The sequence below is a fragment of the Martes martes genome (assembly GCF_963455335.1).
Source record: "Martes martes genome assembly, chromosome: 2".
In the NCBI taxonomy this organism is placed as follows: Eukaryota; Metazoa; Chordata; class Mammalia; order Carnivora; family Mustelidae; genus Martes; species Martes martes.
In genome coordinates, this window is record NC_137889.1 from 83,063,932 (window position 1) to 83,130,728 (window position 66,797).

At 37.4% G+C, this 66,797-nt stretch overlaps 1 protein-coding gene across 1 annotated transcript; it reads left to right on the forward strand.

The window, feature by feature from the left end:
- Positions 1-3,225: 3,225 nt before the first annotated feature.
- ASIC5 (acid sensing ion channel subunit family member 5) lies at positions 3,226-33,718 on the forward strand (the record flags this gene model as incomplete). Its single annotated transcript, XM_080796326.1, has 10 exons — positions 3,226-3,265; positions 5,988-6,294; positions 15,682-15,919; positions 17,499-17,624; positions 20,066-20,215; positions 21,581-21,728; positions 24,275-24,331; positions 26,619-26,787; positions 31,959-32,050; positions 33,528-33,718. 10 exons carry the CDS (start codon positions 3,226-3,228, stop codon positions 33,716-33,718), a joined length of 1,518 nt encoding a protein of 505 aa, XP_080652452.1.
- Between the last annotated feature and the right edge of the window lie 33,079 nt (positions 33,719-66,797).

The following is a 66,797-nucleotide window of genomic DNA, read 5'->3' on the forward strand; positions in this document are numbered from 1 at the left end:
CAATCAAACAAGGAAGAACAGGGCAGATGAGTGGGAGATTTTCTCACTAGACAGAGAAGATGGAATTTGTTTACCAGAATTGCTAATAGAGTGGGGGAGATGGTGACATAATCGTAAGCTGAAGAGAGAAGGAGAAAAGAAAGCAGCAGTGAAGAGTTCATCTTAAACTGGAGAAGAGATGAGGATCAGCGCCTGATGATGAGTGCAAGCAGGAGCAAATACTTTCATCGTTTTTATTTTTTTATAATTAATTATTTTCATTATGTTATATTAGTCACCATACAGTGCTTCATTAGTTTCTGATGTAATGTTCCATGCTTCATTGTTTGCGTATAACACCCAGTGCTCCATGCAATCCATGCCCTGCTTAATACCCACCACTGGGCTAACACATTCCCCCACCTCCCACCCCTCTGAAATGCTCAGTTTGTTTCTCAGTATCCAGAATCTCTCATGGTTCACCTCCCCCTCTGGTTCCCCCACTCTTCATTATTCCCTTCCTTCTCCTAATGTCCTCCATGTTATTCCTTATGTTCCACAAGTAAGTGAAACCATATGATAATTGTCTTTCTCTGCTTGACTTATTTCACTCAGCATAATCCCCTCCAATTCCATATATGTCGATGCAAATGATGGATATTCATCTTTTCTGATGGCTGAGGAATATTCCATTGTACATATGGATCACATCTTCTTTATCCATCCATCTGTTGAGGGGCATCTCAGCTCTTTCCATAGTTTGGCTATTGTGGCCATTGCTGCTATGAACACTGGGGTACAGATGGCCCTTCTTTTCACTACATCTGTATCTTTGGGGTAAATACCCAGTCATGCAATTGCATGGTCATAGGAAAGCTCTATTTTTAATTTCTTAAGGAATCTCCACACTATTTTCCAAAGTGGCTGCACCAACATGCATTAGCACCAACAGTGTAAGAGGGTTCCCTTTTCTCCACATCCTCTCCAACACTTGTTGTTTCCTGTCTTGTTGATTTTGGCCATTCTAACTGGTGTAAGGTGGTATCTCAATGTGGTTTTGATTTCCCTGATGGCTAATGACGACGAATATTTTTTTCATGTGTCTGTTAGCCATTTATATGTCTTCTCTGGAGAAGGGTCAGTTCATGTCTTCTGCCCATTTTTTTACTCAATTATTTGTTTTTTGGGTGTTGAGTTTAAGGAGTTTTTTATAGATCTTGGATACCAGCCCTTTATCGTTAGTGTCAGTTGCAAATGACACTGCCAATGTAAATCATACTTTCATGATTTTTAAATGTCCCAAAAGAGAGGGATGAGTTTGAGCAAATACAAAAGAACTTTTCTTCTTTATTAAGTAAAAGACCGCCCCCCTAAAAAAAAAAAAAGGTAAGTCTTGCCTTCTTGCCTTCATTTCTGTTTCACTCTTTTTTTTTTTCTTTTTTCTCTCTCTCTAATGCACAAAGGCATCATGGAGGAAGTTAACTAAAGGTATGGGCACCAAGAAAGAGGAAATGAAGTGGAAGTGAAAATGTGAAGAAACTTTAAGAAAATTGGTAATTAGGGGTGCCTGGGTGGTTCAGTGGTTTAAGCCTCTGCCTTCGGCTCGGGTCATGATCCCAGCGTCCTGGGATCAAGCCCCACATCGGGCTCTCTGCTCAGCAGGGAGCCTGCTTCCTCCTGTCTCTCTGCCTGCCTCTCTGCCTACTTGTGATCTGTCTGTCAAATAAGTAAATTAAAATAAATAAATAAATAAATAAATAAATAAATAAAAAGAAAATTGGTAATTATTTCCAAGCCTTGGTTAAATCATGAAGCAGATGAAATATAGCTTTGGAAGACTGTCTTTCTCTTGATTTTATTTCCCTCACCCCCACTGCCACCAACACAGGAATCCCTCTCCCTTCCCTCTTTATTATTGTTCTCCACCTGACCTGTTCTTTCTGGACTGCCCCCCACTTCCTACCAGTCTGTTCCCTTCTTGAATCAGCTAATGACTCTGCCTGGTGTGGTGCATAAATGATGAATTTTTGGAACACTGAAAAAAAACCTAAATTAAATTAAATTTAAAAAAATCTGAAACAGTGGATAACTGAAAATTAGGCCTACTTAGCACTCTAATCTGTTATCTGGTTCATCTGAGAGCTCCCCAGCAGCTCTGGAAAGATGGTAAGATGAAGAAACGAGTCAGAACGGGTAGGGAAGGTGATTAGGTAAGTCAGCTGTGATTCCTCTCAGGAATAACCAAATTTTAAAATACTCTGGCTGAGGTTGTAATGTAATCCCAAAAAAGAGCTCTTTCACAGAGAAATCTATGCATCATGAGATTGACCCTCTTCCTGAACTCTTTAATTTGTTGGGGAAGTCACTCCAGGACTTTCATTTACATCCCTTGAAATTTTTTAGTTTGCTTCCATATAACACTAGTTTTAACTTATAGTACTGAGTTTCCAAGGAAATATGTATAAAATATATCTAATCAGGTTAATGGTCAGTGTTGTAAAACACTATGGCAACTCTGAAAGGCTCCCAGAGACACATGCAGTTCCTCCGTTGTGTCAACAGGTGGTGCCATTAAACACAATCATGTGTATTTTCCAGTTTATTTTTTAAAATAATAAATTCTAGTAATTTCTCAAAAATGTTAATATGAACAAATAATTGGCCTTTGTGTTTTATCGAATTTGCATGCTTCTGGCAATTATTACTTCTGGAGGAGAAATTTTCTAATGTCTTATTTTGTCATTTTCACTGATTACTATTTCTGTTTAAAACAGCTTCATTTGTATACAAAGAAAGAACTTCAACCAGGAAAAGGCACCTTTACGCCCCAAATTTCATTTCAACTGCATTTTGATTCAGAGTGGTATAAAAAGAGAGAGAGAGAAACAAAAGCAAAGGCGATTCTCATCCAGGTGCATCACTAGGCAGTTCAGGGGTGGTTCTAAAACCACAGATTTCTGTCAGGATTCTCTCTTCCATTCTGAGAAAACGATTTCCAAATTATATTTTTTGGTTTCACTCTGAGATGGCTTCTCAACAGTCCATAAATACCCATAGCCGGTTCTGCCAGCATTTTTGGTTTGCAGATTATGCGTTTAATGAGACAAAACATAGCAACACAAACATTTAAATTGCCCCCATGTTTTACAACCTCAAGTGCTGTATTTTATATAAAGGCCACAAAATGAATATGGTTATTGGTGAAAATTGGATATACCCCAAGGACTCTGCATGCTGAACTTGAGAATGGAGCAGATTGGGAGACCAAAAGAATCCCCTGAGAAAGGTGGGTAAGGACTCAACTCCTCAGAGCAGTTAACATGTTCATTCCTACAAGCTGGACATTAGCCAAGGGAAAGCGGGATTACTTTTTTTTTCATTTGGGAAGTCTGATTTCCAATATTACTTGGATATGAGTAACACAGTTTTTGTTACATAGGAAAGAAACAATTTATATGAGGGAGTCAAGCAAAAATAGTTTTAAAATATTGCTATGTGCTAGAATCTATTTTTTGGTTTTATTTTGTTCAGGTTTTTTTGTGTGTGCTTTCAGGGGTTTTTTGGGGGGGGTTCTATTTATCATGTGCCTACAAGTTTTATTTTTTAAATACAGCAATAAATAAAATACAGTGTTTGATGTTCCTCAAAATGCTTCTCTAAAGATCAGTGTTCAATGCAAGGGCCACTTGGCATAATTACGTAGTGTTTACTTCAGTCAGGAAAGTAAGACGTTTCTTTGCTATGCCTGCCTGCAAAGCCATTTATCAAACTTCCTCATGGTAATATTTCACCTTGTTTCATTCATGTACAATAATAATTATTTACAAAACTCTTTTAAAACCTTAGCAAATGATTAAGAATATGCCAGTAAAACGAAAGCAATTGTCAAGGAGTAGATCTATATTAAACAAGCTGATTTTCAATAGATAAGCCTAAAACATGTTTTTCAGGGTAATTCTTGCAAACAGCAATACTTTGGTTGGCCAGTTACTGGTCACTAGATTACTCTTCCCCTTCTAACAGCTTTGGGCTCTATACTAGGAAGGGTACCAGATGCCCAGAGACTGAGTTGTCCTTCTGTAGGTCAATCCTTCGTGTTTGTAACTAATGACTAAGTAATACACGAAATAACATTGTTAAATTTATTTTGCTAGGGAATAATAATAACAACAGCTTTTCTTATATTTCCGGTTTTGCTCAGGGACAGTGTCAGTTACTTCATATATACATTACCTAATTCAATACTAAAAACAACAGAATATTGGAATATTACAAAATCTCTTCTAAATTAGAGCTAATCAGATGAATACAAAATTTCCTGCTAAGTGTACAGTCTGTAAAATAATCATAGCATAATTTGTATTTCTGTCCTAACACTCTGCAAATGAAATGGAGTCCCTTAGAAAACATTTATAACTACCTTTTATATATCATGACGTAAGCTCAACTAATTGATGGGACCTATGAAGAATTAAATCATGATTTAATGATAAGCCACTGGGGTGCCTGGGTGGCTCAGTGGGTTAAAGCCTCTGCCTTCGACTCAGGTCATGATCTCAGGGTCCTGGGATCGAGCCCCACATCCGGCTCTCTGCTTAGCAGGGAGCCTGCTTCCCCCTCTCTCTCTGTCTGCCTCTCTGTCTACTTGTGATCTCTGCCTGTCAAATAAATAAATAATATCTTTAAAAAATGATAAGCCACACTTGAAACCTTTTAGAAATAAATTGATGCTGATCAAATGACAGAAATAATGCTTCTTGAAACAAAAAAATATAAAAGTCAATTCACTTAATTATGACATTTGTGAGGCCCTTAAGAACTCAATGTTTAAAAATCCCTTACTATTTTGCCATTTGCCGACTGACTACTAAATTAGCAGAATAACAAAAATAGCTAAGACAAATTGAGTACTTAGCATGGTTCAGATGATGTGCAAAGCCAGCCCCAAGTATTATCTTATTTAATACTCACAACAAACTCATGAAGCGAAGACTGTTCTCCCATCCGATGGAAGAGGAGCCATATATTAGAAAGATTAAGGAACCTGGCACAGTGTAGACCAGGAACCTGGTATTTCTGTTTCAAAAACCATCATTCTCTGAGCTGTTTGCAGCCTTCCTTCAGTAAAGAAATTCTCCATGTCTTCTGCAGAAAATAAAAACAAGTGAAACCAACAGAAAATTCAGAATATGTTATATATTGCCAGGTACAAATATGGTCTACCTTTATCAGTCCTTATCAATCAATATAAATAAACATGAGTTAATTGATTATTGATAGTTTAGAAAGAATTCACTTTCTCAAGAGTCTGAAAATATACTGCTTCACTGATGACACAACTTTAAATATTCCAGACTAAATTAGCCAGCTGAAGTAAAATAGACGTGTTTTGAAGCATATAGAGCTACAGAAGTTCAGCCTCACAATACGTTACTGTAGGACTCAAATTAATTGAAGTTCAGGGTGCCTTTTAATCCCACTTATTACCCTCAGAAGAATTAGCTTTGTTGTGCTCATGACATCTAAGGGACCTTGTGATTCTTCAACGAGAAATTGTATTTTATTTATTTATTTATTTATAACATTTTATTTGTTTATTTGAGAGAAAGCGCACACTCTTGGGCCACTCAAGTGGCAGGGAGAGGCAGAGAGAGAGGGAGAAGCAGACTCCCTGCTGAGCAGGGAGCCCAACCAGATCCCAGGACTCTGGGATCTTGACCTGAGCTGATGGCAGACTTCGGTCTGTTTCTCAGGTGCCCCGAGAAATTGTATTTCAAAAATGAGAACTAATTTTTTGAAGATTATGAGTTTCAAGCTACCCATTCGATCAGACCCATGCCATCAATACTTCTACTACCTGATAACCCAAGGTGGACTTTGAATATTGATGTATTCCAACCTGAAAAGGGTAACCTGTTTGAACTTCTTAGAGTTGTGTTTCTCACAGATAGCATTAAGGATTTCTGACTCACTACTTTTGTTTGGTTCAATATTTTGGTAAACTTAAGGACTCATGGAAAAGATAAAGCTATGCCTTTCAAAGAAACCGCTGCCATCTCCCACTGATCGAAAGAAGTTTGATCATGACTTTGCCCTCTCCACTTCCTTTCATGGGGTGCACAACATCGTTCGCAACCAGAGCAAAATTCGCAAGCTGATCTGGTTGGTGGTAGTCTTGGGCTCAGTCTCACTCGTTGTATGGCAGATCTACAGTCGCTTGGTCAACTACTTCACATGGCCCACAACGACGTCCATAGAGGTTCAGTATGTCGAAAAGATCGACTTCCCAGCTGTGACATTTTGCAATTTAAACAGGTAAAAATTCTTCTTTAAGTAGTAATAAGTCTCTATAACATTGCTCATATAACCTTTCTTGTGTCACTGACAATAGAGTTTTATCATGTAATAGTTAATGTACCTAAAGCCATCAAGTTCTTAAATTATACCTAAAAACCCAAATATAGAAGGGTAAAGAAGCTTATTTGGTTTCTTCTTTCTTTTCTTCCATCTTTCTTTCTGTAATTATTTACTAGACATCACACCAAACCCTGTGGCTAGATCAATGTAAAAGTCTGGATCCTTGCACTTAAAGAGTTTGTTAATTAGCAAAAAAAAAAAAAAAAAAAAAAAAGAGAGAGAGAGAGAGAGAGAGAGAAGCATATACAGTCCCAATGCAACATGTATGGTCATTGCTCTAATAGCAAAAGGGACAGTCTGTGTCCGGGATGTCATGGAAGTCCAAGTATCAAGGATGCCCTAGACATGTGCTTAATAGCAGTTTCTAGGTGGAGATGAGGAAGAACCTGAAGAGAGAACCACGGTACAAAAGTAATTTGGAGACAGGGAATGTTCCAGTGCATTTGTGATTAGACCCTTAATACAACAGAGGTGGACCAGCTTCACAGACCTGGGACCTGTGCAGTCACACAGGGCCCTGAGCTCAGGGCCCTTGGCATAATGCTCTGCTATTCTTGAGTCCTTAACTACAACTCCCTCCAGAAAATAGCAATTCAACAACTACACTAAGTCTCCTGTAGGAGCGTAGCTGTTCCCCTTGAGGCCTTCCAGAGAATACCCTATATTTGCCTATGGATGAGGCTGAAAGGTCACATGTAGGATTTTTCGGTGGGGGGGGGTTGATTTCCTAAGAACCACCCCTGATCAATCTTCTGAGATTCAACTTTTGTATGTATAAATTATAACTATATAATATTATCTACACGTTTGCTGTTACATTAGATGAGATAATATATACACCATTTTGTCTCACTACTGGAATCTTCCTCAGACAGGTGTTCCATATGTCCTGGATATTATAGCACGTTTGTGTGACTGCTAGATATGTGTCAAGGTGTGTATCAAGGTCCCAAAGAGTAAAAGCAAATCAACCCCACTCCCGCCCAGAAATTTTCAGTACTATTGCCTATGTTAAAGGGTCTGTGTTCTAATACAAGCAAAGATTAGTTGAAGAGAACTGTTATTAAAATAAAATGTATATACTATTTTGAGAATGGTAGTATGAGGAATTTCACAGACCTTCTCTTTAGAGAAACAATCATCACTGGTGAAAATAATATATATATATGTTTCTTTTTTTTTGAAAAAGCAATCATTAAGGGGTAATCTTCCAAATATGAAGAATTCCTATACCTCAAAAGCAAACAAACAAAAATTCCCATAAAACTAAATGACCCAATTTAAAAATGTACTAAGGATTAGAATAGACATTTCTTCAGAGAAGATATACAAATGGCCTGCAGGTATATGAAAAAAAATTCTCAGTGTCACTAAACATTAGAGAAATGCAAACAAACACCACAATTAGATACCACCTGTCAGGATGGCTATTATTAAAACGGACAAACAAATACAAAACAAACAACCAAAAACCAAAAACAACAACAAAAACAAAGACAGCAAGTGTGGGTGAGGATGTGAAGAAACTGTAATCTTCATACACTGTTGGTGGGAATGCACAAGGGAGCACCCACTATGGAAAACAGTGCAGAGGCTTCTCAAAGAATTAAAAATAGATTTACCATATAATCCAACAATTTCACTTCTAAGTATACATCCAAAAGAATTTAAAACAAGATATCAAGGAGATACTAACATTCCCATACTGATTGCAACAGTATTCATAATACCTAAAATGTGGAAACAATCTAAATGCCCATTGATAGATAAGTAGATAAACAAAATGTGTTATGTGCATACACTGATACATTATTTAGCCTTAAAGAAGAAGGAAGTTCTGCAATGAGAAACAGCATGGATACACCTTGAGGACACTATGCTAAATGAAATCAGCCAGTCACAGAAGGGCAAATACTACATGATTCCACTTTTGTGATGTATCTGAAATAATTAAATTCATAGAACCAAAGAGTAGAATGGTGGTTGCCAAGGACTGAGGGAAAGGGAACAGAACTGGGGAGTTAGAAATCATTATGCATAAAGTTTATATGACTGTACAAGATGAAGAAGCTTTAGAGACCTGCTGGGCAGCATTGTACCTAAATCAACAATACTGTTTTTTACACTTAGATTTGTTAAAAGAGTAGATTTCATGTTGAGTGTTCCTACCACATGAAAGAAAGAAGAAAGTATTTTTTTTTTAATTACATAAAAAGCTTCTGCACAGCAAAGGAAACAGTCAACAAAACAAAGAGGCAACCCACAGAATGGGAGAAGATATCCGCAAATGACACGACAGACAAAGGACTGATATCCAAGATCTATAAAGAACTCCTCAAAAAACAGATAATCACGTCAAAAAATGGGCAGAAGACATGAATGGACACTTCTCCAAAGAAGACATACAAATGGCTACTAGACACATGAAAAAAATGTTCATTCATTAAAACACATTGAGATAATCGCTTTACACCAGTTAGAATGGCAAAAATCACCAAGACAGTAAACAACATGTGTTGGAGAGGATATGGAAAAAGGGGAACCCTCTTATGCTGTTGGTGGGAATGCAAGTTGGTGCAGCCACTTTGGAAAACAGTGTGGAGATTCTTTAAGAAATTAAAAACAGAGCTACCCTATGACCCTGCGATTGCATGACTGGGTATTTACCCCAAAGATACAGACGTAGTGAAAAGAAGGGCCATCTGTACCCCAATGTTCACAGCAGCAATGGCCACAGTTACCAAACAGTGGAAAGAGCTAAGATGCCCCACTATAGCTTTTCTCAATTCAGAAAGTCCTAGCAAGGGCTCAAACACCTTGTGTCTAACGCCAAGCTTCACCCTAATCAGAAATATGTGCATGACAAAGCAAGAAAAATTTAAGGAGCCTTGATTAATTCTTAGAGTCTTTTCTGAAGTAAGGTACAATTTAATTGTGTATGGGTCTATTAGAAGCCCTGAGTTTAACAGACACCAGAATGCATTATTATAGGCTAAGATTTGATGGGTGACAGGTAAAAAGTCTTTCATAAATGGGAAAAGCACAATTGTGAATGCAGTCTCTTTTTGAACCTTAGGTGAAAGTTGAAGATCTGGAAATTTATTCCCTTAAAATTGTCTGTGCATGCGTATCCTCAGGTCTATACACATCCCAGTTTGAAGACCATTATTCTAAACTGCATTGCCTCCAATTCACATGAGAGAAAGTAAGGTGTACCATTGCAGTTTCCTTAAAGTTACTAGTTAGGGACTGAAAAAGATGTCTGCTATTCGCTCCTAATATCTGTACTCTTGCTAAACTACCTTATTAGCAGGAATCAATTCCTGAGTTGAGGAAATTTTACCAAGGGATCTCAGATTATTAGGAAGGATTTAATTTTTTTTAATTTTGTTTATTCATTTGACAGAGAGAGACACAGAGAGAGGGGGAACACAAGCAGGGGGAGTGGGAGAGGGAGAAGCAGGATTCCCACTGAGCAGGGAGCCTGGTGCAGGCCTCAGTCATAGGACCGTGGGATCATGACCTGAGCCAAAGGCAGACACCCAACAACTGAGCCACCCAGGTGCCCAGGAAGGGTTTATTTTTTGCCATGGGTACCAGGGGCCAGTACAATGTATATGGCAGCCTAGAGTAGATAATTTTTGTAACATTCCCCTCCTTTATATAACAAAATTATTTTCAGTTACAATTATGAAATTAAACATACAGCAATAATGGCCTATATGTATTTGTTCTAAATTTTTAATTAAGTAAATATAGTACAAAAATAGGAAAGAAATAATGCACTGATAATTTTTAAGATTAATATATTTTTGAAATAAAAAGAAAGACCTTTATTTTGGGTCTGTCAGTGTGATGAATAATTATAGCACTGTAGCTTCCATTTTTCAGCCTTTTGCAAATTTGTCAATGGTTTCATCAAAATTGCCTTCTTTATATATTCTTGTTCAATATTCAACACAGCTGGACTTGTTGGTATTGTTTCATTCGCAGTTGACTGAAAAATACTTACGAATTTTAAGCTTGAAAATTTCTTTCCCACAAAACAGTGACTTGAACTCATCAGGATACATTTGCCAGAGATTTATAAAAATCACACCTCACAATAAATTCCAGGAATTTCAAGACTGCTTTTGGTTTTGTTCCTGTGGGACCTATTCTAGTGACTCTCAGATGTTCCTGTGTCAAACATGTTCACTAAACTATCTTCAGCATAAAATTAATCATGGATTTCCATTATATTATATTTGGGGGGGAAAAACACACCTCTGAAATTTGTTTTCTTCTATTAAACACAGAAATAAAATAAATAAAGAATAAAACCAGAGATAATGATGGGATAGAGTGAATACGGATGTTATTTGAGCTATTGCATTAGAATGAATAACTTGAGTTCTGTTTATCTTCACAGTAGTCACTGTGCTTCTTTTTTATTCCAAACCTACTGCTTAAATATGAGGTAAGGGATTTTATTTGACAGAGAGATAAAGAGAGCACAAGTAGGAGAGTGGCAGCCAGAGGGAGAGGGAGAGGCAGGCTCCCAGCTGAGCAGGGACTCCAATGCAGGGCTCGATTCCAGGACTGTGGGAACATGAGCTGAGCTGAAGGCAGTTGCTTAACTGACTGAGCCATACAGGGGCCCCAGGGATTTAAAATAAAAGATAAAATCATGACTCTTATACAAATATGAAATGGACACGTGTCAAAGATTTGATTTTCAGGGGCGCCTGGGTGGCTCAGTGGATTAAAGCCTCTGCCTTTGGCTCAGGTCATGATCTCAGGGTCCTGGGATCCAGCCCCACATCAGGCTCTCTGCTCAGCAGGGAGCCTGCTTCCTTCTCTCTCTCTGCCTGCCTCTCTGCCTACTTGTGATCTCTGTGTGTCAAATAAATAAATAAATAAATAATCTTTAAAGATTTGATTTTCATAGAGTACTATAAGATACTTAAATTTTCTCGTAGGAGAATCCAAACAGCAGACATTCTTCTCTATTTTTCCTTTCTATAAAATGATCTGCAAAATATGCATTTCTTGTTAACACATGCTAGACTTAGATCAATTTTGGTGGGATCCAATGAAGGTCTGAGTCAAGCATCAATTTGGAGATTAGATGAAACGTATGCATTTGGGTCACAAAATCTGGGGATGTGTAGTTAGAGGCATTAGCATATGCATTAATTAACTGGCTATCAATTATTAACTTATTGAAACAAAGCAACACATTCTTATTACTATTTTCTTAGCCTCTTACCAGCATATGTTAAATGAAAGAGTAAGGCAAACTCTAACTAAGCAAGATTTCTAAAAGAATAGACTTGGTTTAGAAATTCAGTTTAGAAATTTGGATTTAAGTAAAAAATACACTCAGAGCAAGACACTTTGGTGTTACACTGAACAATATGTCTCATAATTTTTTTTTTTACTTTCTTTGTTCCAAATATTGCTAGCTTTATCCATTAACTCTAGCTCATCTGCCTAGATCACCCTCATGGTCTCAACTATTATGGTGTAATAAAGATTTTTTTTAAAGAAAACATTCCATGCTAATGGATCAGAAGAATAAACATTGTTAAAATGTCTATGCTGCCCAGAGCAATGTATACTTTCAACACCATCCCAATCAAAATACCAATGGTGTTTTTCATAAAGCTGGAACAAACAATCCTAAAATTTATATGGAACTAGATAAGACCCCAAGTCTCCAAGGAAATGTTGAAAAAGAAAAACAAAGCTGGGGCCATCACATTGCCTGATTTCAAGCTATATTACAAAGCTGTGATCACCAAGACACAATGGTGCTGGCACAAAAACAGACATATAAACCAACAGAACAGAATAGAGAGCCCAGATATGGACTCTCAGTTCTATTGTCAACTAATCTTTGACAAAGCAGGAAAAAATATCCAATGGAAGAAAGACAATCTCTTCAATAAGTGGTGCTGGGAAAACTGGACAGCCACATGCAGAAGATGACACTGGGCCATTCTCTTACACCATACACAAAGATAAACTCTAAATGGAAGAAAGACCTCAATGTGAGACAGGAATCCATTAAAATCCTAGAGGAGAACATAAGCAGTAACCACTTAGTCATTGGCCACAGAAAATTCTTTCAAGACACATCTCCAAAGGCAAGGGAATCAAAGTGAAAATGAACTTTTTGGGACTTCATCATGATCAAAAGCTTCTTCACAGCAAAGGAAACAGTCAACAAAACAAAGAGACAACCCACAGATATTATCAAATGACACTACAGACAAAAGGCTGATATCCAAAATCTATAAAGAACTTCTCAAACTCTTCATCCAAAAAACAGATAATCAAGTCGAAAAATGGGCAGAAGACATGAATAGACACTTCTCCAAAGAAGACATACAAATGGCTAACAGACACATGAAAAAATGTTCATCATCATTAGCCATGAGGGAGATTCAAATCAAAACCACACTGAGATACCACCTTACACCAATTAGAATAGCAAAAATCAACAAGGCAAGAACCAACAAATGTTGGAGAAGTTGTGAAGAAAGGGGAACTTTCTTACACTGTTGGTGGGAATGCAAATTGGTGCAGTCATTTTGGAAAACAGTGTGGAGGTTCCTCAAAAATTTAAAAATAGAGCTACCTTATGACCCTGCAATTGCACTACTGGGTATTTACCCCAGAGATACAGATGTAGTGAAAAGAAGGGCCATATGAAGCCCGATGTTCATAGCAGCAATGGCCACAATATCCACTATGTGGAAAGAGCCAAGATGTCCTTCAACAGATGAATGGATAAAGAAGATGTGGCCCATATACACAGTGGACTATTTCTCAGTCATCAGAAAGGATGAATACCCAACTTTTGTATTCACAGGGATGATACTGAAGGAGATTATGTTAAGTGAAATAAATCAAGCAGAGAAAGTCCATTATCGTATGGTTTCACTTATTTGTGGAGCATAAGGAATAGCACGGAGGACATTAAGAGAAGGGGAAAATGAAGGGGGAGAAATCAGAGTGGGAGACAGACCATGAGAGACTATGAACTCTGGGAAACAAACAAAAGGTTTTAGAAGGGGGGTGTAGGAGGATGGGTGAGCCTGGTAATGGGTATTAAGGAGGGCATGGATTACAGGGAGCACTAGTGTTATACGAAAACAATGATTCATGGAACATTACATCAAAAACTAATGATGTACTGTATAGTGACTAACATAACACAATTAAAAAAGTATTTTAAAATGTCCTCCCTTTAACCCTCTTTATCTATTGTATTTATACCTCCTACACATGTGAAAATTACTTCATTTCTCTGCATAGTTGTTTGAAAAGAATCCAGTGAACATCATGGGAAGTAATATTGACTCTCAGCCTGGGTAGAAACCCCAAAGTTGCAGGGTTTTTGAGCAGATCCCTGGCATAGTGTCATCATTCAGAGAGATGGAAAGCTGAAGGAAGTTCAAGGTCCATCCCTCAGTTAGGGCTACCACTGTGATCCCCCTCCCAAATCGCTTGCAAATGTAGACTGTTAACTCCTCAAAGATTACTAGGAACACAGCTGACCAAGAAAAGCAAGGTTTTTGGATATACTCTTATCAGGTAGAATACCACCATGGGTTCATAGTGTCTGTAAGGAAAGGGGAAGTCAGAGGACGATATGCATAGGAATCTAGAACCTGGGCTGGTGGATTTAAGACAGGCCTTCAAGGCTCAAAGCTGGTTAAGTAAGAGATTCTATTCGGACCTGACCATGAAGATAGTTTCTCACCTCTAAAAGGATATATGATGCTGGTTTGGGTGTGTTTTTTATTTTCCATGTTTTTTTTTATGTATACTCTACCTTGACTGAGAAAGGGTTTAATGTGGCTTCTAGGAGAAAACAAAATTACATGAAATATAATAGAAAGTGAAGATAAAATATAAAACCTGGGACAGAAAGGAAGTCCAGGAGTGAGGTCACATATACACAAACCCAGCACCACATGGCTCTGTGTACTTAGCAAGAGAGAATACACTCTGTGTTCTATGTTTCCTAACAACAAATTTGAACAAAGAGTGTTGGTCCAGTTTCAAGGTTTTTTATACCCAAAATATGAAAATACTAATCATATTTTGGAAAGGATATAGTGTATGCAAATAAACAACTATACACAAGGCAATGTGGAAATTGCTCAGTGAAAGAAAGGAATCACAGATTACTTATTGTAGTTAGGGAGAATAGATTCCTTCTCCTTTAATTGCCAGGAAAATACTTGGACAGTGATGGGAGGCATTAATTTCATGAATGTTTATATAACTTTCACTATATTCCAGACACGCTTCTAAATGTTTTAAGAAAAATAACTTTACCATCAAAATAACATTTTAAGGTAGGCTTCTAACATACCCTGATTTTACAAGTGAGAAAACTGAGTCACAGTGAGATGAAGTCACTCATTGGCTGTAACAATCAGGGCTTCCTTGGAGAAAAAGAGCCCTATGAGTGACACAGAATAAATTTAGTATAAGGATTAAGTCCACTACAGGTTGGGGTTGATTAAGCAGTCTTTGTAAGTCTCTTGCCTCTGTTTCTGGTGCTGGGCTTGAAATCAGCAAGATCACAGTCAGAAAGGAAAACAGATCTGAAGCGAAGGAATAGGAACTAGGAAGGTGTGTCTCTCTTCTTCACCACCCCTGATCTCGGTAGGGTAGGCCACCTACAGGATGAACTGGCACCTTCTCCAGGTCACACTCTGATTTGATCCGGGAGCTGAAGAAGCTGAAGGAAGCAGGAAGAGCTCCAGTCCTGGCTGTTGCCCCATATCAACAAGTTGAGTCAGGAGATGTACCACAAAGTACGTCTGAGACTGAAGTTCTTACTCTACTATTGTAACCAGATATATACAAGGAAGATGTTGGAAAATAATTCCAACATAACCGCTTTGGCAGAGTACAAAGCCACAATGACAGAGCTGGGATTTGAACCCAGGAAATTTGGCCCCTGAATCTATATTCTTAGCAACTTTACATTTCCACTTCTCTCTTCATGTTGGGTCTTGAAGATCTATTACGATGTATCTAGGTCTAGGTCTGTAAAGTCTTCTAGGTAAATGAAATGACAGGTACAAACGCAAGGCAGATTTCAGATGTGGAAAAGACCTCTTAGGAATTCAGTTTTCCCTGAATGTATTATATGAATGAAGGAGAACATAACTTTAGATAAGCTGGAGAAGCTGATAGGGCCCAGAATTTTGGTGTCTGTCCTCTAGATAATAGACAGTCTTCGCTATTCTAAATATTGCCTTTTTTTCCTACTAATAGGTTCCAAACAGAAGCTGCAGCCAAATTTGGTATTATTTTTTTCTTATGGAATATTGTCTACAAAGTTCTCCATCTTCAGGAAATCAGGTCCAATTACACTGGCTTTAAAGATGCTATTGATTTTCTCGCAAGTCATCAAAACTTCAGCATTACAGAGTTTGTTAAAAAAAATGGTTTTTATCTCAACAGTAGCACACTGTTGGAATGTGACTTTTTTGGAAAGCCATGTGGCCCACAGGTAACAATTTGATATTTCTTCAAATATCATCAACATAATAAACTACTGCACTGTACTGTTTCACATGGAGATGAAGTTTACTTCCACAGAGAATCAATCTAAATTTGCTGAAAGAGGCTATTTCATTAGTTCAGCCTTATGACATCATGGGGTATGGAATACACATGAAACATACTTCTTTTTCCAAGTGGTTAGGTAAGAGAAGCTAGAGAACAGAAATCTTTGATTAACTTTGTTGCAGGATAATCTCCAAAAAAAATTAATGCAAGGGAATATTTTAATATTTCCCAATCTTTGATAACATATTCCAAGATAGCATTTTTATTATCATTAAGGAGCCAACATTCAGATTTTTTTTTTTTTTGCTTGAAGGCTATAGAAAGCATTTCATAGCATTTGACTGTGCAAATTACATATATTTCTCTAATCACTCATAACATCCTATTTTTATCCTTTACATAATTAGTCTACGTTTCAGAGAAAGTGTTGGATATCCCTGGAAACTATTAGCAAAGGGATATGTAGGGACTCTGACACCATGCTTCTAGTAGGAGCAGTTCTGTAACAGGTGTTGCTAGGTTATTCCAAGCAAATTTCACAAATTCATGATTCTGAGAAACAATTCCTTATCCTTCTGGTAGGCTTCCTTAGCGCACAGACCAAAAAAAGTCCTGACAGACATCTGGCTGAGATGAAGCCCTTTTCAAACTCTTAACGTAGAGAAGAATTTCTTCTATGCTGCTTGTTATTTACTAAACAACATGTTCAAACTTGTCACCAAGAAAGTTTGTATTAGACATGTATTAGACAGGAATCTTTCAGGTGCAATTTACAGAAACCCACCTCTGGAAACAAAAAAGAGTAGAAAGTATGCATCAGGTTAATTAACAGGGAACTCTTGAGAGTAGGACTGGCTTCAGAATAGGTTCAACCAAGACACTTTGACAATATCATTAACATTTTCTCTCTCTTTCTATCTCGTGACTCACGTTGGTTTTTTTCCCTGTGTGAATTCTCACAGAGCCATGATGATTGCTGACAACCCTCACCTCTCATTATCATATGTTAACACTCCAGTATCCTCTTAATAATTCCGTGCAAGACTGATTAGCTTTGCGTAGGACAAATGTCAGTTCCTAAACCAGTTACTGAAGTGAGGGAATAGGATATTCAGATTGGCCCAGTTTTTAATCACATGGGTGCCTATGCGGTATTGGCATTTGGAGGATGCCAATAGTGGTGGCGGGGGCAGCCCTCAAAGAGAGGATATAAGACCCTTCTCCCTAGGAAAGAATACATGCTTCCGTGAATCCTTACTAAACACACAACAAATAATTTTTAAAAACATGTTTATTTACATAAAAAATCTCAGATAATCACATATAGATTGACACAAGCATATTAAAAAAAAAACCTGTTAATGAACACAAACCAGAATCACCACATTACCTCTTCTTTCTGATATTTCTTCATTCTTGTTTAGACATCTGATTTTTTTAAAAGTTAGAACAACTTCAACTTCAAAAGTCTCCAAAATACCTAACTAATTACATTTCATTTGGTTCATTTTCACATTGAGGACTTTGCACATGTCTTCACTGAATATGGAAATTGTTTTACTTTTAATCATGGTGAAAATATTCAAGCAAAGAAAAAAGTGAGTGTCTCTGGAAGAGGCTTAAGCTTGCTCTTCAATGTCAATCAGGTACTGAATTTTCTTAAACCTTGCCAGGGGTCAAGACAAATAAGAATGTGCAGAGGTTTCAAAAGATTTGATCAAAATATTTTGCCCTGTCATATTGGTCCCACAGTTGGTATTATTTCAGTTTTTGTTAACCTAGCTTGGAGTCCTATGGATGCAAATATTGACATAGAGATTAAAAAATTAAAATTTAGAAGCATAATCTGGACATTTTTAACTATACTACTGACCATCATTTTCGTGGCTCCGGAAATGTTCATATCACAAAATAAGGAAGCCAGAAGTTTCTCAGCCACAATGTAGATAGTTAATTTAAAATGACTTTATGTATTTTAAGAATATTTTTAGAAAGACTTTTATGTAAAAAAGGTAACATGTTTTAGAAAGGAATCATGCACGCACATTTGACAAACCATGGAATCTATAGTCCAAAGGATGACTTAAAAATACTCATTGTATAAAGAATGCTGTATAAATTGACTGCTTAAGCCTAATTTCTACAAATTTGTAATTGGTCCAAGAAGTCTAAGTGTTTAGGCCTGAGAGGCAGATGTCCAGACACCTTAGGAATACAGTGGTTGTCAGCTTTCAAGGGTACTTGGTGTAGCTCTCCCCTCCAAGAGTAATTCCTCTGTTATATCTTACACAACTGTTTTTATATTACACATTCAGAGATATTCTGCTTCATTATTATGGTTTTATATATGAAGATTCTGAAATGCTGATAAATTAGGCATCCAAAGTTATATGATTAATGTGAAGTTGAGAAGTAAACCTGGTTTCCCCAAATCCCATTAAACTATACTACCTCTCAATCCAAATGAATAAGGCCATGGGCTAATTTCAAAGAGTTTTTCTTTAAGGCATGTTTCATAACTTCCTCTTGTATCCCACTCAAGATACTTTTTATCCTAACACAGTACTGCAACAGTATAGTGCATATATATATATATACACACACACACACATATATGTATATGTGTATATGTGTGTGTGTGCATATATATACACACACATATATAGTCTTATCTATGAAATATATATATATATATATTTACTTGTACTTATATTTTATTTATATTTGCAGGACATTTAAATACTAGCCATATAGTCTGTTCAGATATTATATTATGAATTTTACAAGCTAGAATTTCCCAAATATTTTTAGAATGCAATTAAAATTTGCAAATGCAAAGTAATATTCCATAAGTAAATGGCTCTTAAATACTTGCCCACACTAGCCAGTTGAGTGTTTCTTAGAGAGTCATAACAGGCTGAGGAGAAACAGGGTCCTGAGCTACCAATAGAATATTAAGCATGTTTATTAAGTGTAATTACATATGCAGTTGATCCATTCACAGAAAAAATCATCATATTCCCAAGCCCTTTCTTTTGCCTTATAATCAGAAATTGTAACTACAGACAGTCCCTGACTTAACAATGTCTCCACTTATAATTTTTCAACCTCACAAATGGTGCAAAAGGGATATGCATGCAGTCAAAGTCATACTTCAAATTTTGAATTTGGATCTTTTCTTGGTCTAATGATATGTGGGACAATCTCTTATGATGTTGGGCTGAGGCCGCTCTCAGCTAGCCACGCTATCACCAGCATAAGTAACTGATACACTTGCAATCATACTTCACCCATAGAACCATTCTGGTTCTCGCTTTTGGTTCCATATGCAATAAATTACACAAGATATTCAACATTCTACTAAAAAGTAGGTTTTGTGTTAGATGATTTTGCCCAGCTCTAGACTAAAGTGAGTGCTCTAAACATGTTTAAGATAGATTAGGCTAAGCTATGATATTCTGTAAGTGAGGTGTCTTAAATGCATTTTTGGTTTATGATATTTCTTCTTTACAGTGGGCTTATCAGTATGTAATCTCTTGTAAGTCAAGGAAGATCTTTAATAACAAGATACCACAAGTTTAGGGTTCATTTTTTTCATCTGGCCTAGGATTTACTGATGAGCACTGGTGTTAAAAATATAGTGTAAGTCTTCACTATTAGGGGGAAATGAATTTCAATTTTAAATAAGGCCAGAGATTTTAATTGCACGGAGAAGAAAGGAGCCAAATGATTTTCTAAAACAAACAAAGTGAAGAGAATAGGCAAGAAAGAAGCAACTAAAAGACCACAAGGGGAAGAGAGCGCCCTGGGAAATCAGATAATTAGCAATCATGATATGTTCTATGGTATTCATCTAAGGTGAAGGTAATCTATGGAAACTGTTGACTCCTTGACATGTGATTCAACCATGAAAAGTACATCTTAGGGGGTTATTTTTCAGTTTGCATATAAAAAGAAATTGGATATTGTTAGGAAATATTTAATTTTAAGTAGGTCAAATGCTATCATGAGATAAAATGAAATCTTGAACTTGTGTAGAATTGATATCAGTTTGTCACTGGGGAAAATTTGGGGTTGTCTCTTTCAGGAGGAATTCACTGATGACCCAGCCCTTGGTTTTGTTGATGCTGGAATCATTTTTGTTATCCATTCACCAAAGAAGGTGCCACAGATTGATGGCTTAGGCTTGTCGTCACCTGTAGGAATGCATGCCCGAGTAACAATCCGCCAAGTCAAGGTAAGTAGATGTACAAGGTGAAGAATCTGACGGAGTCAAGTAGGGTAGTAAATGGATATACACCTAAGTATTACTTCCACTAGAAACCTTTTTCTGCCATGCCATTAGAAGACCTCTGGAAGTTTTACATTTCATTTCATTTCAGATTCTTTCCCATTACTAGGAGGTACCTATGTAGTAATATCAGTGAATTCTCATGTACAATATAAATAAAAACTGGGAAACCTGGAAAATTTAAGGTAACTTCAAATTTCATTAGAAATGGAAAGGATCAGTAAATATGAAGAGAACCCCAAGTTGTTGAATTGTGCTTTATCTCAATAGGATGTTTTGGGAAGAAGAAAAATAAGTGGGAAGAGCAAGGAATCTTGGAGTCAGGCATGTGTGGTGGATTCCCATTTGCCAGCCGCTTGTTCTACAATTTCCTTAATTACTGTCCTGAAATTCCATCTCCTCTCTCCGAGAAAAAGACCTCTTTTTCATAGTTATTATAGTAACTACAACATTTAAGTGAAACAACGTCAAGAAAGCACTTACCAGGATGCCTAGGTGGCTCAGTAGGCCATGCATCTAGCTCTTGATTTCAGCTCATGATCTCAGGGTCTTGAGATGGAGCCCCATATTGGGCTCTGCGCTCAGGGGGGACATCTGCTTGAGGTTCTCCCTCCCCCCTCCCTCTGCCCCTTCTCCTGTGCTCTCTTTCTCTCAAACAGATAAATAAAATCTTAATTTTTTTTTTAAAAACCACTTACCATATTGCCTGGCACATAGTAAGTCCTCAATAAAAGATTTTTTTTTAAAGATTTATTTGTTTATTTGACAGACAGAGATCACAAGTAGGCAGAGAGGCAGGTAGAGAGAGGGGGGAAGCAGGCTCCCCGCTGAGCAGAGAGCCCGATGCGGGGCTCAATCTCAGGACCCCGGGATCATGACCTGAGCCTTTAACCCACTGAGGCTTTAACCCACTGAGCCACCCAGGCACCCCAATAAAAGATTTTTTTGCTTGTCATTTTGGTTGGTGCTTTGTGGGTGGACCTATGAATATGCTAACATATTATTTCCATAAATGATACTATTTTTTCTTATGTGATTTAATATTTAGAGCAGTCAGTCTGTCTGATTTTATTGATTCACTTTAAGTACAGAGCATTTGGGATATGTGTTAAAGGACCACTGTTATATTTACCTTTGGGGATTTTCAGGCTAAAAGAGTAAGCAATGTAGGCAAATGTAGTCAATTTAAAAAAAAATCAAAGAGTTCCAAGAGAAAAGTAAAATAATATATATTAGCTTCTCTTGTTGGAATGGAAATGTGTGGATTGTCTCAGATATACCTCCTGAGCCACGTGTTTATTTTCTCTTAAGACAGTTCATCAAGAATATCCCTGGGGAGAATGCAATCCTAACATCAAGCTACAGAATTTTAGTAGCTATAGCACTTCTGGTTGCTTGAAGGAATGTAAAGCTCAACACATACAAGAACAATGTGGATGTTTACCTTTTCTGCTTCCTGGTAAATAAAGAATGACAAATTTCCTCTTATGCAAACTTAACTTGAATCATGGAAAATAACATACCATAAAATTGTTTTCCACTCTTATGAAATCTATGTCAGAAAGCCGTCTACTTGACACGTATAACCCCCACCAACAGATCTTAAATCATGGAAACAGACCAGAGATTTCCGGAAAAGAAAAGAAAATCGAGTTACTCTCCAATTCTTATTTTCAGGATGTAAAATTGGGTGCTCTTAAGTATCTAAAATTGATCATCCCCATTTTCTCAACTTGAAAAAAAAAATTAGATCACCTATAAAAATGTTAATCAACCCCGAATATGTCATTACTGGGAAATTCTTTTCTTTATCATCAGAAAGCAAACAAACAAACAAACAAACTCCAGGCTCCCTTTACGAACAATCTGGAACATTTCCAGAGCCAGGGACATCAGCAGCCAACACAGAAGAAGGCCATAGAGCAGAGTGGGTGGGTCAGAGCTGGACTCTGAACCAGGCTGCTCATCTCAGCTATGCAAGTTCTCCTCTCCATGATCTTAGACTAAACCTCTCTGTACTTCTTATAAAATGGGGGAGAATCCTAACAGTGTCCTACCTTAGAGGATTGTCAACAGAGGAAAGAAGCATGTAAGTGGTTTGAAACACACCTGACACAGAATACATTCTATATGTAGAATGTTGGTTATTTTTATTCAGATTTGCCTCATACTCCCTGGCCAGCAAATATATAAAGACAGACAGAGTGGGTTAAAGGCAATACCAGTATGGCTCTTTAAATTGGCTGCTGTGGCCCATCTCACACACACAGGTGCGCGCACACACGTACACACACTATCTCTCACACACAGATAGACTAATGCCATGCCTAGTTAACAAATTGCTTCTTAGACTTTTTAGAATCATCACTTCCTTTTTTCCAGAATTCTAGTTATTGGAAACTGTCGTTCTGTAAAACGCTCATGCTGGATCTGATTTGTCATGGCCAATTATCTTTCCAAAGTTTCTGGGGGGAAACATCTGAATTGGTGGATGTATTATAATGTTTAAAATTTAAAAATTGCTCCTTGCAAATAGAACTGCATAACAAATATGAGCCAGAAACTAGACAAGATGAACTATAAAATACAAAGCATGGCATTTTTATGAACTTTAGCATATACCAAGTGCCTTCAAAATGATATCTTAGGGCGCCTGGGTGGCTCAGTGGGTTAAGCTGCTGCCTTCGGCTCAGGTCATGATCTCAGAGTCCTGGGATCGAGTCCCGCATCAGGCTCTCTGCTCAGCAGAGGGCCTGCTTCTCTCTCTCCCTCTCTCTCTGCCTCTCTGTCTACTGTGATCTCTCTCTGTCAAATAAATAAATAAAATATTTAAAAAAATAAATAAAAAAAAATATCTTATTTAGTTTGATCCTCACATATCCTTCTGAATCTATTTATAGATGATGAAATTGAGATCTATAGACATTAACTGAAGTAACTAAAGTACCTCTATTAACAATTTGCAAAGGCAATCCCAAAAATCCACTTTTTGGATATAGATTGTTTCCAAAATGTCATTGTTCTTTGTAATGGAACAAATATCATTGGAAGAAGCAAAGCATACTTTGGAAAAGAGAAGTTTTTTAAATAAATTTAATGCTGGAAGTAGATTTTTTTTCTTTTTGCTTCTTTCATTTCCCTTACCAAGAAACATCCTCATAGTAAGCCAAGTTTATCTACAACTTGTAAATAGACAATCCCTCTTGGTTATTTGGAAGAGCATTGAATAAACAGTGTGACTAACCCTAGGGACCACAAGGGTTATAGCAGTAGACAAGTATCTGTGTTAAGGTGCAATGACTAAAGATTTAGAATCAGCCTAGGATCAAACTCAGCTCTGCTCCATATTGATTTTACAATTTCCTCTCAAGGTCCACAGCCAGTGATTAATAATATTGATACTTATCTGACCACTAGAAAGGTAGCCCACCAGGTGTACGAGTTTTTGTATATATATTTAAATCAATGGATGTTAAGTGTTGAACCACTAAATTGTGCACCTGATGTTAATATTACACTGTATGGAAACTAACTGGAATTTAAATAGAAATAAAACAAGAAAAAGAAAGTACACGGTATGTTGTGCATCCTTCAACTAATACCGTAAAAAATAAAAGTCAATCAATCAATGGATAGAGGGAGAAGGACAGAAGGTGAACCAAACCCTACTCCCCTGCAGCTACTTGAACAGATGAGATGATAAATGTGAGAACAATTGTAAATTTCAAAGCTACATTTTAAAAATTAGTATATAGGCAAAGAAAAAAAGAAACATGGAAATAAAAACATTGTTATTTTTCCTCCCAATGTATATTTTCTTTAGATATTAGCATGTTTGCATAGTTTTTGTTTTGTCTTTTTTTGTTTCACAAAAGGATGGACAGATGGATGGATGGATGGATGGATGGTTGGATGGACGGATGGATGGATGGAAGGTATTTTTGTCATTATACCACTTATTTCATAAAATATAAAGTCTCTATGTTTACACTTATTATTTTTAAGGAAATGGGATAGAATGTGACCTACAAAAGTTTTACAACTGTGTTTCTCCTACACTTGGTAAGTGGTTTACTTTACTTCTTTATTCTCAGGACTTATATGAAAGATGCTCAGAGTTATACAAGACATTATTTTATTTTTTTAAGATTTTATTTATTTATTTGACAGAGATAGAGCAGGAGAGTACAGGCAGGGGGAGTGGCAGAGGAAGAGGGAGAAACAGGCCCAACACTGAGCAGGGACCCCGATGTGGGGCCTGATCCCAGGATCCTGAGATCATGACCTTAACCAAAGGCAGACGCTTAAAAACTGAGAGCCCAGGTGCCCCTATACAAGCCATTAAATTATATTATAGCTAGTCCAGAAATGAAACAGAATAGAGATTGTAAAGAGGGAGTTTTTCAGTATTCTTAAAATTAAGTAGCTTTTATAGACACAGTAAAACAAAACAAAGAAAACAAAACCCTCTGATTTCAAGATAAATCTGAATTAAATATTTTCAGTGCCAAAGTAACAACAAGAGAGTTTTGATTTTTCTTTCTAACTTTTATGTTTTTTTAATTTGATACTTTCGTATAATCAAAATAGCTTTGTTGTATTTTTCTTATTACATAAAGCATGCATATTTTGATGAGTTCAAACATGCAGAACAGAGACGAATCTTGCGGAAATCAGTAGAAGTTGCATCCCTGAGAATTACTGTCTTTATTTATCTAACCATTCTTTCATTTATTATACATATATCATATATATTCATATTCATTTATTATACATATATCATATATAAATACATATGTGTTATATATAGGCATACCTAAAATTTTATGCAAATGAAATCAAAATCATACATGCCACCTTTACTGGGGACAGTTTCTTCTTAAGCAACATTTTTTTTTTTTTGCTTTCATATTGTTTATCTTAACCCCTAACCAATATTAGCACTCTAGTATAGTCTGCCTTTATTTTTTTCCACATATGTAGCTTCATATTTATGAAGTTAAATCACTGGGTTTTTTTTATTAAAATGGAATATTATATACTTTCCTATAAAACTTGCTATTCTATCCCATTGTGGAAATACCTCCAGTAAACCAGGAATAGAAATTCACAGTTTCTTAAAAAAATTAAAAATCAAAAAAAATGTAAAAAGAATAAAAGAAAAAAAAAAGAAATTCACAGTTTCTTTTCCGTTGTTGTGAAGTATCTCATGGAAAGGATATGGGTAGAAGGGATCGCATATATTTTTTTAATAGTTTCCAAGCTGACTATGCAGAAGTCAGATTAGTGACCAGTGGAGTTAGGAGGTACATTGTCAAATTTCTTATAATTTCTTATTCCCAATGGGGTCTGGAGAGAGAGTTTGGGGAAACAAACCATGCATGTAGTTCTTCAGAGAGTGTTGTAAGATTAGCAGATACACAGACAAGTGTGTGTTTGTGAGAGTATGTGTGTGTGAGTGGATGTGTCTGTGTGAGTAGAGGGAAAGAATGGTGGTTTTAACCAGTGTAATCAACTAGAGGGTGTGTGCGAAAGTCATGCCCTAAAGGAGTATCATTAGATTATGGGGAAAAAAAAGCCCAAAGTTTATCATTAATCAGGGGGTTTTGGTGAACAAAGGGTTCACAGGAACAAAGAGTTTCAGTAACAAAGCCACAGGGAAATAAGAACCGGAATATCTACCAAGAGTGGGGAGCAGTGGACTGGACGCTGGGATGTGGTCCAGGGGAACACTGGAGACAAATATCACCTCCTGTAGGGGATTTTTTCAGTATACATTTGCATAGATAGTCTGATTGTTCTACAGAAGTCTAGAGAAGACAGAGGACGGAGAACCTCTGACTGATTTAGAAGTCACTGGGTCCACAGGTACGAGAGAACCTCAACACCCAGCCACATATTTCAGTTAGAACTTGGGATAAACCCAAGGGTAAGTTTACTTTAAACCTGCGTCATTGGCTTTCAGGATTGTGTTTGAAATTTCTTCTCAGAGTGACACAATGTCACATAAACAACTTTCCAACGTTTTCCTGTCCAAATGGATACTATTTTATGGAAATAAGCCCAGAGACTTTTCGAGAAAGAATTTCTGATTTCTAACAAAGATCAGAATCCAATGACTCAATGAATTTAAAAGATAACAACACCTAAATGTTTCGTTTTCCGTCTCCTTTGCTATATTTACACTGAAATCTAAATAAAATATAAATACCATTTGCCAAGAAAGTAATGATAGAACTTGTTAGCCACTTTTCTTAGCATTGAAAGTAAAATGATAAAATTTGTAATAGCTCTGTCCTCCCAACTATGGAGTAGTCCTCTTCTCTGAATACCCTGATTTTCATTCCAGACCTCATTGAAGATAAGGGATTATGCACAATGGGAACACATAATTCTAGCTGTCCTGTTCCTTGTGAAGAAACAGAATATCCTGCTACTATTTCTTATTCTACTTTCCCAAGTCAAAAAGCTTTGAAATATCTTTCGAAGAAATTAAATCAAAGTCAGGAATATATCAGGTAATCTCTTTAGTCTTATAAATTATTTGTAACTAACAGGAACATTTTATTTACTCAAAACTTCTAAAGGCCAAGGAGACAAAATTCTGAACAACCAAAGGAGGCAGTGGCTTACGTCATGAAATTAGCCATGAAAATCTAGAATTTTAAAAGTGGATAAGGTCATGTCTTTCATGCCTTCAATTTAACAGTGTGAAAAGTGAAATGAGGCCTACTTGAGGAATTTGCTCATGATCTCACCTTTGTTGACTGACTGGGGAAAATAACACTGCTGACGAGTATCAGCTGATGCTTTAAAATAGGAAAATTCCTCACCTGAGTATCACATAGTTTGAATGTTTTAATAACTGTAAGGTTGGTGGAGCACAAATTATTATTCTTATTTTACAGGCAAGGAAACTGACACACACAACATTTCAAGTAACTGTCCTAGGAAGGTAGTCAGAGACACAGAGAGAACTTGGGCCCAAGACCTAGGACTCCAGTCTCCCTATATTTTTCCACAAAGATATATCCTTCCAAGTTTGATTAACTAAAGATTAACTGAGGTCTCTTTCTGCTACACCGTGCTGCCGCTTCAAAATTACAAATCAAACTTCATAGAGAACTCCTTGTTCTAAAAGGAGGGAGCAACCTTAACGTTTCTCTTTGTTTTTTGTTAATATTTTTAAGCAGAGTGTCTGAAACAGCAGTCCATGGGAGTTTGTACTTTAGTATAATGAATATGTATTAGCTCATTAAAAGCCAGGTATCTAACGTTGAAAGCACACTTTAATTCCACTTTTAGCCTGGTGTTCCTTTTCACAAAATAAATAAAATACTCTCCCCATGGAAATGCCCAGACAATGAAGTGATCTTTACAAGTCAGCAAGAAAAAGTACTTTCATCAAGACAGGGTTGATAGGTATGATTTCAAACACTTAGCAGTTACAAAGATGAAGGGCATGAAAATTTGAGATTATCTCTTTGTTAATTTTCTTGTGTCCAGAACAGATGTCTCTTTGTATTCCATTTTAATATGGGAATGTGATTTACTTATGGTATTATTTCTGTTAGACTTAAGTATGACTGAGAGTTCCAGTCTGTGTGCCTTTTGGCAGATCGAGGTCTCCTGAGTTACATCATTACTTAATATGCCTCATGATGGATTGAAGTTGCTCAGGATTTAAGTCCAAGAATATCTATTTGTGTCAGGAGAGATGAAGTTATAAAATATCTGGATTTTAATAATGGTAAGGAGATCAAGGAAAAATGGAGTGTTTATTGCATTTACAAAACACTACGTAAATACTTCCAGCTACTTGAGTATGAATGCTATATTAAGGGGAATGAATGCGTTTTGCATAAAACAAATAATTTCATATGACTTTTGCTTGAAAATATGTTAAATTCAAATGGAAAAATTTAAAAAGTTCATTTGTTTTACTAATGAAATTGACCAAGAATCAGCCGAAGTTTATCCTCATATTCAGTTCCATACTACTGCCTTAGTCAGGCTAAGCTTCCTATCATCTTTATAATGGGGAGTCAGCAACAGCCTCACATGGTATAGATTCAATGAAACCCAATTACTGGGGAAGTCACGTGCCTGAGAGAAATTGAGTAAATAACACACTATTTTTGTAACGTATAAATTTATCATCTCTCAAAAATACAGATGGTTAATGATTGGAAATGTTTATGAGGTTTGTGCTTGGGAAATTAAACAGTATTATCAATGTACATGCAAATTAGAAGCACGATGGGGGACAAAAAGATTGCAATATTACTAAAATTATTGGACTTCCAAGACAACTTTATTATTTTCTTCATTTTGACAACTGTTTTATTATTTGTAAATATGACAGTACCCCCTGATTATCTACTTAAACCTAGCACATTCTCTTGTTACCCTGGGTTAAACCAATGGAAATTAAGTAAACATATTAATGATATATTTTGAATTAAGTGTACTTGAGAATATTGATTTCTAAAATTCTGAATAATTAGAAGAGTGATTTACAGCCATGTTTCTAAGATATATTGGAGGACACCACATAATTCTAGGAAACCCTGTGAATAGGAATCATTCTTCATGACAATTATTGTTGCTCTCTGAAAATCATCAGGTGGTTGGTTTCCACCTCAGCTTATAAAACAGACAGGTTAGTATTTACTCCTTTGTTCATTGGTTTCATCTTCAGTTTGTTCCCCTATTTGTTCATTTTACAAATATGTAATGAGCACCTATTATGTGTCGTGATTTGGGTATTCTAGACAGTAAGGATTCCTCAGTGAACAAAAGACCAAAACTCTGATTTGTTGCACTTATTTTCACTGGGGTGAAGATGAACTCTATGTATATATAGTCATGTCGGGGGGTGCTAAGTGCTGTGGAGAGAAAGGAAGCAGAAAAAGGGCCTGAGGAAGCCAAAGTCAGGGAGGGTTGTTCTCAGTGTTGAAGATTGTGATCAGGTAAGATCTACCTGAGAAGCTAACAATTGAGTAAAGACCTAAAGCGGTGGTCCTCAAACTTTCTGATCTCAAGGTCCCTTTGCATTCTTAAAACTTACTGAAGAGTCCAATGAGCTTTTCTTTGAGTGAGTTGTGTCAATATTTGTCACACTGGAAATTTAAACCATGAAAATGCTATATATTAATTCATTTACAATCACAATAATAAATGTACTATGTGGCAATATAGATAAAAGCTTTTTACAAACTGTTTTTGGAAACAAAAAATAATTCAAGAAAAGGAATGGTATTATCTTGGAATATTGTAAATTTCTTCAGTGTCTGTCTTAATAGACGACAGCTGGATTCTCACTTTTGCACTTAATCTGTTGATTTATGTTATTTTGCCTGAAGAATGTAAAGAAAATCTAGGGTCAAACAGATTTATGACTGGGAAATAGAGACATACTTTAATAGCTTTTGTAGATATGTGACACTTTTCTTTGATAACTCATCAAAATGCAACATGTTAATTGTAAGATGTACCTTATGGTTGCCCCGTGGGGAGTGGAATTGTCTCTCCATTCAAAATTTGATTTGGGTGTTGGGACCTATGATGCCACAGATGCATCAAGGGGATATGAAAAAATTTCAGTGGTCATGTAATGAGGATTTCTGGAAGTCTCTGGGATCTCCCAAGTAGAGCCTTTCTTAGCTTAGAAGAACCAGGAGAGACAACTGACTTTGCCTTTCACTGTGGTCATGAAGTAGGACTTGGATGAGATATCTCAAGTGTTTGAGCTTTCTCAGGTGTCAAAGGAAAAAGTACATGGACTTTCTTACCAGCTTATCTCTTATAGGACAAAAAGAGGGAAGGGTGTCATTTGAAGGCTGCCATTTGAAAGTAGTGAAGTATCAAAACATACCAATGAAGTTTTCATATTTAAAATATATATTAATATCGATTAAATATATTCATATCTACTGATCTTGTACTTTCAATGGATCTTTCATCCATAAATGATTTTGAACACTATTTGTTATTAGAAAAATTCTCTGAGTTGTGCAGATCTTCCAATATTGATTCATTAATTATATAATGTACATTTTATTTTAATATCATTATTTATCAGAAAAGTCTTTAAAAGTTGGGGAGTTGTCAAGCTCATTGTAACAGACACAAATTTTCCAAAATTATAACAATAGCATAAAAGCTAAACTTGAAATTTATTACTAACTGCAAATCTTATCAGTTATTTCTCTTGAAGAGACAAGGCATTTCCTTCATTTTTGTGACAATGTCTACCAAATATCATAGTCTGGATAACCGTAATTTGCCAGTCATCCTTTCAAGTACAAATGATGTTCCACGTAAATGTGGCTACTTCCTTGAAATAACAATCACAGTGAAAATGTCAAATAATACGTTCATATATTATGAAAATAATTTTGACTTTATGAACCCCCCCAAAAAGATACTGGGGACCCCTAAACATCTGTGATTACACTTTGAAAACTGATGATCTCAAGGAGATGTAAGAACTAACCTCGATAATAAATGGTGGAAGAACATTCCAGAAGGAGGGAAATCAAATGTAGAGGGAGATTCTAAGTCAGCAGCATGCCTCATGTATGGATAGAACAGAATGGAGACTAGTGTGGCAGGAAGCAGTGTAAGTAATGGCTAAGGATGGTAGGGCATGAGTTGAGAAAGTTCAAAGCGAGAAGGTAGGTGGTAGAGATAGGGTCATGGAGTTTTACTTAGACTATACTAGGACATATCTGGGAAGTTTTTACATTAAAACTGAAAGTGGAGAGACCAATCAGAAAGCTACTGGGAAAATCCAGGTGAGATGATGAGAGCTTAGGCAATGATGGTAGCAATGAATGGGGTGAGAGGTGGTTGGATTCTGTATGTATTTTGAAGGTAAGACAAATATTTACGCATGGATTTGGCTCTCAGTGTCATTACATTATAAATGATGAAATAGCAAGAGCTTGGCTTGGAATATGTTCCAATTGAAATAACTATTGTAGATTCAAATAAAAAATACCATGAGACAGTTGGATTTTTACTGCAGTTCAAAGTAAGGTCTGAGCTGGAGACAGAGCATGTGAGTACATCCAAAACTATATGAAGAGTTATTTTAAAATGGTTTTTATTCACTCTGGTCTCATAAAAAGATTTCTAGACGGCACTAAGAAAGCAGAGTCTCTGCCTTAATATATCAATGATATAAAGTAAATGACTGCATTTATCGAACACCCAGGATATACCAGATTCTGTGCCATTCTTTACACACATTATTTAATTTCTCCTCATACAACTCTAAAATCCTGACTCTGAAATTCTTACTACACATGAAGAAACCAAAATTCAGGGAAACCAGGTAGTTTCTCCAGATTACACCAGGACAGAGATTTAATTCAAATTAGACACCCATTTACATGTTTGTAAATATGCCAATCTACTCAATAGATATTTACATGTAATGTCTTTTTCCAGTTTTCTTAAGAATAAGGCATAAAAGAAGTATTGGATCTGGGGGAAAATGCTTCTTCCTAAATACCAACCGAGGCATAAGAGTACCTTGCAAATGAAGCTGTTGTGATCACAGTGCTCTGTTTCATTCCACATTAAATGACATCTGAATTAAAAAGAATAATACTTCCATCAAAGAGGAATTAAAAGTAGTGCTGACTATCCTGAACTAGATTAACTTTACTTTTATCCCCAGGGAGAATCTTGTGAACATTGAAATAAACTATAGTGACTTAAACTATAAGATAACTCAGCAGCAAAAAGCAGTGAGTGTGTCTGAATTACTTGGTAAGTGTTCTTTAGTTGTTCCTCAGTTTTTAAGACATTTTCTATCAGGGTCTTTTTTTTTTCTTTTGTACTTAAAGTTTAGCTTATCAATGGAGGAGAAGAAATAGTGTCTGTCTTTAGTCTATCATTTAAATCTGGCACTTTCCCACTTTCTAGATACGCCTCCAGCAAACCTCACACCAACTTTCACAAAGAAAAGGCTGACATTCTTATTTACACACAGCATCTTACTTTCCCTTCAGATGCCACCCCGCCCCCAGCAAATGACTACTGTAGAGTACTCATTTGTAGGGTGTTTCAGCAATCCTCCCTCTGAGTGGCCTATCAGGCATCTCAGACCTCCACGCAGAACTCCACCCAGACTGGACTGAAAAGAAGAGACCAACCAAGCAAAATTCAACCTTCCATTTACAACCCTTCTCTGTTTACATCCTTAACAAATCGAATTGCTGATTTCCTAGATCTCATTGAATATTTAGAGGAAGTCATGTCAGAGACAGTAAGGAATATCAGATTCAGGCAAAATGACAGCAGTCACACACTGTCAGCTGAGTCCCGGAATAGGGAGGAAATGTACAGATTTGTCAAAGCTCTAGGGCAACCTACACAGCATTACCCCTCTTTACAAAAATAGCAGGATCCTAAGAATGGCCCGGTGCACCAAGAAAAAGATGAATAATGTACTCTATTTAAGAAGTTAGTGCTTCAGTAGTCAAATTCATAGAGACAAAAAGTAGGATGGTGGTTGCCAGGGGTAGGAGCATGGGGGATTGGGTGATTTTTTTTAACGGGTATGGGATTTCAGTTGGGGAAATTCTGAAGATGGGTGGTGGTGAAGGTTGCACACAGTGTGAATGTACTTAATGCCACAGAACCACAGCTTAAAATCTATTAAAATGGTAAATTTTATGTCACATTTTCCTACAAAAGAATCACAAACAACAAAGACAAATACAGGTTTTAAAACTTTCTTATACACAGGGCAATATCATGTAACGTGCTTTTATGGGATAAAATATTACAAATGCTTAAAAAGATAGTTTTCCAAATTGCTTAGAAATTTGTTTCTGGAAAACATCGTCACTCAATATAACCATCTAAATATTACATTTCTGTTCTTCATTCAACACAGGGAAATGAATTTGTAATTGTCTGTTATGTTTTATTAATTTCCCTAGATTTAATATCTTCCTAAATCTTTGAGTTACACTCTTGGAAACAGTTTTTATAATTGCTTTCTCTCTCTCTCTCTCTCTCTCTCTCCTTTCTCTCACTCAAGGCATCAGTTTGTTCTTTCTTTATAGCTCTCTCTTTTTTGAGATGACACCAAACTTAAAATGATATAATTAACTCATTTTCGTATAATGTCAGCTATGATTAACTTCTTTGTTTCAAATATTTTAAATTCCAGTAATGTTTAATTTGCTTTTTATAAAAAAACATGATTTATTCAATTTCGTTATTGGCTTTATTACAGCAGATGTTGGCGGTCAACTGGGCCTATTTTGTGGGGCCAGTATGATTACAATTATAGAAATTATTGAATATATATTCACCAATTTCTACTGGATATGCATTTTGTTCTTGCTAAAGATACCTGACATCACGCCGGGGACTCTTCCACCTCAGGATCGTCTGGGGAAGAGAAATCACATAGAAGAATGCTAATGCTCGCATAGGACAAAAGCTTTTGCTCTTCGTAATACATTCAAATTTATTCACGGCTAATTCATTGTTATGTAACTTACTTGATCTTATAGTTTAGGGATTCAATAAAAGTCATTGTAGGTATCTATCTCTTTATGCATATCTTATCTCTGTCCATATTTATGTATAAATATTAATTTATAAATACAAAAAACCCAGTGCCATTTGATTTTTTTCACCATTGAATTCCCAGCACCTACAACAGTAGAGATTGTGTGGTAAGCATTTCATAAATATTTTTTTTTAATCAATGAGTGTGTAATGCAGACATTCTTTATGACTGGATATGCAAATTGGACCTGGTAAATGAACTGTATATGAGGAGACAAGATACTTTTTTACTGAGAAAATAATATGTGTAATTTGTGCTTTACAAAATTCCAGAGAATTTTTACTTTCACTAAAACACAACATAATTTTATTTTGTCTGGAGAGTTCTACTGTATGTATGACTTTTGGAGGGTCAGGAATCTCTATAGCCTATTCAGGCAAATACCTAAAATAAATTTATTTATAAATAAAGTTAAATTTATGGTATATTGGGAGTACATAGTGTTTTGTCAGCTTCTCCAAGTATCTCCATGTACTTATTTAAGCACCCTGGAAATGAAGCTAATGCAATCAGACAGGACTCAAGTAAATAAGAAATATGTCTATCCCATGACCTGGAAATCCCAATCATGATAAATACTTCAAGGAAATTCTCCAACAGAAACGCGACAGGCTAGGAGTTTCCTCAACTACAAAGCTGTCAGTGAGGAGACCTATGTTAGTGGTGTGGGAACATGCTCTCAAAGACAAAGCAGCAGAGACACACACTGTGGATTAAATGTGATCACCTCCAAATATTGATATATTGATAAATCTTTAAAAAAAATAAAGTGTTAGATAGAGAAAAAGATCAAAGGACTCCTGAGTGGCTCAGTCAGTTAAATGTCTGCCTTCAGCTCAGGTCATGATACTAGGGTTCTGATGGAGCCCCTGTTGGGCTCCCTGCTCAGCATTGAGTCTGCCTCTCCCTCTTACACTACGCCTCCCCCAGGCCCGTGCTCTCGCTTCCGTGCGCGCTCTCTCTCTCAAATGTATAAATAAAAACTCTTACAAAAAGAAAGAATAAAATCCCTTTAAAAAAAAGAAAAGAAAAAACTTTATTAAAAACAAAACCCTCCCAAATACTATCATGCGAGAGTTTGCATAAATTGAATACACATGCACACAGAACAAGTACATATGTCTTTAGAGAACATGTATTTAAAAAATAAACAAAAATACAGCATTAAATATTTACATAAAAACACATTAGAAAGATTGTCTGTAATGAAAAATGGAATGAGGAGTGGGAAAACAGAACAAAATGAAATAAACAAGGTGAATAAATAAACAGGAAATACAAGAATGATGACAGTACAATGTGAAAATCAACTCATTTCTTTGTCCTGTGGACCAAAATATAGAATAAAATATTTGGCTGAAAAGCCATAGTTTTTTTGTTTGTTTGTTTTTGTTTTGTTCTGTTTTGTTTTGACAGTTGTGAAAAATCATTTGTTGTGCTAATAGTATGACTGAGTCTCAAACTTAGTGCAAGGCAGCTTCTCCCTTCTTATATTACAATTCTTTTCCCCTCTTCTTATCCAAATCTGTGGAGATAAACCAAGGAGATAGTATTCTTAATCAGTTTTAACACATTGAAAAAAAAAAACCATTTAAACAATTTGTAATGTGAGTGATTCATAGAAGAACGACTCTGCAAATATTGTATGCCTAACATAAAATGAGAAAGTAGCAGAATATAATAGGGATGATCCTATTTTGTGGACTTGATGAATCCTGAATTATAAGAAATCCTAAATATTTCACATGAATTTCACTAAGTTATCTTCTGATATTCTTAAAAATTACAAATATAGGGGCACCTGGGTAGCTCAGTCGGTTAAGCATCAGCCTTCAGCTCAGGTCATGATCTTGGGATCCTGGGATCCTGGGATCGAGCACTGCATGGGGCTCAGTGCTCCGCAGGGAGCCTGCTTCTCCCTGTGCTGCTCCCCTCCCTGCTTGTGCTCTCTCCCACTCTTGCTGGCTCACAAATAAACAAACAAACAAACAAATAAATACCTAAATAAAATCTTTTTTAAAAATTACAAATATATATTGTTTAAAACAAATTAAATAAGGATTGCTTTAATGAAAACAGCAACTGATTAAGAATGGCGATTCTTAGAATGTAAGCTTCACTTCTTTTAATTCAGACCCAAGATCCTATACTCCAGACTCTGGATCCTGGAACAATAATGCCAGTCAAGAGAATTGGACAGTGCAGAGCAATATAAGGAGTAGCTTTTGGATCCCTGACTCAATAGATCAGAATTACTTTGGGGAAACAATAGGTATTATGGATTTCATGAGATTCCGATGCCCAATGGCTGTCACCGTAACCTTGGTTTAAAGTTGCAAAAACTTTAAAACAGATTACCAGAGATCAGTCCTATCCACAGACTTTGCATGATATAGCTTTGACCCCTGCAAGGTTGGCAAAATTAATTGAAATAAAGAAGCTGAATGAAAGGGGAAATAAGAGAAAATAGAAGACTGCTGTTTCTGTTAATCGCCTTTGTAAAAGTGAAATTACTGATGAGGAAATGGAAAGAAAACGAAGCACAAAACAAGGTAAAATTGAGACTGGTATAAGAAACAAACAACCAAACAAGCAAGATGGGCCTCATTTTTTGCCCAAAGTTCTACTGGGAACTTGGAAAGACAGAGTGCTCCCTTGTGAGGCTACTTCTTTATGACTATGTTCCAAGTGCACCGTGCCAATAATATATGGTAACAGGCCAGAGGAGAGTTGGACCACGTGGCTGAGAAGTACCATCAATTGCCAACTGAATCTTAGCTATCTTCATTATTTTTGTTTGTTTAAATGATCAAGGGAGTAAATAATTGAATAGCAAACACAATAAAATGGAGGAGACTATTTGGGATGAGTATTAATCTTTGGTTGGTTGCCATGTTCAGCATCCAAACAATTTCCCAGAATTTTAAATATACAAGTGTTACCTCTTTGGAAATTGAGGAAGATGGGAATACGGAGAGTCTGGGCTTTGAAAGACAAAGTTACATCGCTGTCACCTACAGAGAAATGGAATAGCTCTGAAGCATTTGAAATATTGTGGGTACAAACAACCCTAAGCTTGTGACATGAGAACCAGCAAAGAACCATCCTCCAGTGACACAACCCTAAGGCAAATAATAGTGGATGTCAATAAAGGTTGGGGACCCTACATAGCCCTCCTATTAAAAGGGGACAAGATCATGTAGGAACTCAATCGAAGCTGTGAAGGGCAGCACCCAAAAGCTGAAAGAGCAACTTGGAAGGTGCATTGATGCTACAGGGTGACATTAATGTTACTAAGAAACTGAACATCGGGGAGGCCTTACCTATACCCAAACCCATCATGGAATGCACTTATTAGATAAAATAGAGTGATTTGCCATTACTGGCTTCCAGCTTAAATAAATTAATTTCACCTCTTGGGAAATTTTAATTTGTCATGCTAAATGGGAACTTTAGGATTACCCAATTTTCATCCACAGTTACTATTTTAACTTTAAACAACACACAGATGCCTTTGGAAGTATTGTCAAATGGATGTTTGAAGATTATCGTCCCCCTGACAGAAGTCTAGTATTGTATCTTAGCATAGAGTGGTGGAGATTTAGGCCTGCAAGTCACTAAATGCATCAACTAAAGATGGTCCTCAGAGGAGTCACTCATTCATCTGTTACCTGGCTTTAGTGAAGACAGATCCTGCCACTGAGACATCAAATAGTTCTAAACCCCAATAAAGTTGCGATGTCAGAGAGACCTTCCAACAATGACAGAGCAATCAGAAGGACTCAGTGATAAGATGGAAAGGATACTTACAGAAGCATATTTGATGACTACTCTTAAGGAAGGGAAGAGTAGGGGCACCTGGGTGACTCAGTGGGTTAAAGCCTCTGCCTTCGGCTCAGGTCATGATCTCAGGGTCCTGGGATCGAGCCCCACTTCAGACTCTCTGCTCCATGGGGAGCCTGCTTCCTCCTCTCTCTCTGCCTGCCTCTCTGACTACTTGTGATCTCTGTCTGTCAAATAAATAAATAAAATCTTTAAAAAAAAAAAAAAAAGGGAAGGGAAGAGTAGGAGTATGTTGCATCCAAGAACAGGTTGTAGCTGTGCAGTTAGGGCCAATGACAAAATCCCCCAAATGGTGAGCTCCTATTGCTGAATGGCACAGACATCATTATTTCCCTTCTGTTTCAACAAAGCAAGATGCTTGATGTGCTGCCGGAAAATTCTTCACTGACAGACATAAATCAGTTTGGAAATCAACCCCCATTCACCCTATGAATGGTAAATGTTTGGTTGAAGAAGGCAGGGTAAGTCCACACAATGGATATAGTAGAATTCCCAAATTATATTTGGGAATAATGAAGCTTGGGAAACCTACCCCCAGAATAACATTTGGATATTTATAGACTAATAGATTAACCAATAGCCTTGCTATTTGGCCAACCAAATAAGCCCTTTGTAACTGGACAATTAGGACTATCTCTGCAGGGAATGCAATTTAAGAAATATCTGTAAGAGTTTTGAATAAAAGTCTAAATGGGCTATGTAGATATCCATCTGCAAAGCCTAGCATTTGACTCAAATGAAGCCTGGAATGCAAAGACTGAGGCTTATTCTGGCCCTTGGAGCTAGCGACTTGGTGTATGAAATATAAGAACACAGAGGTGTTCAAACCATGCGATGATGCATAGAAAAGTGATCTATTCCTTACTCCTGTGGTAAACACTTCCCAAAATGCCAAGGGGAAAGAAACTGACTTACGAGGCTCTGGGTAAGATTCTCTAGGACAATTCTCAAGGACATGGGCCTATTCCACTAGTTTGGGCTTTATTACCCTTTGACTGAAGCCAATCCCCTCAGGGGTTTGGAATAAGAGACTGTGTTTCTATTTGATTCTACCAAATAGGTCAAGGTGACACATCACTGCTGTTACTGTACCGAAATGAGCTGAGAAACTTAACACCATATGCACTCAGTAATCTCCTGCCACCCTCAAACTGGAATTAAAAATTAAAAATTAATTTTATTAAAAATGGGGAGAAGGGGAGGAGCCAAGATGGCGGAGAAGTAGCAGGCTGAGAGGACATCAGGTAGCAGGAGATCAGCTAGATAACTTATCAAACCATTCCAAACAGCTACAAATCCAACAGGAGACTGAAGAGAAGAAGAGCCACAATTCTAGAAACAGAAAATTGAACACTTTCTGAAAGGTAGGACCAACGGAGAAGTGAATCCAAAGCAAGGGGAAGATAGACCCCAGGGGGAGGGGCCGGCTCCCGGCAAACGGCAGAGCAATGGAGCACAAAATCAAGACTTTTAAAAGTCTGCTCCACTGAGGGACATCACTCCAGAGGCTAAACCAGGGTGAAGCCCTTGCAGGGACAGCATGGCCTCAGGTCCCCCGGGGTCACAGAAGGATCAGGGGTGTCTGAGTGTCACGGAGCTCGAAGGTATTAGAGCAGGGAAGCCGGCTACAAAGACAGAGCTGAGGAGTGAGCTCTCAACTCGGGGTTACCTTGAACTGTAATCCGTGGCACAGGCCACTGCTCTGTGAGTGGGGTCCCCCCAAAATCTGGGGAGACGCCCCTGGAAGAGCTCAGGGATATGCCGGGTTTGGAGACTCCAGGAAGAGCTGTGTGCCAGAGAAAGAAATAGTTGGTCAAAGGCTGGGTGAGCTCGGAGTGCAGCTAGAGGCCAGGGAGACGAGAGTGATTGAGCACTTTTCTCTGAGGGCACACTGAGGAGTGGGGCCCTGACCTCTCGGCTCCTCCAGGTCAGAGACTGGAAGGCCGCCATTTTCATTCCCGTCCTCCAGAACTCTACGGAAAGCGTTCAGGGAACAAAAGATCCCGAAAGCAAACCCGAGCAGATTACTTAGCCCTGCTCCTGGTAAGGGCGGTGCAATTCCACCTCTGGCAAAGACACTTGAGAATCACTACAACAGGCCCCTCCTCCAGAAGACCAATGGGAAATCCAGCCAAGACCAAGTTCACTTACCAAGGAGAACAGCGGAATTCCTGAGGAGGAGAAAGCAAAGCATGGAATTCGTGGCTTTCTACTCATGATTCTTTAGTCTTGCAAACTTAATTAATTTTTTTAATTTTATTTTTTTCTTCTGCTAAATTTTTTTAACTTTTACCCTTCCCTCTTTTAATGTTTTTTAACTAGCTTATCTTAATAATACCTTTCATTAAAAAAAAATAATAATCTTTTTTGAACCTTCATTATTATAGTTATATTTTATCCTTCATTGTATCTAACTTTATTTTTTGTATACACATAGGGTTTTTTCTTCAAAAAATTTGGGATACAACTTCTTCTAATAGATCAAAATACACCCTAAGTCTAGCACTGGGCTTGTTCTAAGCTCCAGCCCAAGCAAATTTTCTCCACTTTCTTTTTCTTTATTCTCCCAACCTGCTTATCTTATCAACTCCTTTTTTAGAAATTAAAAAAAATTTTTTTTCATCTTTATGGCATATTTCATCCCTTCATTATGGTTACCCTTATATATGTTTTTCATTCTTTAAAATTTGGGGAGGTAGTTTTTTCTAAGAGACCAAAATACTCCCAAAATTAAGTAGGTGGAACTATTCTAGTCCAGTCTAATATATATATATATTTTTTCTTTTTTATATTTTTTCTGTATCTGTTTTCTTTTTTAATTTTTTTTTTCTGAACTTCTTTTTACCCTCTTTCTCCCCCCGCCATGATTTGAGGTCTCCTTTGATTTGGTTAAAGCACATTTTCCTAGGGTCTTTGCCACCCTCTTAGTATTTTAGTTGCTCCTTCATATATTCTTATATGGACAAAATGACAAGGCAGAAAAACTCACCACAAAAAAAGAAGAAGAGGCAGTACCAAAGGCTAGGGACCTAATCAATATGGACATTGGTAATATGTCAGATCTAAAGTTCAGAATGATGATTCTCAAGGTTCTAGCTGGACTTGAAAAAGGCATGGAAGATATTAGAGAAACCCTGCCCAGAGAAATAAAAGTCCTTTCTGGAGAAATAAAAGAACTAAAATCTAACCAAGTTGAAATAAAAAAAGCTATTAATGAGGTACAATAAAGAATGGAGGCTCTTACTGCTAGGATAAATGAGGCAGAAGAAAGAATTAGTGATATAGAAGATCAAATGACAGAGAATAAAGAAGCTGAGCAAAAGAGAGACAAACAACTACTGGACCACAAGGGGAGAAATCGAGAGATAAGTGATACCATAAGATGAAACAACATTAGAATAACTGGGATTTCAGAAGAAGAAGAAAGAGAGAGGGGAGCAGAAGGTATATTGGAGAGAATTACTGTAGAGAATTTCCCTAATATGGCAAAGGGAACAAGTATCAAAATCCAGGAGGTGCAGAGAACCCCCCTCAAAATCAATAACAATAGGTCCACACCCCATCATCTAATAGTAAAATTTACAAGTCTTAGTGACAAACGGAAAATCCTGAAAGCAGCCCGGGACAAGAAGTCTGTAACAAACAATGGTAAAAATATTAGATTGGCAACAGACTTATCCACAGAGACCTGGCAGGCCAGAAAGAACCAGCATGATATATTCAGAGCACTAAATGAGAAAAACATGTAGCCAAGAATACTATATCCAACTAGGCTATCATTGAAAATAGAAGGAGAGGGGCACCTGGGTGGCTCAGTGGGTTAAGCCTCTGCCTTCAGCTCAGGTCATGATCTCAGGGTCCTGGGATCGAGCCCCGCATCGGCTCTCTGCTTGGCAGGGAGCCTGCTTCCCCCTCTCTCTGCCTGACTCTGCCAACTTGTGATCTCCCGGTCTCTCAAATAAATAAATAAATAAATCTTTAAAAAAAAAAAAAAAAAAAAGAAAATAGAAGGAGAGATAAAAAGCTTCCAGGACAAACAAAAACTGAAAGAATTAGCAAACACCAAACCAGCTCTACAGGAAATATTGAAAGGGGTCCTCTAAGCAAAGAGAGACCCTAAAAGTAGTAGACTAGAAAGGAACAGAGACAATATACGGTAATAGTCACCCTATAGCAATACAATGGCACTAAATTCATATCTCTCAATAGTTACCCTGAATGTAAATGAGCTAAATGCCCCAATCAAAAGACACAGGGTATCAGAATGGATAAAAAAACAAAACCCATCAATATGATGCCTACAAGAAACTCATTTTAGACCCAAAGACATGTCTAGATTGAAAGTGAGGGGGTGGAAAACAATTTACCATGCCAATGGACATCAAAAGAAAGCTGGGGTGGACATCCTTATATCAGATCAATTAGATTTTAAGCCAAATACTATAATAAGAGATGAGGAAGGACACTATATCATACTCAAAGGGTCTTTCCAACAAGAAGATCCAACAATTTTAAATATCTATGCCCCTAATGTGGGAGCAAACAACTATATAAACCAATTAATAACAAAATCAAAGAAACACATCGACAATAGTACAATAATAGTAGGAGACTTTAACAATCCCCTCACTGAAATGAACAGATCATCCAAGCAAAGATCAACAAGGAAATAAGGCCTTAAATGACACACTGGACCAGATGGACATCACAGATATATTCAGAACATTCCATCCCAAAGCAACAGAATACACATTCTTCTCTAGTGCACATGGAACATTCTCCAGAATAGATCACACCCTGGTCATAAATCAGGTCTCAACCAGTATCAAAAGATTGGGATCATTCCCTGCATATTTCCAGACCACAATGCTCTGAAGCTAGAACTCAAAAACAAGAAGAAATTTGGAAAGAACCCAAATACATAGAGACTAAACAGTATCCTTCAAAATAATAAATAGGTCAATCAGGAAATTAAAGAAGAATTGAAAAAATTCATGGAAACAAATGATAATGAAAACACAATGGTTCAAAATCTGTGGGACACAGCAAAGGCAGTCCTGAGAGGAAAATATATAGCGGTACAAGCCTTTCTCAAGAAACAAGAAAGGTCTCAAATACACAACCTAACCCTACACCTAAAGGAGCTGGAGAAAGAACAAGAAAGAAAGCCTAAACCTAGCAGGAGAAGAGAAATCATAACAATCAGAGCAGAAATCAATGAAATAGAAACCAAAAAAACAATAGAACAAATCAACGAAACTAGGCGTTGGTTCTTTGAAAGAATTAATAAGATTGATAAACCCCTGAACACACTTATCAAAAAGAAAAGAGAAAGGACCCAAATAAATGAAATCGTGAAGGAAAGAGGAGAGATCACAACCAACACCAAAGAAATACAAACAATTATAAGAACATACTATGAGCAACTATATGCCAGCAAATTTGACAGTCTGGAAGAAATAGATGCATTCTTAGAGACATATAAAGTACCAGAACTGAACCAGGAAGAAATAGAAAACCTTAATAGACCTATAACCAGTAAGGAGATTGAAGCACTCATCAAAAATCTCCCAACAAACAAGAGCCCAGGGCCAGAGGGCTTCCCAGGGGAAGTCTACCAAACATTTAAAGAAGAACTAATACCTGTTCTCCTGAAACTGTTCCAAAAAATAGAAATGGAAGGAAAACTTCCAAACTCATTTTATGAGGCCAGCATCACCTTGATCCCAAAACCAGACAAGGATCCTATCAAAAAAGAGAATTACAGACCAATATCCTTAATGAAAACAGATGCGAAAATTCTCACCAAAATACAAGCCAATAAAATCCAACAGTACATTAAAAGGATTATTCACCACAACCAAGTGGGATTTATTCCTGGGCTGCAAGGTTGGTTCAACATCCACAAAACAATCAATGTGATACAATACATTAATAAAAGAAAGAACAAGAACCATATGATACTTTCAATAGCTGCTGAAAAAGCATTTGACAAAGTACAGCATCCCTTCCTGATCAAAACTCTTCAAAGTGTAGGCATAGAGGGCACATACCTCAATATTATCAAAGCCATCTATGAAAAACCCACTGAAAATATCATTCTCAATGGAGAAAAACTGAAAGCTTTTCTGCTAAGGTCAGGAACACAGCAGGGATGTCCATTATCACCACTGCTATTCAACATAGTACTAGAAGTCCTAGCCTCAGCAATCAGACAACAAAATAAATTAAAGGCATTCAAATCAGCAAAGAAGAAGTCAAACTATCACTCTTTGCAGATAATATGATTCTATATGTGGAAAACCCAAAAGATTCTACTCCAAATCTGCTAGAACTTGCACAGGAATTCAGTAAAGTGTCAGGATATAAAATCAATGCACAGAAATCAGTAGCATTTCTTTACACAAACAACAAGACAGAAGAAAGAGAAATTATGGAGTCAATCCCATTTACAACTGTACCCAAAACCATAAGGTACCTAGGAATAGACCTAACCAAAGATGCAAAGAATCTATGCTCAGAAAACTATAAAGTACTCATGAAAGAAATTGAGGAAGACACAAAGAAATGGAAAAATGTTCCATGCTCATGGATTAGAAGAACAAATATTGTGAAAATGTCTTGCTACCTAAAGCAATCTACACACTTAATGCAATCCCTATCAAAATACTATCCAGTTTTTTCAAAGAAATGGAACAAATAATCGTAAAATTTGTATGGAACCAGAAAAGACCTCAAATAGCCAGAGGAATATTGAAAAAGAAAGCCAAAGTTGGTGGCATCACAATTCCAGACTTCAAGCTCTATTATGAACCTGTCGTCATCAAGTATGGTACCATCAAGTATGGTACCAGCACAAAAACAGACACATAGATCAATGGAACAGAATAGTGATCCCAGAAGTAGCCCCTCAACTCTATGGTCAACTAATCTTTGACAAAGCAGGAAAGAAAGTCCAATGGAAAAAAGACAGCCTCTTCAACAAATGGTGCTGGGAAAATTGGACAGCCACATGCAGAAAAATGAAATTGGACCATTTCCTTACACCAACTCAAAATAAATGAAGGACCTCAATGTGAGAAAGGAATCCATCAAAATCCTTGAGAAGAATACAGGCAGCAACTCTTCGACCTCAGCTGCAGCAACTTCTTCCTGGGAACATCGCCAAAGGGAAGGGAAGCAAGGCAAAAATGAACTATTGGGACTTCATCAAGATCAAAAGCTTTTGCACAACAAAGGAAATAGCTAACAAAACAAAAAGACACCTGACAGGATGGGAGAAGATATTTCCAAAGACATATCGGATAAACGGCTAGTATCAAAATCTATACAGAGCTTAGCAAACTCAACACCCAAAGAACAAATAACCTAATCAAGAAATGGGCTGAGGACATGAACAGACATTTCTGCAAAGAAGACATCCAGATAGCCAACAGACACATGAAAAAGTGCTCCACATCACTCGGCATCAGGGAACTACAAATCAAAACCACAATGAGATACCACCTCACACCAGTCAGAATGGCTAAAATTAACAAGTCAGGAAATGACAGATGCTGGTGAAGATGTGGAGAAAGGGGAGCCCTCCTACGCCGTTGGTGGGAATGCAAGCTGTTGCAACCACTCTGGAAAACAGCATGGAGTTTCCTCAAAAAGTTGAAAATAGAGCTACCCTATGACCCAGGAATTGCAGTACTGGGTGTTGACCCTAAAGATACAAACGTGGTGGTCTGAAGGATCATGTGCACCCAAATGTTTATAGCAACAATGTCCACAATAGCCAAACTATGGAAAGAACCTAGATGTCCATCAACAGATGGATAAAGAAGAAGTGGTATATATATACACAATGGAATACTATGCAGCCATCAAAAGAAATGAAATCTTGCCATTTGCAAAGACGTGGATGGAACTAGAGGGTATTATGCTTAGCGAAATAAGTCAAACGGAGAAAGACAACTATCATATGATTTCCCTGATATGAAGAAGTAGAGATGCAACGTAGGGGGTTGGGGGGTAGGAAAAGAATAAATGAAACAAGATGGAATCGGGAGGGAGAGAAACCATAAGAGACTCTTAATGTCACAAAACCTGAGGGTGTCTGTGGGGAGTGGGGTAGGGAGGGGGGAGTGGGGTTATGGACATTGGGGAGGGTATGTGCTATGGTGAGTGCTGTGAAGTGTGTAAACCTGGCGATTCACAGACCAGTACCCCTGGGGCTAATAATAATACATTATATGTCTACAAAAATTTTTTTTAAATCATTAAATAAATAAATAAATAAATAATAGGGAGAGTGTGATAGACATAGGAAAAGCTGATCTGACTCATGGGTAAATGCACACTTTATCTGAATATGAGAGACAGTGGAGGAGGAACACCTCTGAAAAGGATTCTTTTTCAAGCATATGGGAATGAGAATAAACATTGGAGAATGATGCAAACACGTACTATCTGACTTTCTCACCTCAAGAATATTTTCCTTATTTGACTGGATCTAGTTGTACCAGGTCGAGGATTGTATCTATATGTTCTGGAGGAAGGAAAAGCCACCATGCAAACAATCAACACCATAATGTCAATTATCCTGAAAGTAGGAATATTCCTTTTTCAAAAAATTTCATGTATTTATTTATTTGAGAGAGAGAACCAATGGTGGGGAGGGGCAGAGGAGAGGGAGAAGCAGACACCCTGGCAAGCAGGGAACCCAATGTGGGACTTTATCCCAGGACCCTGTGATCAGGACCCAAGCTGAAGGCCGATGCTTAACTGACTGAGCCATCCAGGTGCCCTGGGAAGTATAAATATCCCTATGGCGACAAAAGGACTGATTCCACATTATGGGCTCATTTGGGACTAACTGGAAGTTCTGGCCCACTACCTGTAGTAGCTACAGTCCCATGATTTTACCTTTCTAGTGGTACATTTTTTGGGAAATAGACAAATGGGAACACTCTAGCAAGGCTATCTCTGCTACTCACCTGTGAGGTGATGGTATGGCTAAATCTGAAACTCTCACCTAGAGAGGCCAAGTCTGCATTAAGACAGATTTAAAAAAATGGATAGGCAGAAACTGTGGAAGATGGAAAGGCAGCACATGAAGGACAAATAACACTGGGAAAGAATATAGTCATTCTGTTCCTGAGGGCACCTCAGAAGGAAAATTCTGATACTCTTAATTCTCTCAGGTGTGATGGTAGGTCATGATCCATGCTCATTTGCTTTTCCTCTGAGATAGAAAAGTGATCTGAGGCCAAACTATAAAGTTAACCCAATAATACTATTTGAGGAATCTGAAGAAAAGGTATCAGTGGGCATCCCTTGGTGACTGCCTGGAAAATGAGAGGTTGGAATCGTCTCTTGGGGTTTGTTCTTCAAGTTATGTTTATCTTATTCCTGCTTTTGTATCACCATAAATCACTGATGATTCACCCACGGAATCTTCAGAAAGGACTGTGCCTAGAATCTGAATATTTTAAAGTCCCATTCTCTAGGGGGCACTGTTCACCGAGGTGCATAAAATACAAGGAGAAAGAGGCCCTAACACTTACGGGGCTTAGCCAATATGGTCTCACCATCTTAGGAGGGACCAGGTACCTGAAAACGGGATTTGGTGTGTTCAGCCAAATGGTTTAGGCCTTACTAGAAGCTGCCTGGCCTGGAAAGAAAATGTATAGATATGACAGACTCCAGATATTTCTAAACTGATGGAGCATAATCCTTGCTAACGATTCTGAGAAAGGGCTTTATCCTTAATCAGGAAGCATTTGCTAATATTGTGACTATAATGAAACATGGTGTATTAAAAATTCAGTGGTATAAAAAAATGAGCTATCAAGCCATGAAAAAACATGGGAGGAACCTCAAATACATTTTGTTAGGTAAAAGAAGCCAATCTGAGAAGACAACATACTATATGATTCCAACCATATGACTTTCTAGAAAAGGCAAAACTCTGAGAACAGTAAAAAGAAAAATCAGTGGTTGACAGGAGTTCAGGGGAGGGAGAGAAGAGTAAGTAGGCGATGCACAAGAAATTTTTAAGACAATGAGAATATTCTGTATGATACTGTAATGAAGGACACATGTTACTAGATATTTGTCAAAATCCATAGAATGTGCCAAACGAAGAGTGAGCCCTAAGGTAAACTTCAGACTTTAGTTAATAATAATACGTTAATATTGGGTCATCAGTTGTAACACACGTACCAGTCGAATGCAAAATATCAACAAAAGGGGAGACAGGGAGTAGTGGGATGAGGCGAGTATGGAAATTCTCTACCTCCCACTCAGTTTTTCTGTAAACCTATAACTGCTAAATATAAATAAATAAAGTGCATTTTTTTTTAAGGGGCAGTGGCCAGGGATACTAGACTCAGGCTAGGGGAATACCTCTATAGGAACACTCTGTAAAGACTAAGATACAACACATTTCTGGAAAGTAAGAACACATTCTGTGTCATTGCTATTTTAAAGATTTTATTTATTTATTTGTCAGGGAGAGAGAGAGAGAGAGAGAGAGAAAGAGAACTAGTGGGGGGAAGGACAAGCAGTAAGAGAAACAGGCAGAGCTAAGGTCTGATTGGGTATATTAGCCTTCTGGTTTCTGGGATGCACGTCAGTTGAACCTGCCATAGGTCAAGGACTGGGCTGTTCTTCCTTGAAAAATTTGCAATAATCACCTCATATCATCAAGTATTTGCTTGCTTTTTTCTCATTTTTAAATTGCAAGCAGCTCCAGCCCCATTCCTGTATTCGTGATCCTCTTTATTCTTATTATTTATTTTTTCCCATAGAACACATCATCTTCTTTCAGTTTTCTTTTATATTAGTAATTATTTAACATTATTATATTACAATAGTCTATTATTGTCTGTGTCCCTCTCCGAGAACATAGTCTCCCAGGTGACAAGGAATTTTGGCCATTTTCCATTGATCTATCCCTTGCTCTTAGGCTAGAGTCTGACTCTGTGGGAGCTCAGTGAGTATGTGCTGAACGAACGAGTAGGCCCCATGTCACTGCACTTAGGGCTGCACTGGGTAGATAACCAACATAGCCCAGAAAAATGGGCTGGACCTCACTACTCAATCTGTCTCCAGCTTCTGAGTGCTGATGCCTGGCTATGCTAATCCAGTTGAGAAAATAATTGTAGATGCACAAGATGAAATTTAATGCAAACATTGTATATCCACTTAATAAAAATTTTAAAAAGACAAAGAAAAATGATTGCTTATGACATAGAGTGAAAAGGGAAGGTACAAAATTATGTAATTTTTAATACAAAAAATATAAACAGGGGAAAATGCTGTGAATAGATGTATTATGGTGTTTCCTGAGCACATTTTCTGAAAAAGAAAAATTTTTTATTAAACTAAGTAGAGTGTAACACAGTGAGTTATTTTTAAATGTTCAAACTGCTTTTTATAGGGAAGGGAATCTTCTAGCCAAAAATATAAAATAGTTCAGTTCCAGGTACCTGCTGGCTAATTTGATTTCACTTTAGATCTACTACTTAGACTCTCTAGATCCTTCCTTTCTCTCCCTAAGTAGCTAATCCATTAATAATTGCTTCTACTGAAATTATTCTGGGAGGAAGAGTTATCCCTTCTCCCTTATTTATTTAACTTATTCAGTCATTTATTTGTATCAGTGCGGATTCAGGAAATTTGTTTTTTACCCTTGTTTATAATCTAACAATATTATTATTTACTTTGTTGCTCAAGTCAGAGTCATAATATGAATCACTGAGGAAATCAGATCCTTTCTACACTTGGAACCTGTTACAACACCAGAAGAACCAATAAAGATTTCATATGTCAGTGTCAGGAAGATATTTGTTTTCAGTCAGGTTTGGCCCCACAAATAACTTATGCTTGGGAAATGGTACTTTTCTGTTATGGAAATAATGTTATCCCATTATGTTAAAATGTTGGTATTTTTGTTTTTGTTGTTATTTAGCTTAACTCATGCTTTAATTTAATAAGGAGTAATATTTTATAAATGATACTTTCACAGTTTGATGATTTTTGAATGATTAACACGATATAGTAGATAATAATCAAAAATCTATTTAAATTCAGTTATTAAAATGAAGATGAAGATATACAATCCCATGTAAATAATGTATAATTCCTAAATTTCTAAGTGAAAACCAGGAGGATGACAATACCTTATCTTTTGGCTTAAAGTAGTTGTTGCTTATGCCAAACACCCGAAAAAAATTACCAGGGAAAAAAAGCAAGTAAATTGGCAAACCCAGTGCATCACATTTAAAATTTTCAAGAAAAAACCATGAGCGATTACTTTTCTGAGAAAACCCAATAGACGCTTTAGTTCTAGAATGAAAATCAGCATAATCTTGGTTTTTTTGCTTGTTTTTGACAAAAAGAAAAAGTTGAATACAATGAAATCTTTTATATATACAAAAGCTAATTAAAGTGCTAATCTGTTACTAAATTGTCCTTTGGGAGCTCACATATTTAAAAGTTTTAGGAACTTGTTAAGTCTTCATCTTTTTGTCCTTTGCTCTCCTTGTTATATATAGATTTATGGGGACGCCTGGGTGGCTCAGTTGGTTGTGGTCTGCCTTTCGGCTCAGGTCATGATCCAGGGTTCTGAGATTCAGTCCCTATGTCAGTGTCCTCTTTCAGCAGGGAGCCTGCTTCTCTCTCTCCCTCTCTCTCTGCCCCCACCTTATGCATGTGCCCAAATAAATAAATAAAATCTTTCAAAATATATATATATATAGATTTATGATACAATGCAAATATCAACTAATTTAAAATACCTTTAAAACAGAGGAAAAATAGAACAACAAAAGTCGAGTAAGTCTTTGAATCAGCAGTGAGCATTTTGTGTTTACTTCCATGAGCCCTTTGCTGAGTGGCACGGATGAACTTTAACACTGAAAGCCAGACTTTGACAGCAGTGAGCACAGGACCGTGTGGCATTTTCTCTTACTTGAAGCCCACAGATCAAGTAACGATGGCCTCTCTTTCCATTTCACCTCTTACAACCAGGTATCTATTAATACGGCGTTACAAAGACAAGTAAACAAATAAGGCTGCGATTCATTTAAGCCCTATTTAAGGAAGAAAAAAAAGTAAAAGAATATCCAGTTTTGGAGTCTTCTTAAATTTTCAAGACTCTAAAATTCAAATCTTTATATCTAAGTGTGACTCAGATTCCTTTAGATCCATATATAATTACTATTTTAAATCTGGTTAATACCTTCACACACACACACTTGTGCCAGTGAGGAAAGTGGAAAACGTTTATGGGGACATCGAGGTGAACTGAATAAGAACAGACTGTAAAATCTGTATGTGAAGAGAAGGCTGTTTGAATAAGTAAACTCACAGTCACTCAAAGAACAAACTGCTAAGCAGAAAAAACAGATGCTTTAGAAATTACACAAATATCATACTTCCTCTCCAGTGGATTTTTCCATATTTGGAAGAAGGACACATGACAATCCTGAGCTCCAACTGCAGGGCAAAAACTCTAGCCAGGCTGCCGGGACTGGAGTGGATATGCCAGTTTGGACGTGTGTCCTTTCAGTCTATTTGACAAGAAAGCAAGTCATCAAAATTTTAACAGATCGAAGGATGGCAGTGGGTCATGCCCAGGTACCATGGAAGCAGAGACCAAAATTAGGATAGGGGAAATCGGGACAATTTCTTCTGAATTTCTGAGAGATCTTGCTAGAAGACTTAAGAAAGACTTAAGAAGACTTAAGAAAGAAGACCAATAAAAGTTCTTTGGGTCAGCAACCCCTACAAAAACAATGAAAATGCTAGTGGATGGAGGCGAGGAGCATGAGGGTGAGGTTGGCGACCATTCACAGAGGCTTCCTGCCCCATTCAAGGAGCCCGCGTTCTTAGAAAACGCCTTCCTGGAAGGATACAGTAAAGGACTTTCTATCCCGACTTTGACCGCCGATTAGAGCATATTACCAGATTTAAACAGTCCCACAACCTGAAAACTCTAGGGTAAATCTGGTTTTCAGGCAGAACATAAGCCTCTTATTCTTAGACGTACCTGCTGTATACCACGTGATCCTCTTGTTCCGTCCTTACGACTGTTGCTTTGTGACCTCCTCTGAGTTTTATCACGTGTCCCTTCTCTGGTCCTGCTTTCGTCCCCTGCCTGCGCCCCAGACTACCAAGTCCTGTCATTCAGCGTTAGCCCTAGGGTTTATGGCTGAAACCATCTGGGTAGCTCCCTCAAAGTCTGTACTCACTTGTCCAACTTGAACTTTATCGCCTGACGGATAGCAATCTAAAGTTAAACTCTCAGCAGAAACTCACCTCTGGCCAGCTGCTTTGCCTCCCTCTGATTTGATAGCCATCAGACATGCTCGTTTGGAAGTGGGTTCTGGTATCTAGTTGCCATGTGTAATTACTAGCTCTTCCACTCACTCTGTGTGACTTTCGGCAAGTTACCCAAACTTCGTGGAGTCCATTTCCTTTTAAGTAAAACAGATGTACAGAAGTGTGAAGCAGAGGCAAGAGCCCAGGGTGGCCAAAGGCCAAGGCCTTGATCCGGCTGCGGCCGCAACCATGCGCAAGAGGAAGGCTGAAGGAGATGCTAGAGGAGATAAAAAGGCAAGGTGAGGGACAAGAGAAGATTTGCACCGTTGTCGGCTAATCCTGCTCCTCCAAAACCAGAGCCCAAACCTAAAAATCCCCCTGCCAAGAAAGGAGAGAAGGAACAGAGGGGAAAGCTGCTGCTGGCAAGGGTGGGAAAAACCTTGCAGAAAACCGAGGTGCCCCACAGAGCAGAGCGGAAAGCTGAGCGTGCTGGCGTGCCACGTGAGGTGTATGCACTTTTGATAACCATGCCCTTCCGGTGAATGTACGGTTTGAAATACTGCTTCTTTTTTATCAAGCTTTGTAAAAATGTAGGATTTTGTTTTACTTTTCTTTTTTTTTTTAAGCTATATTGTTAGTATACAGAATATTTCATTGTTGTTTGAGGGGAAAGGCACATGTCACTAATAGGATATCCCTGAAGCTAGACTGATACGGGGGTGGGGGGGACGCCTTTCTCTTCTAGTTTTGAGAAACTTCCTCTTGGTTCCCGGGAGGAGGCTATTCCTTGACGTTGACACACATTAGCCACAGTGTTACAGGTGCTTTGTAGTGTGAAAAAAAAAAAAAACAAAGTTCACTATTTATGATCTCTTCTCCTTCTCTACCTTCGCCCTAGACTTGACTCCCTTAAACCCAGAGACCTGTTGGAACCTGATGCCAAAAGCAGTTCCCAGGATGTCAGGCAATCTGGACTTTGCAGTGTCCCCATGGAGACGGCATCCGTCCACAGAGTTCGTTTTTCAGCTTGTGGATCTTCGGTTTGGTGATTCTGCCATTTCCATTTCATTTCCTGAAAGTCAGGGCTGGCTTGTGGAAAGCTGTTAAACAACATGCTAAACATGAACTGCCAACCCTCACTCTGACATTCAGAGAATCACATGAAGACTTCCCTGGGTTTTAAGATGGCTTGGTGATTTCGGGAGTCCGTTGAAGAAGAGAGTTGGGAAATTGTTGTATACTCTTAACAACTGTCTGCCCATGTCCTGCCTGAAATACCACGATTGTTCATGAAAAGAGTCTTTAATAAAGCTGGATACAGTTTGAAAAATTAAAAATATAAGATAAAATAAATAAAATAAAATAAAATAAAATGGAGGTGATAGACCAATCCTTGCTGTAAGGATTAAACAAAAGTTTAATGCCAATGCAAAGTGTTCCAAACAGTATTGGGCTCATGGCGGTTTGCAGGGACAGTAATATTGCTCTCTGACTGTCATTGGTACTGTAGGTTTTATTATGAGCTTGAAGGGCAGCAGAGATGCTGATCACGTCCGATCACATCTTTTTCTAGCCAAGTTCAAATAACTGTTACAGTATGGTACAACATTTAAAGAAATGTAGGGGTACTTGTGTGGCACAATTGGTTAAGTGTCTTCCTTCTGCTCAGGCCATGTTCCTAGGGTCCTGGGACAGAGCCCAACATGGAGCCTCACATCTGGCTCCCTGCTCACAGCAGGGAGCCTGTGTCTCCTTCTCCCTCTGCCCCTCCCCCCACCTCAAGCTCACTTCTCAAATAAATAAATAAAATATCTTAAAATTTAAAAAAATTTTAAAAAACAAATAAATGTATACTGAAAGAGATTTGTAATATTTATTATAGCTTTAACACTATTTTTTTTAAAGATTTTATTTATTTAACAGATAGAGATCACAAGTAGGCAGAGAGGCAGGCAGGGAGAGGGGAGGAAGCAGGCTCCCTGCTGAGCAGAGAGCCTGATGTGGGGCTCGATCCCAGCACCCTGGGATCATGACCTGAGCCGAAGGCAGAGGCTTTAACCCACTGAGGCACCCAGGCGCCCCTATTTTTAAAAGAACTTTTAAAAGGGATTTATATGTTAACAAATGTAATATATATATGTAATATACATAAGCTATATATAAAGTTTTGAATCTCAAAAATGTACAAGGAACGTTTTAGCACGAGAGAAGAGCATGTGGTCAGTATAGTAGGCACCTTCTCTCCCACTAAAGTCTGAAGAGATCCTACATTTTGGGGACATTTTATTGAGTACAAGTGAAGGAAAAATTGTTCATGTTCATTTGCACAAGCGTGCAAAACAGCTAGTAGTTAGCTTTTGCATTATTCATTTTCAGTCAGTACTTTGGTAATATTCTTGTCAAATGTAAAAATAGGCTCAGTCAACAGGTAAAGAGCAACATTTAACATGAATACAAATGAAAAGGAGAAATGGAATGTGGGTGGGAACTGAGTGAGAAAACTAGATCTTTGTAGCCTTAGCTTTGTCAGAAAACAATAGGTGCCGCTTAGTGCTTTATAATTGCTTCTTGCAAAACTTTCAACAGAATTGTCAAGTGAAAATGTAAGGTTCTTTACAATCCTTATAATATTAAAACATTAAGTTGCTACTGTTATCAACTTATATAAAGGTCCAATTTCTCTTTTCTTAAATATTTTTCTAAGCATCTCTCAGCTAGAATTCATTTTCCTTTATTACTCTTCTTATCACCTTTTAGATTATATTGTAATACATAGAGTGTTGAAGCTCAAAAGACAGGTTGTATTTGTGGCGCCTGGATGGCTCAGTCAGTAAAGCATCTGACTTCAGCTCAGGTCCTGATCTCAGGGTCCTGGGGTCTAGTCCCCACATTCACTCTCCACTCAGCAGGGACTCTGCTTCTCCCTCTCCTTCTCCCTCTGCTCCTCCCTCCCCAGCTCATGCTCTCTCACTCTCACTTGCTTCTCTCAAATAAATAAATTCTTTTAAAAAAATAAGGCTCTATTCAAAACTGCATATTATAAATTAAATTTAAATATATATGTGTATATATATATATATACATACATATATTTTTTCCTTTATCCCATGACCATTTTCACTTTCAACTTTTCAGCTATTTTTCTTGTTCTGGTTTTTTTTTTTTTTTAATTAATATTTAATGTATTATTTGCTTCAGGGGTACAGGTCTGTGAATCATCAGTCTTACACAATTCACAGCACTCACCACAGCATATACCTTCCCAATGTCCATAACCCACCCACCTTATCCCTCCCTCCACCACCCCTCAGCAAAGCCTCAGTTTGTTTCCTGAGATTAAGAGTCTATTATGGTTTGTCTCCCTCCGGATCCCATCTTGTTTCATTTTTTCCCTCCCTGCCCCCCCCACGATTCCCCACCCTACCTCTCAAATTCCTCATATCAGAGAGATCATATGATAATTGTCTTTCTCTGATTGACTTATTTTGCTTAGCATAATACCCTCTAGTTCCATCCACTTTGTTGCAAATGGCAAGATTTCAGTTTTTGGATGGCTACACAGTATTCCATTGTGTATATATATATATATACACCACATCTTCTTTATCCATTCATCTGTTGATGGACAGAAACAGTCAACAAAACCAAAAGACAACTGATGGAATGGGAGAAGATATTTGCAAATGATGTATCAGATAAAGGGCTAGTGTTCAAAATCTATAAAGAACTTATCAAACTCAACACCCAAAGAACAAATAATCCAATCAAGAAATGGGCAGAAGACATGAACAGACATTTCTACAAAGAAGACATCCAAATGGTCAACATGACACATGAAAAAATGTTCAACATCACTCAGCATCAGGGAAATACAAATCAAAACCACAGTGAAATACCACCTCACACTAGTCAGAATGGCTAAAATCAACAAGTCAGGAAATGACAGATGCTGGTGAGGATGTGAAGAAAGGGGAACCCTCCTACACTGTTGGTGGGAATACAAGCTGGTGCAGCCACTCTGGAAAACAGTATGGAGGCTGCTCAAAAATTTGAAAATAGAGCTACCCTATGACCCAGCAACTGCACTACTGGATATTTAACCTAAAGATTCAAATGTAGTGATCCGGAGGGACACAAGTACCCAAATGTTTATAGCAGCAATCTTGTTCTGTTTTCATAAGTAACAAAGTATGATTCAATGTGCTGGCAAGGAAAAACAAAACAATCAAATATTTCAGAGGACTATTCACTTTTTGTAGAAGATCCTGTCAGCATTCTGTGTAGTTAGACCTCAGCTGTCCGATAATGACCATTGGCTTCACTGACCACTGAGAACTTGAGAAGGAGCTGGTGTTAAATTAATTAAATGAGGCCATTAGACTAATGTGACTGGAATGACATGGAAACTAACACATACAACCCAAGATCTAAGCCTGTAAATGCCTCAAGGTTGTGAATTGAAACCCTCAGACAACCAATCACAAGCAGCTATGTAGTCTTTAAACTATAGCCAATCAATAATTTCCTTATTTGACTTCCACCTTTTCTCCAGAAAAGTCTCCTGTCAGTGTAGTCATCCTAACCACTCCCAGTATGGCGCTGCCATATGAACAGCATTTTTGTTCTACTACGAATGGATTTTTATTCAAATAAACTCTTAAAATATTTAATACACCTATTTATCTTTGAACACTAGTCTGAATTGAGATGTATTACAAGTATAAAAGAGACATTGGATTTCAAAGTTTTAGTATGAAATAAAGAATGTAAAATGTTTCATGAATAATATCATATATGGATTACATGTTGAAATGATTATATATTTTTTATATATTGGGTTAAATAAAACAGATGTTTAAGATCAATTGCACCTGTTTCTTTCTACTTTTTTAATGTGTGGCTACCAGATATTTTTTAGTTTAAAATTTCACATATCTGATGTAGCTCAAATTTACATCATATTTCTTTTTGACTCTGCTCATAGAGACCACCCTTGCAATTTCCAAACAAATAAAAAATACGGAGCTTTGGAGGAAGAAATCATTATACTAATGCATCAAGGAATTATAACCACCACCCTATCATTTTATATGAAGCTCTATATTTAAAATTGAAGCTATAAAATCATTAAACATATGTGTTCATGAATAACTTGCACATGCACAATGGCACAATGCTTTTAAAAGGCTTTCAACTCAAGACACACTTACCTCCCAAATCTTTCCCACTTTGAACTATCTAGGTTACTGGCTTCTATCACTAAGACACTAGGCTTTCTTGTCAGATCCTAAATTTGATTTCTACATACTTCCTGAGACTGATGTTTTCTTCAGGCCCTGCCTTCCCCTTGTCCCAGATTCCAGGATACAGACTCAACTCCTTGAGAAGCCCCAGGGCCATTCCCCAGAGTGCCAATTGCCCAGGAGTTGGCTCAGCCTGTGCAATACACTGTAACGATTTTTACACAAAAATAACCTAAATCCCTTTGGTTATGTTATTTGTCCTAATACATTTGAACTACAATGCCAGATTGTGGTGCTGTATTGTATTATATATAAATCATATTGAGGTTTCTTCACGTGGTGTGGGAAACCACAAAAGGGCAAGTGTTTATGAATTTTTTAATTTATTTTTTAAGTTGACAAAATAATTGTGTATATTTAAGTGAGCAATATGAAGTTTTGATGTATATATATATATATTATGAAATGATTACCATAATTGAGCCAATTAGTATACCTATCACTTCTAGTATTTACTGTGTGTGTGTGTATGCACGCGCGTGTGTGTGCGTGCATGCATGCATGTGCACATGCACAGCAACTCTTAAAATCTTGGCAAATTTCAAGTATATAATACATCATTATTGCTAACTGTAGTCATTATGCTGTACATTAGGTCTCCAGAACTTATTCATCTTAAGTTTGTACCTTTGTTTTTTGTTTTGTTTTGTTTTTGTTTATTTTAGAGAGAGGAAGAGAACAAGCTGGGAGGGAGAGAGGCAGAGAGAGAGAGAGAATCTCAAGCAGATTCCTCACTGAGTGCATAGCCTGACACAAAGCTAGATCCCAAGATCCCCAGATCATGACCTAAGCAAAAATCAAGTGGGACCCTTAACTGACTCAGCCACTCAGGTGCCCCAAGTTTGTACCTATAAATAACATCTCCCTATTTCCTCTAATCCCTATTCCTTGGTAACCATCCTTCTATTCCCTGTTTCTAGGAGTTCACCTTCCTTAGATTCTATACATAAGCCGAAATATGCATTATTTGCCTTTCTGTGTCTGGCTTATTTCACTTATTGCAATGACCTTAATGCCTTCAGAGTCTATCTCTATTGTCACAAATGGTAGGATTTCTCCTTTTTAAAGGCTGAATAATATTCCATTTTATATGTATATAACACATTTTCTTTATCCATTCATCCATTGATGGACATAGATTGTTTCCATATTTCAATTACAGAGCTTTTTTTAAGGGAAATATTTCATAAGTTAATACAAAATGGACAATAAATTTCACTAGTAACAATCTTAAAAATCTTACATGTAACATAAATACTTCCTGTCTTTAAGAGGTAATTTTCTATTCAAAGGATGATAGCTTGAAATCAAGGTACATTTTTGGAGAATCAAAAACACAACTCTTTATTAAAGAATTTGAACATATGTAACATAATTAAGTAAATAATATAAGGCCAATTGTTAACAGAAACACATACATTAAGACTTTCATAAACTAATTGGGATCTAGTCATCCTGATTTTAGCTTGCAGCCAAAAGCCCACACCAGGTTTTTGCCTTGGATCTGTTTATTTCTTAGAAGTTACATTTAAAATCCCTCAATTGATCAACTCAATGTTCCTATACCATTAAAGTGAATACAGTTAAGTATAGATTATATAAATATTTCCAAAAGGATCAAGCCAAAGTCATATAGCATCACTACACTGGAATTTTTACTGAAGAAACAGTGGAATTTTAAAGTAAGAATTAACTTTAGATATCATCTTATCTAACTCCTTTTTTAGAGATTACTCAAGTGAATCTTGAGAAGTTAAATGATTTATCAAGACCACAGGGCTTGTGAGAACTGGACTCAGATTCCTGACTTTTTTTTTTAACATCTTAATTTTATTTTTTTCATGTTCCAAGGTTCATTGTTTATGCACCACACCCAGTGCTCCATGCAATACATGCCCTCCATAATACCCACCACGAGGCTCTCCCAACCCCCCACCCCTCACCCCTCCAACACCCTCAGTTTGTTTCTCAGAGCCCATAGTCTCTCATGGTTCGTCTTACCTCTGATTTACTCCAACTCACTTTTCCTCTCCATTTCCCAATGTCCTCCATGTTATTCCTTATGCTCCACAAGTAAGTGAAACCATATGATAATTAACTCTTTCTGCTTGACTTATTTCACTCAGCATAATCTCAACTTTCTGTCCTTTTGGCTCTAATTTTTTTTTTTTTGGTGGTTTTTGTTTTGTTTTGTTTAAATCTACTCTATACTGTTTCCTTTCTCCATATGGTAAAAGTAGCAAGGAAGAATCTTCTAAATATGCTTTTAATTAATGCAAAAGAAGTTTTCTAATTTTCTCCTTGTAAATAAATAGTACTCTCTTATTTGTATTTGACAGCTTTTAACATGAGACAAATATAACTCAGTTTATCTATAATAATTCTGTACAAAATTATAGCTTCTGTCACAATTGCCTGTTTTAATAAATTTGGACAGCTTCCTACAGAATTTGGGTGAAGTATTTGGGTGAAATCTTGGAACGAGATATGTGTGAATATTGGGGCGGCTGGGTGGCTCAGTGGGTTAAGCCTCTGCCTTCGGCTCAGGTCATGATCTCAGAGTCCTGGGATCGAGCCCCACATCTGGCTCTCTGCTCAGCAGGGAGCCTGCTTCCCCCTTCTCTCTGCCTGCTTCTCTGCCTACTTGTGATCTCTCTCTCTGTCAAATAAAATCTTTTAAAAAAAAAAGATATGTGTGAATAGGTTTCATACTACACAGATGGTTAAAATGAGATAGAAATAATTGTTTTCATGACATTCTTTTAAACCTAGGGGAGGATGGATGGGTGGAAGGAATGGACTCAAGGCTGCACGCAAGAAGTGACCTTCAGTTTGGAGCCAATGTGGTGAATTGCCCTTCTGAGAGATACCCTGTGTCCCTCCCAGGTTTTCCAGACTCACATTCTAAAGAGCATTCTCTGCTGCCCTCTAGAGCTTCTAAGAGTCATCAGTGAGGACCGCAAAAAAAGAAACCTACTTACTGGTAAGCAGATAAATAAGTGACTTTTCCCCTTTAAGAATTCTGCACCCCCCCCAAAAAATTCTGCACCCATTTACAATGTAGGTTTTGGGTTTTGTTTTCATATTTTCCCATGCCACCAAGCAAGTCTCAGGAAGTCAACTGGGTGTCTTACATTTCAACTCCACTCTGATACACCTACTCAGAGACCTCATGTGAATCCGTAGGACGGGCTCAGTCCTACAAGATTGTCCCCACTTCAGAGGACAATTGCAAGTCTAGGTTGTCACTTGTGTTTCTGATATAAGATTCTCACAATCCTCTATTTGGGTTTATTAATTTACTAGAGCGGCATGTAAACTCAAAGAAACATTTACTTACTAGATTACCAGTTTATAATAAAAAGCTATAACTCAGGAACAGTCAAATGGAAGAGATGAATAGGGCAAGGTGGGATAAGGGGAGGAACTTCCATGCCCTCTCCCAGGACTCCACTCACCCTTTATCTCCATGTTTTCACCAACCCAGGAACTCTTTAAACCTTGTCCTCTTGGGTTTTTATGGAGGCTTCATTACACAGGCATGATTGATTAAATCATTGGCCATTTGGCAATTCAATTCAACCTCCAGCCCTCTGTCCTCCCTGGAGTTTGGAGCTCAGATGTGGTACTGAAAGGGAAACCCTTTAATCAATGATTGGTTCCACTGGCAACCAGCCTCCATCTGTAGGTGTGACCTCAAAGTCAACTCTTTGATGTAAAAAAGACAACTGCATCACTCTCATCACTTAGGAAATTCAGAGATGAGAGATATATATTCTTATCATCGATTACAATATCACACACTTCAGTGACAAAGAAAAGAGAACATGTCATTTGGCGAATCATTTTGTATTCAACCCAAATATATCAATGAATTAGTTCTGAAAGATACATTTGTGTGTATATATAAACTGGCATTTTACTGTGAACATTTTAAAACATGTACTTATATCTTCTTTTTTTTTTTTTAATTTCTTTTCAGTGTTCCAGAGTTCATTGTTTATACATCACACCCCATGCTCCATGCAATACATGCCCTCCATAATACCCACCCCAGGCTCATCCAACCCCCCCACACCCCTCCCCTCCAAAACCCTCAGTTTGTTTTTCAGAGTCCACAGTCTCTCATGGTTCATCACCCCCTCCGATTTCCCCCAACTCACTTTTCCTCTCCATCTCCCCATGTCCTCCCTGTTATTCCTTATGCTCCACAAGTAAGTGAAACCATATAATTGGCTCTCTTTGCTTGACTTATTTCACTCAGCATAATCTCCTCCAGTCCCATCCATGTTGATACAAAAGTTGGGTATTCATTCTTTCTGATGGAGGCATAATATTCCATTGTATGTATGGACCATATCTTCTTTATCCATTTATCCGTTGAAGGGCACCTTGGTTCTTTCCACAGTTTGGCGACCGTAGCCATTGCTGCTATCAACATTGGGGTACAGACGGACCTTCTTTTCACTACATCTGTATCTTTGGGGTAAATACCCAATTGTGCAATTGCAGGGTCATAGGGAAGCTCTATATTTAATTTCTTAAGGAATCTCCACACTAAAACATGTACTTATATCTTCGGTTCAAACTATCATAACATTTTCATAGCATTTGGCTCTAATTTTTTTTTTTTTTTGGTGGTTTTCACTAGGTTTGTTTCACTGAACTTTGATCTGTCTTCAATAAACCTTCTGTTCTGCCACCACATTAAGGCAGGCCCAAAAACAAAGTAAGAGAGGCTCCCTACCACCCTCAACCCTGATTCTCCTCTCTCTAAATCAGCCCCTGCACCAAGGACAGTATGGTTTCCTCCAAGTACAAATTGAGTAAAGCCATTTTTTGAATATTTTTTACTTTCTTTTTTGTCCAGTTCCCATTTCTCCTTCCCTTCAATTCTGATTTTTGGCCCCACCACTCAGAGACTACTCTCTTCCTTCCTTCACTCAACAAGTATTGAGTGTCCATTTTGTGGTGGGTTCAAGGGATAAACCTAAGAAAGGAGGAACTATTTTAACCGTAAAAAACTTAAAGCCCAATATAGAAACAGATATATACACAATGTGTTAACCATGGTAAGTACTGTGAAATAATAAGGTAAGGAAGAACTAAATTTGCCCAGGAAATCTCCAATGAGACAACACTGAACTGAGTGCCAAAGAGAATTGGAAATTTGCCAGTAGAGTATGGGTACAGGGCATTCCAGAAAGAGCAAACTGGAAAATTACAAAAGCAGCGACAAACAGATAAGGCTGGTAAAGGTGACAATTGTGTATGCTCTCCGAGGGTGCCTAGACAAATGGATAGCAATTAAGTGATCTTAGGCAAAGGGTAGTTTTGTTTTGAGAAAGACCACTCTCACAGCACAGTGGGGAATGGAGAGGGAAGAGACAGGAAGTAGGAAAACTTAGAAAGATCTTGTAATTGTTTAGCTTAGAGATGATAAATACTTGAAGTAAGGAGTGTAGGGGGAATAAGGCAGATTTTAAAAAATATTCAAGACGCCAAAACTGGAATTTAAGTGCTTCAAACGCCGGGATGTTTGTTCATTGATACATCCCCAACACCTGAAGCAGTGCTCACCACAAGTAAACACTCAATAAATGTATGTTGGATTCTGGGAAGATGGCAGTTCAATGCAGTTTTGGACTCTTTCTGAATGTCCCTTAAAAACGGGCATAACAATTAAAATTGCGAAGTCCAAAACCCACAGATACCTAAACCAGTACAAAATTACTTAATTGCCAGCCAAATGTATCTCAGACCTATGGACTGGGAACACTGGTAGCTAAAATCATCAGATGGGGTTATTATCTATGAGGAACGAAATAGGAGGAAGGACCTGGTGCTCCAAATCTGAGAATCTGATATCACAAATTCATACGTACTAGAAAGCTCAGTTGACCAATCTGAGACTACAGCAACCAAAACTGGAAGAGCAGTCTACAGAAACCAATTACTGAGTGAGTATGAGGAGACCAGGGCAAGGTCTGATGATGATGGGATGGGATGGGATGGGACCGACGATAACTGAGAATAACCTACAAATTCTCTTTCCCAGGACAACTACCTATACAGAAAAGAAGGTGCTAGGAATAGGATCCATGCTGATCAGGACAGAGAGCTGGGACAAAGAAAAGAGAAAGTACAGAAAAAAAGTGAAAATCAAAAACACATGATTATAGAAGTCCTGGAACAAAAGGAAAATGCCAAATAAAACTGGAAAATTAAAAAAAATAATAGTGAAAAAATCATGATAGCTAAAACATGGCATATCAGAATACTTGGTCCAAATGTTTTTATCAGAGGACATTTTATAGCATTCAATTTTGTTTTTTTAAAGATTTTATTTACTTATTTGAGAGAGACAAGGAGAGTGTGCATGCGGGAAAGAGAGCACAAGCAGGGAGGGGCAAGGGAAGACAGAGAAGCAGACTCCTCACTGAGTAGGGAGCCCAACGGGGGAATCGATCCCAGGATCCCAGGATCAGGACCTGAGCCGAAGACAGACGCTTAACCAACTGAGCCATCCAGATGCCCCTATAGCATTCAGTTTTTAAGACAAACATATAACTCAAAAACGTGGAACAAAAAAAACCTGAATTAAATACAACAGAAAGAAGAAATTAATGATTAAAAGAAAAATTTTAAAGTTGGAAAATAGTAAAATAGTAAAACTAAGCAATCCAAAAGCCAATTCTATGAAAACAGAAAAAAGTCACTAATTAACAGGATTAAGGGACAAATGAAGAAAACAAACACTATTTGAGGCAAAATAATCCTCGAAAGTGAGAAAAAAATTAAATATCATAAAAGCTTACTTATATGCCTGTTAAAATACTTTAAAAAATCTGAATGGGTAGGTTTTTTTAATAAAAACTAATATTAAGTCTAATAAGTTAAAAAGTTAAGAGATCAGTTCCCAGAGAAGTGACAGAGAAAACAATAAAGAGTTACCCCACAAACAAAAATAAAACAAAGGCACTGAATCTGGAGATCTTCCTGGGAAATTGTTTCCAACTTTTAAAGGATCAGGTAATGAAAATATTAGCTAAACTATCCCAGAAAAAAATTACATTTTTTTTACAAAAAAAAATTCACATTTCTTGTAAGAGGAAATATATAATCAATTCTCCCATCGCTTCTTGGCCTTTTGGCTAAGATCAAGTGTATGATCTGGTCTCCCAACCTGAGAAAGACAGGCATCAAAACACGTATAACTACAGACTATTCCTCCCTATAAAAATGGGTATAACAATCAAGGTGAAATGGTAGCAAACAAAATACAGTGGCACGTTAAAAAATAAAACATACTTATTTAGGTTGTGAGGATGTTGATGAAATAAACCATATAAAGTGGCAAGAATAAAACCTTGCACAAAGTAAAGGTGCCACTACTGTTAGTCATGATCATTAGTCATCACAGATTGGACAAGTGAGATTATTAAAGGACATGAGGAAGAAATCAAGGAAAGTCAATGCTTAACTAGCTGCTATAGAACAGTTAGAACATTTGTATTTCCCAGTCTCAAAACTCACTACAAAGCTTCAATGAACAAGACTGTGTGGTACTGGCATAAGGATAGACCTAAGTCAATGGGAGAGAATTGAGATTCCAAAAATAAACCCTTACTATGGTCAATTTTATTTTCAAGAAGAGTGCCAAGACAATTCAATAAGGGAAGAATGGTCTTTTCAACAAATGATGCTGGGGTAAGTGAATCTCCACCAGCAGAAGAAGGACATTGGACCCCTATAGCCACCACATACAAAAACTGACTCGGGGGTACCAAATACCTAAATGTAAGAGTCAAACTATAAAGCTCTTGGTAGAAAACACTGTTGTAAATTTCTGTGATCTTGGATCGGACAATGATTTCTTAGAGATGTCTAAAGCATAAGCAACCAAAGAAAAGCAGAAATTTAACTACATCAAAATTAAAAAATTTGAGCTTCAAAGTGCACTACCAAGAAAGTGAAAAAACCCACATATTAGGTGAAAATATTTGCAAATTGTGATCTGATTAAGTTTAGTGTACAGAATATAAAAACTACAACTCCACAATTAAAAAACAAATAACCCAATTTATAAAGGGGCAAATAATTTTTTTTCCAACTTTTCAATAGCCAAATATCTTTCATTGGTAATGTTATTCAGCTTATATTTTGCAGAATAGACACAAGAAGAGGAAAAATGTCCATAAAGTGGTGAGAGAAAACAAAATGCCAAGACCCTCTCACCCATTCATTTCCTCTGAAAAAATTCATGGGGAGATCATTCCTGTATTACAGATGATAGTACCATGGTTCAAAGAGGTTCACAGGCCTTCTGACTTTGACCACTGCCAAGTTCCTCACCTATGTGGTGTCATAGTAACCATCCACGCTTTCCCCCCTGACCACAGTCATGATAAACTATCACACCTCACCAAAGCCCAGCGCACTTCAGCTCCACTTCCCACACCATCACCATCGCTCCTGCACCTCTGTGGGCCCCTCATGCGTCAGTCTCCAGTCCCAGGCACTGGAGAGCTGCTGGGTCCCTCTGAAGCTATGGGAGGTCCACGGTAGGAACAAGCACCAGAGAAGAGCTCAGTGGTGGTGGAAGCCTGGAGATGGATGGAGTTGGGGGTGTGGATCCTGGGCCTCCCAGCGGACAGCTGGATGCTCCCCCTCTAGCTCTGGATCTTTAAGGAAAGGGCGACTGTCAGGTGGTCATTGTGGACCCCATGGGTGACCTGGCAGGACCACCCACCACCCAACGGCGCATGAAAAGATGTTCAACATGATTAGTCATTAGGAAAATACCAATCAAAACCACAATGGATGGCCCTTCACGCACACCAGATGGACAAATATGGCAAGTGTTGTGGAAGATGTAGAGAAATTACAGGCTTCCTACATAGGCACACAAAAGCTTGTACACAGATGGTCACAAGATCATTATTCATATTAACCAAAAGTGGAAACAACTCAAATGCCCACCAGTTTATGAATGGGTAAACAAAACATGGTATGTCTATACAACAGAATATTATTCAAACATAACAAGTAAGGACATACTGATTTATGGTTCAACATAGACAAACCTTAAAAACATTATACTCAGTGAAAGAAGGCAGATACAAAGGCCACATATGTATGATTCTGTTTATATGAAATGCCCAAAGTGAGCCAATCCTTAGAGACAGAAAATAGATTAGTTTTGCCAGGGTTTTGGGGGAAGCGGTCAATTTGGTATAGAATGCTAATGGTTACAGTTCATCTTTTGGGCATAATGAAAGTATTCTGGAATTAGATGGTTATACAACTGGGTGAATATACCAAAACCACTAAATTGTACACTTCTAAAAAGTGAGTTTTATAGAATGTGGTTTATAACTCTACAAAATAAATAAAAGATCTAGAAAATGGATTACAAGGGAATTGACAAAAATTTAGGAAATTTTTAATAACTCTAGAAGACAGGTGG